The following is a 67,527-nucleotide window of genomic DNA, read 5'->3' as shown; positions in this document are numbered from 1 at the left end:
GCTCGCCTTTTAGCTCAACTAGAATGCCCCAAATGCTGTAACCTTTCTTCCTAGGTAAAGGTAAAGGGACCCCTGACCATTAGGTCCAGTCGTGACCGACTCTGGGGTTGCGGCGCTCATCTCACGTTATTGGTCGAGGGAGCCGGCGTACAGGTTCCAGGTCATGTGGCCAGCATGACCAAGCCGCTTCTGGCAAACCAGAGCAGCGCAAAGAAACACCATTTACCTTTCCGCTGTAAGGTAAAGGTAAAGGGACCCCTGACCATTAGGTCCAGTCGTGACCGACTCAGGGGTTGCGCGCTCATCTCGTATTATTGGCCGAGGGAGCCGGCGTATAGCTTCCAGGTCATGTGGCCAGCATGACAAAGCCGCTTCTGGCAAACCAGAGCAGCACATGGAAAGCCGTTTACCTTCCCGCTGTAGCAGTTCCTATTTATCTACTTGCATTTTGACATGCTTTCGAACTGCTAGGTTGGCAGGAGCTGGGACCAAGCAACGGGAGCTCACCCCGTCACAGGGATTCAAACCACCGACCTTCTGATTGGCAAGCCCTAGGCTCTGTGGTTTAACCCACAGTGCCACCCCACATCCCTTTCTTCCTAGGGGAGAGGCCTTTTTCTCAACCTTTGCCAGCTCTACAATATCCTTTTTGAGGTGCGTCTCAGAGAGAAAGTCGGACCTCTGTGTCTTCCCATCCTTGGACGATACTGGCAGAGGCCTATTCTCTTTAGACTTCTCAATGACTTCCCCAAGTGGTGGGGAGGCCTGCCCCCTTTAGTCCCCTTTGGGAAGCATCTCCAGCTTAGTAGTTTCCATGGCAACCAGCCAGCTGGTTAGTCATGCAATGAGATCCTTAACAGACTTGGCTAGAGCCATTAACTTTTAACAGAGAGGCTGGTTTGACCACTTTAGCTTCCTCTCCTTCTACGGAATCCACCGTGGAGGCTTGGAGGAGACCCAAAGGTGACATCCAGTCCCACCGATCTCCATCCCATAGTTGCAACAACACAAACCATAATTGTGCTCCTGTTTATGGTTTTGTGTGTCTGTCTTCATCTTCTGAATAACAAGGCACTGCAAATTGACGGTAACTAATGCAGTTTGAGGTCCCATCCATGCATGTTTTGATTACTTATGCAATCCTGAGGCACTCTGGAGCTTATGTTTTTGCAGAGGAGGGAAGGGAAGCAATATAGAAGGCAGTGAATGTGCCTCTTCACACTTGTGCCTGGTTGTGTTGCTCTGCAGTATCCCATAGCCTGCGCTTCTGGAAAAAAAACGTCTTGGAGGGCCAGGACAGAGAGACCTGGAGGGCCAGATTTAGAGTCTTGCCCAGCCCTACTTGGAAATGGCTGGGTTTGAGAGTTTTTGTGGTTCTTCCACAATCAAGCCATAAGGAAATTTTATGAATGAATGAATGAATCAAATCAGGCATGTCCAAAGTCCGTTTTGGGGGCCTAATCCAGCCCGCCGGTCAGTTTAATCTGGCCCCTGTGGCAGTTTATTTCCTGGGGTAAAATCCTTAAAAAAACCCTCAACAACTTCAATCCTAAAAGGTCAACAACTTTGGTTGGCCCCCACAGCCCTTCACTTCATCAAATCTGGCCCTCTTTGAAAAAAGTTTTGGAAACCACTGAAATAAATGAAATCTAGGATCCTCTGCATGCGATGCAGGTGCTGGTTCTTAGAACACATTTGGAAGGTTAGGAACAGGATTTTTTATCTCCATAGATGCACAAATGGAAAACCTCAAATCCACATCGCTCTCACTTACAGTTCTCCTGCATATTTTGGGTGAGGATTTAATCTAGGGCATTGCAGCCATTTTGCACCAGCATCACTTTTCCCTTCCGTTTTTGTTTGTTTGTTTGTTTTTAAGGATGTCCTGCATTTTAGTGCCGAAGTCAAAAGGGCGTATTTAGCTATAAGGATCAGAAGAAAGCGCACATATTTCTCCCCAGACAAAACTAATCCTTTTGTTTGTATTGGTGACACTGGGTGAAACTTCTCAGCGTTCGGCTGAATCGCGGGGGCTGCCAAACGGAAAGGCCAGAATGTCACTCTGACAAATTATGATAAGCGCCAGGTTTGTTAATGCCTATGGAAAATTACCAAGGGTGCAGCAAATTCTTGAGTTTGGATAACTTTCTGGTGGGGAGGGAGGCAAAGGAAGGGGAAGGGCGGTGGAAAACAGAGCAGTAAAATAATACTGATTGCACCGTGTACGGCTGCTGGCTCCGCATTTGGAAATGGACTTGGTTCCGGATTTACTCAGGACTGTTTTGTTTGCACTGCTTTTTCTGTGACATCCTCACTCCGGCGCTGAAACAGAAAACTGCTGTGTGGTGTAGCTGCATCTACACACACACACACACACACACACACACACACACACACACACACACAGTGGCTGAGTGCACACACACACTACACCAGGAATAGGCAGCCTTGGCTCTCCAGATGTTTTGGAACTACAACTCCCATGATCCCTAGCTAACAGGGCCAGTGGTCAGGGATCATGGGAGTTGTAGTTCCAAAACATCTGGAGAGCCAAGGTTGCCTATGCCTGCACTACACACTTAAATCATGTGACTTTCCACCCAAAGTATCCTGGGAACTGTAGTTTGTTAAGGGTCCTAGGCACTATAGCTCTGTGTTCCTAATACGTACAGTTTCCTTTGGAAATATCAGAAGAGTTAAAGTGCCTTTGCAATAACTTATATTTTACAAATATACAAGCAGAGCATAATGGAAGCAAGTAAACACCTTCCAGAAGCAGTTAAAACCACAGGTCCTGCGTCAGGATCCTGAAGAAAGCAACTGATTCAACCCCTACAACTCTTCAGGTTGCTGCCCGACTACCTAAGCTCACTCACAGCCCTCTAACAATTTAAACTATAATGTGAATACATTGCTTCTCATTTTCTCTCTGTCCCTTCCTCACCTCTGATGGATATTACATTCCAAAGGCGGAAGAGAGCCAACCACATGACAGTAAAGGCACACACGGAAATGACAGAGCCTGAATTTGACAGCATTTATTCATTTATACTGTATATCTTGCCCCTCCTCCCAAAGAAGCCCAGGGCAGCAACAGCAAGGGCTGAAACAACAACAAAACTATTTAAAACATCTTAAAACAATTGCAGTGCAGATGCAGATTGGGAAAGATCTCAACTTTTTTAAAAAAATTGTTGGGAAAGGAAGGTCTTCAGTAGGTGCCAAAAGGATAACAGAGACGGCGCCTGTTTAATATACAATTCTGCTTCTACTGATGAAGTGCCTCTTGTCTCCTTTGTTCCATCACTTATTGCCTGATGGCTGCCCAACTTCCTGTGATGCGTTGCTGTTTGTTACATTTCTTTCTACCTTTCGTCCAAGAAACTCAAGACAGTGCATATGGTTCTTACGCTTTTCAATTGATCCTCGCAACAGTCCTGCAAAGTAGACTTAGGTGGGAGACAGTTGCTGGCCTAAGGTTCACCCAGGGAACTTCGTGGATGAGTAGGGATATGAACCCTGGTCTCCCAGGTCCTAGTCTGCCCCTCCGGCCACCACACCACACTGGGTCCCTTTTCACTGGTGTAGAGAGCCTGAGATGGCAAGGAGTGTCAACCAGCTGACAGCTATATTCAAAGTCTTTAGCAAAGGTTGCTGGGAGTCTTTGCTGACAAACGGCTACCTCTCCAGGCCAAGAGCCATGATGAAAAAAGTGTGCTCTTTCCATGGTCTCAGACGTTGCTGTATCATCCTTGTTGAACTTGGAGCGGTGCCACGAAATGAGACAACTTTTCCAGTGGCTAATTGACTTCATGAGGACTCCTGGAATAACACGAACCGGCTGCAGTTGGCGAGAGTGACTTTACACTCACTCGGGTCGCATGTTTTCCTTATGAATACAGGCATTGTTTTTTTCTTCGGATTCCCCCCTGCCTCCTGCATATATGACAGCTAGCTCTGTAAAGGAGCTGCAGATTTGTGCCAGGCAAGGCATAGCATGGGCTTAATGCCTCTCTGTGCAATTTCTGATCATTTGATCTCAAAGAAATGGAGAATGAAAAGGAGGAAACCAGAACAGCTCCAGATGTGATGGCTTAGTTGGGCTGGGTTGTGACCCAATAACTGGCCATGTAAAATCCAGCCAAATTGAATCATATTCAAGCCTGCCTTGATTCAAGCCTGCATTTTTAACCCTCCCATTGGAACCAATAATACTTAAATGTACCTGCCTTTTGCTGGATTATGCCCACTGAACTACATATTGTATCAAGGATGGGGAACCTGTGGCTTTCCAGATATTAGACTCCAGCCTCCGTTACTCTTGACTGTTGATCGTCGTGACAGGGGGCAGTATTGTCGGTGTTGTGCCCAGACTGATGTCACACAAACGCCACCCTTTCTTGAAAACTGGATCTCTCCCCCCTTTGCCCAATTGGATGGGATGTAGTACAAAATGGGTTTGCGAAGAAAGGTCCCCTGCTCCCGTTGGGACTTTCTGTGTGAGTCCAATCCAAGCAAGATGGTTTCCTCCAGCTAGACAAGATGGCTTTCCCCAAGAAGCCTTCCTCCAAGCAATGGCGAGTTTCAGGCAGAAAGTACTACGTAGTTTCTTTGCGAAGGGAGCAAAGCACTTCCTCGTACACCTTTCAGGGACAGAGGAAAAAAGCCTGAGTTTGAGCCAGAAGGGGAGAGAGAAGCTGAGGGGAAATTCACATCAATAGGAAGACTGTTATTCACCAGCTAATAAAGTCCCAAACTGAGATCTTAAGTACATTGCAACTACAGCATCTCACCTCTGAGGTAGGGGAGGGGCTAATGATGCAGTGTGGTGCAGTGGTTAGACTGTTGAATGGTTTCTTTAAATATTAAGGTTCATTATTGTTTCACAAGATGTGTATCTCTTTAAAGGACAGAGTAAATATCATGACCTACTTTTACAGCTGTGAAGCAGTATAGCAGGTGCTATTAAGTTGTGTTAATTAAGCTGTGTCAGCATTTGAGTATAGTATATAAAGAGCAGCATATACCTCTCAGTGTACCCTGGTGAATGGGTCATACTTATAGATGTAATGTAATTGAATGTAAGAGGAGTTTTTGTTTTTGTAATTAAAGCCAAGCAAAAGATATTTCTGCATTTCTTCATTGTTTCCTGAACGTGTGGTCTCCCCAGCACGCTTTCTGCAGCGCAATTAGTCTGCTAAATACGCAACATAGACATGCAAGGCAGGGTTCAAATCTCCACTCAGCCATGAAGCTCACTGGGTGACCTTGGTCCAGTTAACCATCTCTCAGCCTAACCTATCTACTTGTGGAGGACGAAAACTAATTGAGCTCCTTGGAATAAAGGGGGGGGGGTGTCAATTAAAAGAGAACCAAGTTTACAAAAATAAAAATGCACATGCCAATTTATGCATAGATATAAATTTATAGAGAATCACTTTAATTTGAATATAAATATGACACATCTTGCTATGGGGTGAGGGGGAGAGTCTGTGACCCAGTGCTCTGTGCCTGCTTAGTCTGCTGTACGGTGCTCACCATTGATGGTCAACCTCAACTTCCTCCTCTGCTTTCTTGTGGCTCTCTGTCTTTAAACCAGACTGTCAACTTTCAGGGAACACTTCCCACATCAGCTTGGCTGTCAAGCAATCCTTTGCTGTTGCAGAGCATTCCAGGGCTTGTCCTAGACCAGGGATGACAAGCTTATGGCCTTACAAATGCTGTTGGGCTCCAACTCCCATCAGCCCCAACCAGCATAGACGGTAGTCAGGGATGCTGGACTTTGAAGAACAGGGTGTTAGGGAACCTGCGTCCCTTCAGATATTGATGAATATCTGAAGGGACACAGGTTCCCTACCCCTGTTCTGGGCCATACACTTAGTTTGTTCTGGCCCCCACTTGGCACCTGTGTGAATCCAACCTGTTATTGTTTAGTCAATTAGTCATGTCCGACTCTTCGTGACCCCATGGACCAGAGCACGCCAGGCACTCCTGGTCTTACACTACCTCCCGGGGTTTCGTCAAATTCATGGTTGGTCGCTTCTATAACACTGTTAAACCATCTCGTCCCCTGTCGTCCCCTTCTCTTTGTGCCCTCCATCTTATCCAACATCAGAGTTTTCCCCAGAGAATCTTCTCTTCTCATGAGGTGGGCAAAGTATTTGAGCCTCAGCTTCAGGATCTGTCCTCTCAGTGAGCACTCAGGGTTGATTTCCTTCAGAATGGATACCTTTGATTTTTTTTGCAGTCCACGGGAGATGGGTGGGGTATAAATAATATATTATTATTATTATTATTATTATTATTATTATTATTATTAAACTCTCCCCTGAACCCCTTTGTGCAGGGGAAAGTCAGTAGTGTGTGTCTGTGTATAAGCTACCTGTCTGTTGTTGTTGTTTTGAGCATCAACTGATGTTCTGTTCTGTACCAGACTGGAGTCCATGGGGGTTTACCAGCTAAGGGTGGCAGCTGTCTAGGATTGACTGGAGACATGGACAGATCACTATGACACCTGGTTTCAAGGTCAAGTTGAGGGGGAAGGCCAGACTTTTAAGTGGTGCTCCAGCAATAGTCTGGAGTCAGCCGTGAGCTTGTGTAGTACAGAGAAGCAAGTAACTTATCTCTTGCCTTCTCAAAGGGAAACCACCGGTGCTTAACTTTTCAGGAGCATGTTTCAGTGGAGTTGGAAAGCTTCCTGCTGCCTCTGGGCATGTTAGTTCAGGTGATAAGTCCTATGGGTCAGAGTAACAGGGAAGAGTTACTTCCTCAAGCAGAGTATGGAGGCAACACTGGCTGCAGGACATTCCCTTCTGTGAGAGACACTTGCCAGAGCATTTGCTTCAGGGATGGTCTCCAGGGATGGATCCTGAATGTAGCTTTCCTCATTCTCTGCATCATCAGACCCTCTCCTCTGAAAGCAGAGTGTCCTGGACCATGAGAGCTTACTGGGAGCCAGTGTGGTGTAGTGGTTAAGAGCGGTAGACTCGTAATCTAGTGAACCGGGTTCGCATCCCTGCTCCTCCACATGCAGCTGCTGGGTGACCTTGGGCTAGTCACACTTCTCTGAAGTCTCTCAGCCTCACTCACCTCACAGAGTGTTTGTTGTGGGGGAGGAAGGGAAAAGGAGATTGTTAACCACTTTGAGACTCCTTAGGGTAGTGATAAAGCAGGATATCAAATACAAACTACTACCGGTACTTCTTCTTCTTCTTCCTGGAGAACCCTTCAAGTGCATCTCAGAGTCTTTTGGAACAGTCAGAAAACTATAGCAAAAGAATGGAAAATTAAGAACCTTAGAATGTGTAGCAGTTGCCCACAGGAATATGACAAGAAATGCCCACAGAATGATCCCAAACAATGCTGGTTTCAAGGTTTTGACCTCCTTGACCAACATCACTTGTCCCTCTTAATCTGGATACAGTTGGGGGTGTGAACTGAAAGTTATCTCACATCACTTTGCTCAGTGTAAAGTGAGCTCCATTGATGGAATGGGTCCTTGGAGCCTGGGCAAATGCCCAAATTTACTTTCCTCTTGAGGTAGCTCTGATTCAAGCTAGACAGCAACATAAAACATACAGTTGTACCCTTACCCTTCAGGGCCTTCTCTGTGGTGGTACCCAGGTTATAGAATGTTCTCCTCTCTGTGGTTCATCTTGGACAATTATTGAAAAGCATATGATGATAGCGCAAGGCACACTATCTTTGGATGAGTGGCTGTTTTCCATCCTCCTGGCTCTGTGTTACTAGTCTGTAAGTTTTATTTTGGCTGGTTCTGCGGTTTTTAATTGTCTGATACTTTATCTTGCTTTTAATAGCGATGTTTTTCTAACCTGCCCTGGGACTATTCAGTGCATGCTACCCGTATAAATAAAGGAAAAATATCCACAAAACTTGTAAAAAGTGTTGGTCAGGGTGGTTTTCTTCGCATCCTTTGTTTGCACATCAGAGGCTTGAAATGCAGCCCGGATTTCTTGAGCTTGTAAACAGTGAGATTCTTAACAGGCAGAGCACCGTCCGAAGACAAGCCAACCTTTGCTCTTACGCCCACCAGTTCAGCACATCCTCATTCCGTTCGCCTTTCCCGTTTGCAAAAATTCTTAAAATGCATCTTCAAGCTCCATCTCTGTCTCCTTTTTACCGAGAACCACACTAGATATGGAAACAGCTCATCCACCTGCTCAGCTCTAAGCAGAGGTTGGATGGCCACCTGTTATGGATGCTTTAGCTGAGATTCCTGAATTGCAGGGGTTGGACAAGAGGACCCTTGGGATCCCTTCCAACTCTACAATTCTATGAGGCATGGAGGCCTGTCTTTTTCAGATCAGATGGAGTGCACAAGGGTGAGTGTGATAAAATGCTTCCCCTGCCTGTTGCTCACCTCCTTACAGGCCGTCTTTAGTGCCTTCCCCATATACTTTTCTCCTCTGCTAGACTCCACTGCCAGACGTTGACTCAACTGAGAGAAAAGCAGTTTGGGGAAGAGGCTACAGGACCCTTCCTCAACCTGGTGCCCTCAGAACAACTCCCATCAGCCCCAACTAGCATGGTCAATGGTCAGGGATGATGGGAGCATAGGGCAGGAATAACCATTAAGCAAAATAAGCACATGCTTAGGGCATACCCAGGTGGCGCTGTGGGTTAAACCACAGAGCCTAGGGCTTGCTGATCAGAAGGTCGGCGGTTCGAATCCCTGTGATGGGGTGAGCTCCCGTTGCTTGGTCCCAGCTCCTGCCAACCTAGCAGTTCGAAAGCACGTCAAAGTGCAAGTAGATAAATAGGAACCGCTACAGCGGGAAGGTAAATTTCCATGTGCTGCTCTGGTTTGCCAGAAGCGGCTTTGACATACTGGCCACATGACCTGGAAGCTGTACGCCGGCTCCCTCGGCCAATAATGCGAGATGAGCGCCGCAACCCCAGAGTCGGTCACGACTGGACCTAATGGTCAGGGGTCCCTTTACCTAGGGCATCAAGGCAAGGAAGGCACCACAGAAAATTTCCATTGCCAGATTTTTAACTCGGAAGCCAAATGTTTCAGTTTTCGAAGCCGAAACCCGGAAGTACCATATTTTACGCCCCATAGGACGCACCTGACCATAGGGCACACCTAGTTTTTAGAGTAGGAAAACAAGGGAAAAAATACTTTGCTTTCTTGAATTGTCCTAGGCATAGCAGCCAACTCCTAAAGGCCTAGGTGCCTTTGCCCCCCCCTTAAATATTTGACAAAGCTTCTTTTGCAAAGGGGGAAAGCTCCATTTTTTTGAGGATCAGCTCAAAGTTGTGCAGCTTTTTTTGAAAATGGGAAAATCCCCTTTTTGGGGCGGGTCAGCTCACAGTTGTGCATCTTTTTTGCAAAGGGGGAAAGCTCCATTTTTGAGGATCAGCTCAAAGTTGTTGAGCTTACCTTGCAAAGGGGAAAATCCTGTTTTTATGGGGTTCAACTCACAATTCTGCAGCTTCTCTAGGAAAGGAAAGGGACCCATTTCTAGTTTCCAGACAGATAATCTAATCAGCCAGGCACATGTTGCTGGGGAAACAAGCAGCCTCTCCCTGCAGACAACAATTGTGGCCTGGGAAAGGGGCCTGGGCAGGCCGGGAAGGGAGCTAGCTCCCTTATCTCCCTCCAGTCTCTTGCAATCAGCTGCTGAGCGGGTTCCTTTCAACACTCTCTTTCCCTCTTGTTAGCCTTTAGCTCTTTCTTAAAAAAAAAAAAAAAAGCACGATCTGCCTTTCACCCCTGAGCAATTCGGCTCCAGGGACCACACGTTCGCTCCATAAGATGCACAGACATTTCCTCTTACTTTTTAGGAGGAAAAAAATGTGTCTTATGGAGCGAGAAAGACAGTAATTGCTTTCGTTTTTGAACACTTTTCAGAAGTCAAATGACTTCCGCTGCAGGTTTTCCCCTCCATTTTCCCCCATTGACTTTGCTGACTACCCTTTGCTCCCCAGTTGTCGAAGCATTCGGAAGCTGAACGGTCTTCCAGAACAGACTATGTTTGACAACCGAGGTACCACAGTATTTTGAATTATAGTGGTACATTGGTTTACAACCATTTTGGATTACACCTGTTTTGGATTACAACCACGTCAAACCCTGAAGTGTGTGTCCTATTATTATTATTATTATTATTATTATTATTATTATTATTACAACCCTTTTTTATTATTACAACCATTTTTTTTTGAAGGCCCCATTGGCAAAAGCACACCTTGGGTTACAACCTTGTTTTTTGGTTTACAGCCAGACCTCTGGAACGGATTATGGTTGTAAACCAAGGTATCACTATATATATTCTAAAAATCTTAATCTGGCCCTGTGGGAGTAGCAATCCAAAATTTTGGGAGGGCACCCATTTGGAAATGCTGGGTTATGAGGAAGGGGCATATGGGGAGGTTGCAGCTGCCCTCACCTTTGTGCTTCTGGTCTTCTGCTCCAAAAATCATATTCATACATCTCTTCTTCTTACGTTCTTGGAGCATACCCAGTCTTAAACCAATGGGTTTGCTGTTGTCATGCCTAGTTTGGAAAAGAGCTTGAAACTTGGCTTACAGCCAACCACAGTCGGTTGATTGCCATCCTGGCCAGCATACAGCCCCGGTCTGCCTGCCCCATCTGCTTCTCATAAGCGTCGTGAATCCTCTTTGCAGCAAAGACAGCTCTGCACCTGAAGTTTTGGACAGACTTCAGTCGCATGGCTGCTCCAACCGTCCGGTATTTTATTAGCCTTATTAGAGCATGAATGCCAATTAGGTTTCTCTTTTCTTTTCTTTTCTTTTCACTTTCTCCCATCCATTGGGGAACTATCGCGAGAGAAGGAGAGGGATGAAGTAGTTGAAGGACTTCAAATACATGTGTCCTAGTTTCATAGCTGCCAAGTCTCCCATATTCCCTGGTAAACCCCCGTTTTTCCAGCTGTCCCCAGCCTGTTTTTCCCCGCTTTATTCTGGCGCGGCGGCCATTTTGGAACTGGGCGGAGCATGCTCAGAAGCGACTTTTGATGCTGCTTTGCCCATTTCCAAAATGGCTGCAGCGTGACTTCTGGTGCGGCGGCCATTTTGGAACAGGGCAGAGCAGCATCAAAAGTAGCTTTTAAGCATGCTCCGCCGAGTTCCAAAATGGCAGCAGTGCTACTTCTGGTCTGCTACTTCCGATCCAGTCCCTTATTTCTCAGGCCAGAACTTGGCAGCTATGCCTAGTTAAACAAGAGTTCCACTGTGATCTAATCAACTGCTCCAAAATGAAAATCATATTATTATTATTATTATTATTATTATTATTATTATTATTATTATTTCTAAAAGGCAAGTTGCTAAAAGCCACCTAAGTGTGGTGGCTAAGAAGAAAGGTAGCATTTTTTAAAAAAACAACAACAAACCACAGCAACAGAAAAACAAGTTCCATTTCTGACTTTGGCCAAGGCTTTTGAACTTTTAGAAGACGTTGAAAACAACAACACTGAAAAGCAGTCTGTCAGACAGAATGCTAGAAAACTGTAATTAAAGCCATGAATAAATATGAGCTTGTTTTCCCTTCTTCCCTGCAAGTTATTTCCAAGAATGTGAGCACAATTTGACTTAATAATTCAGAAGTACAATCTTCCCTGTGCCTAGAATGTGGCATGTATGTGACTGAAAGGTCACAACTTCTTAAATGAGATGGAAGTATAGTCTGAGCACATTCATTTTCTGCCCTGAACAAAACTCTTTGAAGTTTCGAACTCAGAACCACATCCACAACCCTGTAGAATGTCTGCCTGTCTTCTCCCATAAGCATGAGATATATATATATAAATAGGGACATATCCAATCAGAGGAAGGCTCACTCTTGTTGTAACTTATAGCTGCCGCCTCACCGGCCAGCATAAAAGCCTTACGCACCAACGATTGATAAATCCACAGGTGCAAACTTCTCTTGGGGTAAGCTGCAGAGATCACCCCAGCAAATACTTGGAAGGCATCAAGCCACTTCTCAAAGGACCTCTCCACTTTAAGGGAGCTAGCCTTGCCCTTGCCCGAAACAACCTGCTTATCCTTGTCTGGGCATTCATTAGGGGGAAGGAGTTTGAAAATATCCACGTAGCGACTGTTGAGTATCCTGTTTCGCATTCTGGAAGGCAGATCTGTTTGGACTGCGCCCCATTGGCCAGACTGAACCCAACATCGAGGGACCTACCAATCGGGTGTTGTGGCTGACCAATCTTAAAGGTAAAGGTAAAGGGACCCCTGACCATTAGGTCCAGTCGGGACCGACTCTGGGGTTGCGCGCTCATCTCGCATTATTGGCCGAGGGAGCCGGCGTATAGCTTCCCGGTCATGTGGCCAGCATGACAAAGCCGCTTCTGGCGAACCAGAGCAGCACACAGAAACGCCGTTTACCTTCCCGCTGTAGCAGTACCTATTTATCTACTTGCACTTTGACTTGCTTTCGAACTGCTAGGTTGGCAGGAGCTGGGATCGAGCAACGGGAGCTCACCCCGTCACAGGGATTTGAACCGCCGACCTGCTGATCAGCAAGCCCTAGGCTCAGTGGTTTAACCCACAGCGCCACCTGGGTCCCCCAATCTTACCCACCCACAACACAGGGTGTCGGTTTCCAGGTCTCACCGCAACGCGTGCCCTCTTTGAAGGAGGACCCAATTTATGACTGTGGACCAGGACTTGTCAGAGACAGAGTCTTCCAGCAACTGCAGCCTAAGAAAGAGATGGATCTGCTCCCCGGTCTGTCTCTTGTGGGTCTGCAGACCCCTGAGTCCCCCTTACTCCCTTGATCTCTGACTCATGGGAAGCTGCCTTACATCTGTTGAAGCTACATACCCATCTTCCCCAGTGTTGTCATCTCGGACTGGCAGTGGCTGTCCAGGGTCTCAGGCAGAATCTACTCCATCACTTGCTACCTGTTCCTTTAACAGAAGGTGCCTACATTGAGCACGGAATCTTTTGCATGGAAGGTATGTGCTCTGCCATTGAAATGTGGCAGCTCACTGTGGAAGGCCTTTACTCAAATGAAGCTCCCAGACTTAGTCCTTGCAGGTGACTTCTGTGAAACCACTCAAGTGGCTGAAAACTACATCATGAAAACTACATCTCGGCAGGGGGTTGGACTGGATGGCCCTTGTGGTCTCTTCCAACTCTACGATTCTATGATTGTATAAGATGTTGCACAATGGATGAACATGCTGCCAGCCCAGTCATTCTTCTAAATTATTATTATTATTATTTACTGCTTTATCTACTTAGGTAGATTTCTTTCCCCGGGGAATGAATCACATCCTATTTTGTTCCCGATTCAAGTAACTCACAGGGATGGGGGGTTGGGTTGTAAGATATCAGTGGTGTCCAGTTAAAAATGGGATATATGAACGGTTTCCCTCATTTTTTAAAAAGAAAGTTCATCTGTAGTTTCAAAGGCATATTCATCTTCTGTAACTAAGACTCAAGCTCCCATTGGAAGTGATGCAGTCCTAAAATAGACGTGGAGCAAAAGTTTTGCCATTTGAGATTTTTGCAAGGATAATATGCTTTCTGGAACATCTTCTGGCAGAAAGCCTCTCACAGCAAGGCCTTCACTAGCACAGGGGGGGGGGGGGGTTGAGGAGAAACATGTGCGCATTTCCTGAGGAGAAAATGTCATCTTTTCCCTGGAGGGACCGGTGCCATTTTTCATAGAGAAAAACAACTCTTGCCTTTTTTCATTTTGTAAAAAATGTTAAGTTTTAACTTGCAGGTGTCTGCAAAAATGGAGTCTTACATTTGTGTGTGTCAGGCAGGATGTGAAGGGCTCTGTGTTAGTGGAGAGTTTTTTAATTGATAGATGCAATCACAACCAGATTTTTTAAAAATTTTTTTGTAAACCTTGTTTGACAGAATGAAGAATGAGGACAGAGGATGGGGTGGCAGGAACTGGTTGCCGACACAGGTGTTGGTTTGGCTACGGGAACAACCTGAAGAGGTAGAAAATCGTGGCAGGTAGCCTGCTGTGAAAACGCACTCACTGTGGCCCCATCTGCACTAAACATTGAAAGCCGTATCACAGCACTTTAAACAGACATGGCTCGCCCCAAAGGAACATGGTAGCTATATTTTGTTAAGGGTGTTGAGAATTGTTTGGAGACACCCCTATTCCCTTCACACAGCTACACTTCTCGGTGGTTTAACAGACAATACCTATTTCCAGGGAACACTGAGAATTGTAGCTCTCTGAGCAGAATAGAAACCTCCTAACAACTCTCTGTTTACATCAAATTGTAGCAGCTGGAAGGGACCCCCGGGGTCATCTAGTCCAGCCCCCTGCAATGCAGGAATCACAGCTAAAGAATCCCTGACAGATGGCCATCCAACCTCTGCGTAGAAACCTCCAATGAAGGAGAGTCCCTCACTTCCCAAGGGAGTCTGTTCCATTATCAAACAGCTCTTACTGTCAGAAAGGTCGTACTGATGTTTAGTCAGAATCTCCTTTCTTGTGATTTAAATGGAGTGGTTAGGTCCTACCCTCTGGAGCAGCTATAAACAGCTTACTGCATCTTTCCTGTTGCAGCCCTTTAGATCTTTGAAGATGTCACCATATCTTCTCTCAGTCTTCTCCTTCCCAGATTAAACATACCCAGCTCCCTCAACCATTCCTCATAAGGCTTGGTTTCCAGACCCTTTACCATCTCCAGCTTATCAATGTCCTTCTTAAACTATGGCGCCCAGAAGTGGACACAGTAGTCCAGATGGGATCTGACCAAGGCAGAATAGAACAGTACTATTACTTTCCTTGAACTGGATACTTCACTTCTGTTGATGTAGCCTAGAATTGCATTACTTTCCTGCTCCCCCTGCTGCATCACACTGTTGACTCATGTCAAGATTGTGGTCTACTAAGACACCTAGATCATTTTCAGAGATAGGATGTTCCCCACCCTATATTTGTGCATCTCATTATTCCTACCCAAGTGCAGAAGCTTACATTTGTCCCAACTGAAATTCATTTTGTTAGTTTGGGCCCAGTTCTCCAATCTGCTGAGGTCATTTTGAATTCTGATTCTATCTTCTGCATTACTAGCTACCCCTTGCAATTTGGTGTCATCTGCAAATTTGATCATTTGCAAATTTCCTTCATCCAAGTCATTTATAAAGATGTTGAATAGCACCAGGCTCAGGACAGGAACCTGTGGCACCTCACTTGCCAGTTTTCCCCAGAGTGATGAGAAACCACTGGTGAGCACTCATTCAGTTTGGTCAGTTGACCAGTTTCAAATCCACTTAAGAATAACATTATTTAGCCTACAGTTTACCAGCTTCTCCACAAGAATATCATGGAGACTTTGCCAAAAGCCTTACTGAAATCAAGATCCACTGTGCCCACAGCACAGCATCCCCCTGATCCACCAAGCTTGTCACTATCCAAAAAAGAAATGAGGTTCGTCTGACATTCCCTGTTTTTGGGAAACCCATCCTGGGTATTCGTAATCTCAGCATCCTTTTCTAAGTGCTCACAGACTGACTGTTTCATTATCTGTTCTGGGACCTTTCCTGGTATCAGTGGCAAGCTGACTGGTCAGAAGGTAGAATAAAGCCAGCATTGAGAATAGAATATAGCCAGCTAGTAGTCATTGAGGTATAACTCCCCCTGCCCTGCACATTGTGTTAACTTTGCCAACATGGACATGTGAAGAAATTAATTCAGAGGCATTAGTGATTGCTGGGGAATGAGTTGTTGTTGTTGTTGTTGTTGTTGTTGTTGTTGTTGTTGTTGTTGTTGTTGTTGTTGTTGTTCCACTTATATCCCGCCTTCCCCCTACCCAGGAGCTCATTGTGGTGTGCCTGGTTCTGTTCCTCCCCATTTTATCCTCACAACAGCCCTGTGAAGTAGACTGAGAGACAATGGCCGACTCTGGGTCACCCAGTGGGCTTCATGGCTGAGTTCACATTTGAACCCAAGTCGCACAGATTTGAGTCAAGCACTCTAAACACTGTACCACACTGGCTCTCCATATCCTCACAAGCACTACCTGGCAAAACTTCTAGAAAATTATTGAGGCACCATGAGAGGCTCCACCAGAGACGGCTTTTATTTTCTCAGAAGATCTGATTGTTGTTTAAAAGCCCGTTTGTTTCCTGCCCATGGCAATGTTGCAAGAAGGCAAGAATCCCCCAGAGTCTTGTGGGGAACCAAGAGTGAAAAGAGGACAAATGGATCTGGGTGTGTGTTCAATTAAACCAAGGGTGGGGAACGTTTTTTTAAGCCAGAGAGTCACATTTCCTTCTGGGCAAGCTTCCGACAACCACATGCAATTGGTGGGCGGGGCCAGAGGCAAAGTGGGTGGAGCAACAAATGCACATTTGCACTTTGTACAGTAGGCTGGTTTCTATGCACGAACCCTTCTATATTCTCCATTGTCAGAGTATGGGGAGATGTTCCAGCCAGGCAGAAACACTTGAGGTGTGAATCTGGGTCAGTGAGGCATGTGGCCTTGGGAGAGTTTAAAGCACATTTAAAGCAACAGCCATGGCTTCCCCCAAGGAATTATGGCAGCGGTAGTTTGTGAAGAGTGCTGAGCATTGTTAGGAAACCCCTATTCTCCTCCCAGAGACAATCCCTAGAGGCCCTTGTATACCTGAAGGAGCGTCTCCACCCCCATTGTTCAGCATGGACAGTGAGGTCCAGCTCCGAGGGCCTTCTGGCAGTTTCCTCCCTGGTGAGGTTATAGGGAACCAGGCAGAGGGCCTTCTCGGTAGTGGCACCCGCCCTGTGGAACACCCTCCCGTCAGATGTCAAGGAAATAATCAACTTTCTGATTTTCAGAAGACATTTGAAGGCAGCCTTGTATAGTGAAGTTTTAAATGTGTGATGCTTTACTGCATTTGATGTTTCAGTTTGTCGGAAGCCCCCCAGAGTGGTTGGGGCAACCCAGTCAGATGGGCGGCATATTATTATTATTATTATTATTAGCCCACCACTCTGAGAATTGTAGCACTGTAAGGGGCATGGGGCCTCCTATCAACTCTCTGCACCTTTATCAAACTACATTCCCCAGAATTCTTTGGGGGAAGCGATGACTGTTCAGAGTGCTATCATAGTCCTTTAAATGTAGAGTGTGAATGGAGCCATGGAGCTTCTGAGGTGCCCCATCCTTAAATTGAACGAAGCACTCGCAGTCAAGCTAAGCAAGACAAGAAAAGTGGATTCAACCATAGACTCTCAGACGAGTCCCTCGCTGTGTCTGCTCTTAAGACATTTAAAGCGAGCGAATGTAAAATATAGCACGGCTTTTCTGCCTGGCTGGATCTCTTGTCTTAATCAGCAGTGTCACCGCTGCCATCTGTGGGGAATGTGCAGAAAGAAATCCATTCTGTCTTGATCACAGTCATTTGGGCCCAATAACTTTACTTACATTTTAAAAAATGCCCATAACGATGGCTAACTTTACTCAATTTCACATTCCACTGGGGTGCAATGGCAAGTGTGAGAGAGATGACACTGTCTCTCTCTGGAGGTGCAGAACCAGCAGGAAAGCCTATCTCTATCTTGCTTCTCCTGAAGCTTGCTTGCACGGGATTCGAAACATTACAGAGGGGATCAGGGACACTGCCTACTAAAGGGTAGGAAAAACCTGCCACCCTTCCAAAATGATGAAACTGACTTCCAGTTAGGTCAGGTGGCGGTCACTTATGCATTGCCCCCAAAGAGGAAACACATCACCAAAAAGGAGAGGAGACTGATTCTCATACAATGTATGTGCTGTAATTGACAGAATCAATGGTAACTCTCTTGCGACTTGTTTGCAAAGCGTTTTGAGGATAACATTGCTTGCATCTGCCAGACTCCTTGCAAATAAAGGGCGCTTTCTAATAGAGGACAGTCCTCTGTAAAACGGCTAACCTCCTTCCCATGTCACCTTTGGCAAATTAAATCTCTCTCTTCCTCACGTCTAGCACCCTAATAATTCCTTTGAGGCAAAGGCACCAGATTTGGACAAAAAAGAAAACCCCACTTTCTCTTTTACCCGAGCTCTTTTACTGACCAAAATGATCAAGAGGCTGGAGCAGGCATCCCCAAACTTCGGCCCTCCAGATGTTTTGGACTACAATTCCCATCTTCCCCGACCACTGGTCCTGTTAGCTAGGGATCATGGGAGATGTAGGCCAAAACATCTGGAGGGCCGCAGTTTGGGGATGCCTGGGCTGGAGCAACTCTAGCTATGAGGAAACGTGACAGCATTTGAGATATTTTAGTTGTGGGGGTGGGGCAGTGGAGATAAGTAAGGTGTATAAAATTGTGACTGAGGTGTATAATTTTACGCATGATGTTTAGAAAGTGATCAGAGAGGCATTTTTCTCCCTCTCTCGTAATACTACAGCCTGGGGTCATCCAATGAAGTTGGCAGATTCAGGGGAGATGAAAGGAAGCGTGTTTCCTTAAGTGCTACAAACAATTTGAGTTAGCAAAGCAAACATACTTGGTACACTTAGACCTAAGAAACCTCGCTGATGAAGAATCATCGAAACAGGGCCTTGTCCTGATGTTGATATTTACTGGAAGTTATCCTGAATAAAACTTTGTGAATATTTTTTGAAATTATCCTTTCTGGCCCGAGTTCTTGCATTTTTCGTTTACTTCTGGACTTTACCAAGAACTCCAATTTCTACTGTGTTTCTCTCCACACAGCACAGTTGCACTCTGGAAGAAGCGGCAGAGCCCACCAACTTGGACAGCACTAAATTCGAGCTCTGTGAGGGAATCAACCAACAACTCTCAGCACACTTAACAAACTACAGTTCTCAGGGTTCTTTGAGAAGCCAGTGTGTAGCATGGGTTGCCAGCTTCCAGGGGCCACACGGAGGAGGGTGGGAGAGAGGAGAACGGACAGAGGACATATGTGCATTCAACTGCCTAATGGCGCCCATGTCACCCAGGAAATCACAGCCACAGAGATAAGAAAAGAAGAGTCATTCTGGAGTGTCTGAAGAAGAGGTCACTTCCTGGTTCGCATGGAGAAGGCATTTTTAACAGAGCTCAGCAACGGAAGTGTGAAGCTGTATTGAGGCAGCACCGGGTGCTGACATTTTGTGCCCCCTAACTAATTTGTGCCCAGGGCAACCACCCCTGTGGACCCCCCCCCCAACACTACGCCACTGGGGGAAAGCTATGATGACAATTAAAAGCAGTGTGAAGAGCACTTCAAGTGTACAGTGTGGCAGATGTGGCCCAATGTGGCACAGCCCACTCATATCCACCCTCCCATCTGCACAGCAGCTGTAGAGAATCCTGGGCTGCATATGGGAACGGCAGTCAACACATGTGGCACTGCACTGTAAGAATGAGCAATCCCCGCCTCCCGCGGGATTGCATCTTGACTCCCTTTCCGCAGCCGGGGCCTCCTACGCTGCCAGTTATGTGTATGAATGAGGCCACAGGAATCTTCTTCTGTTCGTGCACCCTTGGAGCTTGCCCTGCTACTATTCATAGCAACTTTCTTGGAAAACTCTCTGGTTAAGGTTAAGGCTACCAACAAAGCAAAACACGCAAGCGTTCATTTAGCAGCTGCATTATCTGAGGCCAGCAGACACCGGCAGCCGGTTCAAGGAGTTACTCCAAACTCATCAGGCTCATCAGCAACCTTAGCATGAGGACTGTTTGTCCCGCGGAGAGCAACATGAAAACCAAACTCATGCATGTCTAAGAACATAAACAGATGTAGATGATTTTGACGCACGAAGTGCGGCTTTTATTCCTGCAATGTCTTTAATTACGAATCTGCGAGAGACCTGCCCACGTGTCCCGTTGAGGCAGATGAAGAGCTACATTCCTTGGCAAATGCACCCAATTAAGAAGAGGGAGATGAGTCACTGTCAAGTTTGACTCCCAAATGAGGACACAATGGTTGTATTGTTCACTGGCCGGAGGCACGCTAATTGCTACAAGAAAGAAGCCCCGCAAACTTTTATTCACTCTATGGAGTCAGAGGACCACTCTGAATTACATAGGATAGGAAAGGAGGAATGAGCACGGACTCCTTCTGTAAACTGTATTAGGTTATGAACCATCACCACCACCAATCTGGGGAACCTGAGGGCCTGAGAGAAACCCTGAGATCAACCATCTCACCAACCACTGCCCCAATAGGTTATGTACTTTTAAGTAAGGTCACTTCCAGATGACCTGTTTATAAAGTATTCATCCTGATTAGTTTGCACAATTTTTGCAGGGAGGTTAGACAGCACCAGTCAGGGATTGGGGTAGCGTGCAACATTTATGATCATTATTATTACTGAGGAACAAAACAAATAATTACACATGCTTGAGTTGAATCGCAACTTGCAAACAGTTTTTGGAGATTGCAACCAAGCACAGATTTGGCCGGTTAAGATATTTTTTTATTTATCTGATTTCAAAGCATCTTACAAAAGACATAAGGCACGTTCGAGACATACTCAAAACACAACGGCACCAAATTAAAACCACAATTAAACAAAAAAAAATCAATGCACCACTTTAAAAATAAAACAACAGCTGGGGTTACAAGAAGCCACATCTTTTCCATGACTGGGAATAGGTTCAACACATACAAAGCAGGAAAATGAGATTTATGCTTTCACGAAACCGATCCTTCGTTTCGGCAGGCAAATGCAGAAGGTGGGGAGGGAATCAGCATTCCCCTGCCAACATTCATCCATACCCAACTTTCTAGGATCTAGCTATATAAAATTAAGATTCCTCTAATTAATCATAACAGCTGGAACACGCCAACAGGCATCCAAAGTCCATTTATTTTGCATCAATCTCAGAGGAAGCAGCCAGTACCCTAAGATGTTTCCAAGGCCCTGCCTACCACCTAGGGTTTCATAGGCCCTATTGGTTCCCCTGGCAATGTATCACTGGTCTTTGCCTAAGAAAGAAATGGAATAGGCCAGACTAGGTTAGTCATGTATCTTACTTTACAGTCCTGTTTGAAGGGTTGCCAGTTCTCCATTTGAAGGACTGGTGGGTCCAAGCCCTGTTTAAAGATGAAGAATAGTGCAAAGGGAGTGCAGAGGCCTTTACGCTGCACATCAACCATTACCACAACTGGACACCAGCTGAGCAGCCACACAGCTCACCAGGTAACAGCTTCCCCCATTCTAACGGCATGTAATATTACAATACAAGTTTGCATGTGGACATATAACTCAGCATACGCAACTGTTATGCAGCCGATGTCCCCTTGTCTTTTTTTGCGGTGATGCATTCCCACTTTAATGACAATTAGCTGGCCTGGCCACACGTTGCTGTGGCTCATCCCTGTGACTGCCCCCACCCTGTCCCAACCCATGACCTATCCCGGCCCCTCGGCCCAGTCTGCAAAGCCGAGCCGAGAAACTGTGGAGAGGGAAGGTTTCTTAGCTGCAGTACCAGTGTAGTCGTCGCTAGAGGGAGCTGTTTTGCAACCTCTCCTGTGCTCCCGGCATCCCCGGCTGTCTGAGTTTTGTGTTTGGGAGCAGTGGGTTTCACCTGCTTTACCTGCCATAGGCTTTTGATGCTTTTGAATTATGGTGCTGGAGGAGACTCTTGAGAGTCCCATGGACTGCAAGAAGATCAAACCTATCCATTCTGAAAGAAATCAGCCCTGAGTGCTCACTGGAAGGACAGATTGTGAAGCTGAGGCTCCAATACTTTGGCCACCTCATGAGAAGAGAAGACTCCCTGGAAAAGACCCTGATGTTGGGAAAGATAGAGGGCACTAGGAGAAGGGGACAACAGAGGACGAGATGGTTGGACAGTGTTCTCGAAGCTACGAACATGAGTTTGACCAAACTGTGGGAGGCAGTGGAAGACAGGAGTGCCTGGCGCGCTCTGGTCCATGGGATCACGAAGAGTCGGACACGACTAAACAACTAAACAACAACAACCTGCCATAGGTGTGTCATCTGCCTACGCAAAGTGCATACAAACACTTGCATACTGGCATGTGATGTTGTGTCCAATTTTGAATGCAAGCGATCAAGCAGTTTCGGAGAAAAGTGGAGACTAACCCACATGCCCAGTTTACATTTATATATATGTGTGTGTGTGTCAGTGGTCTTAGACCATACTTGTCCAGATGGTCTTCCCTTTGCCCAGCTCAAACTCTTACAAGAATAGATATACATAGTTGTGTGGGATCTTGAGGTCATTAGAGTCATAGGGTTGCCACCCGTCCCTAGAAAAACGGGATCACCCCGTTTTGAGACAAAAGTGTTCCCGGTCCTGTTTAGACTTCAAACCGGACGCCTTTCTTCCCATATTCAAGCTCAGCCAGCCCAAAATGGTCGTTGTAATAATAATAATAATAATAATAATAATAATAATAATAATAATATATTTATTTATACCCCGCCCATCTGGCTGGGTTTCCCCAGTCACTCTGGGCGGCTCCCAATAGAATATTGAAAACAAGATAAAATACATCAAACATTAAAAACTTCCCTAAACAGGGCTGCCTTCAGATGTTTTCTAAAAGTCAGGTGGTTGTTTATTTCCTTGTCATCTGATGGGAGGGCTTTCCACAGGGTGGGTCACGGTGCCACTACTGAGAAGGCCCTCTGCCTGGTTGCGTTGCTGTTGGTGCGGCTGATGAGGAGCCTGGAGCAGTGTGAGCGACAATAGAAACCTCCTCTCCCTCTTTCCTTCCCTCTCACGGGTGCTCCTCCGCAGCTGCTACCTGCCAGGCTAGCATGGTGCAAGCCCAGCGCCACTTTGCCCTTTCCACTGCCCCGACCTGACCTCCCCTCCTCCCTCTTTTTTGCCCATGCTCAAGTCTCTTCCATCGCCAGCATGGGCAAGGGGCCGGAGCTGCAGCTCAAGTCACCCATGAGAGCTGGCCGTCTACCCCTGGCCCCTGCCCATCTATGTGAGTCGAGGGGGAAAGCGGGGCTGGGGTGGTGAGAGGCTGAATGTCGGGAACCCCCTTACCATGGTGTCATGGGAGTGTGTGTGTCCCCCAATCCCCACCCCACCAACCTGTCTTTTATTTTGCCTGACCAAAGGTGGCAGCCCTATCTAGTCACAAACCCCACCCCAACTCACAACAAGAATGTGAAAAAAGAACTGCGATGATTTCACAAGGTCACTTGACATTGCAGGCCACAAACCCGAGAAAAATAAGCCACACTTAAGTTCCAGAGGGCCAGTTGGTTGTAACCAATTTTGGAGTGACCTTAGTACAGGCATCCCCAAACTCGGCCCTCCAGATGTTTTGGGACTACAATTCCCATCATCCCTGACCACTGGGTCCTGTTAGCTAGGGATGATGGGAGTTATAGTCCCAAAACAGCTGGAGGGCTGAGTTTGGGGGGTGACTGCTTTAGCATAACTAACTTTCTTTCGACTTTGGGCCATAAATTTCAAGCAGTGTTGCATCTAGGCTGGGATATCGGAGAGGTAGGTCATATATTTAGCAGGACACAAGTTAAATCAGGGGTTGGGGACTTGTGATCTACAATCCCCATCACCTCCCCCCAACATTGCCAATGGTCAGGGGTGGTGGGAGTTATAACCCAAGCGTGTCTAGATGTCTTCATAGGGCAGCCGGGTACCATCTCAGTGACCTACCAGAACCTGGTGAAACAAATATAGTTTCACCTTATTCCTATTACCGTTTGGGATACAAGCTAAGACACGTACAGAGCACACTTGTCTGGAAAGCTCAAAGGGCTTTTGGAGTGGAGGTGGAAAATTCTGAGTGTGGAATCATCCAGTGCTTTCAGTGATGAAACAAAATACCGCGCCACCAGTGATTGGAAAGGAAATGACTCTTCCTCTTTGTTGAGTCTGCCAGTCAAGTAGAGAGGAAATTAGGTCAGACCAAGAAGGAAAAGAGGCAAGTATTTGGAGATCTCTTGACCTTTAAAGAAACACACCAGCGGCATGAAAAGCTCGCTCTGTTGCAGGAACAAGAGTTAGTTTAACTTCTAGCGCAAAAGGGACATTCATAATTGCTGCTTGGATTGAAGTAGCCTTCCTGGTGGCTGTTTAGAAGAGGCGTTCACTGTGTCCTTTTTAGATTTATTTTCTGGGTTTCAGGGTGCTGTATGGAAGGAGCAGACCCACTTATTGTCTGAACCAAAGTTTGGTTACAGGAAGATGTCCCTATAAGATCAACACAAGCTTCCTATAGGGTTCATATGTTCTTATAGGGACATCCAGGGTGCTTCCAGACAACCTGTTTCTTGATCCGTTTGCAGGGAGATTAGACGGCTGTTGGCTATTTAATTGTAATTTATTCTGATTTGCTTGTGGGGAGGTTAGATGACACTGTGTCAACCCCCAAGTGTTACCCCACGGTTTCCGCTGCATATTCCTGTCACTTTCCAGGTCACAGAATGTCTGATATTTTGGGGAAACAGGAGTAGCACAAGACCTCCCAACTGACTATACAGTAACTGCACAACCTGAATTTTCAGGTATGTGAGTAAATCCCACCTGAAAATAACTTAATTATTGAGCCTTTAGGATAAGCTTGATCATCAGATGCTAGCAAGTCATAACACTTATCTCTGCAGCTTGGAGAGCTGCATGAGCTGGATTCAGGACACCAGGTTGCTATAAAGTAAATAGGATTGGGACAAGTTTTACATTTAGGTTTCATAGCCATAGGAGTACAGTATAACCATTGCACTTCTCTTGCAGAGCAAAAGGCTCAGAACTGCTATCGAAACTATTTCCAGCAGCATCAATCTGCAGATGTAGCCCAACATGTCTTCTTAAATGCATCATGATTCATTCACTTTGGCGCAGGCGGACAGGTGTGTCGTAGAGCAGGTGGGGTTTTGGCAATTAAAGAGACAGGAGCCCTGTTAAAATTATTCACATCATCCTGGAGATATACTTAAAGCAGACTAGTGATTGAATAGGGAACCAGGTGGCACTGTGGTTAAACCACTGAGCCTAGGGCTTGCTGATCAGAAGGTCGGCGGTTCGAATCCCTGTGACGGGGTGAGCTCCCATTGCTTGGTCCCAGCTCCTGCCAACCTAGCAGTTTGAAAGCACGTCAAAATGCAAGTAGATAAATAGGAACCGCTACAGCGGGAAGGTAAACGGTGTTTCCATGTGCTGCTCTGGTTTGCCAGAAGCGGCTTTGTCATGCTGGCCACATGACCTGGAAGCTATACGCCGGCTCCCTCGGCCAATAATGCGAGATGAGCGCGCAACCCCAGAGTCGGTCACGACTGGACCTAATGGTCAGGGGTCCCTTTACCTTTACCTTTACCTAGTGATTGAAATAGGGTTGCCAGACTCAATAGTGGACAGGATTTTCTGTGCCTTTAATTGCCCTGCTCTCTTTTGAGTCTGGAAACCTTAGAGAGAAACCAGCAGACCCTTTGCTTGGAAATTAAACAAAGGGTCTGCTGGTTTCTCTTTAAGGTTTCCAGACTCAAAAGAGAGCAGGGCAATTAAAGGCACAGAAGTCCCGTCCACTATTGAGTCTGGCAACCCTAGATTGAAACCATGATTCCATTTGTCTAAAAACATAAAATACACACACATGCCTATTAAATGTAAATTAACTTTGTTGCAAGGCTACGGCATATAATCGTTAAAAGTTATACTAGTCAATATACTGTACGATCCTATGCATATTTACTCAGAAGCAAGTGTCGTGGAATTCAGTGGGTCTTTCTTAGTGGGAATAAGTGTGCAATCTTAAAGAAGTTTTAACTGATTAAAATGGTGCACCAATTTAATTAATGCAGCAGGTTTCACTTTTTAAAAATTGTTTTTAATGTGGCTACTTACAAAAACCCCAAAAAAACTACAGATGGCAATGACCATATTAAAAAGGAATTACCTCTTCTCTCATATAGCAGAAAATGCCTCTTCTAAGTTGGCTGTTATAACACATACATGTATTATATATATATATTAAAAATTATGTTTCATGCTTTGCTCATTTAATTTAAATTTAAAATTTAAAATAGATTAATCAACGAAAAACTTGTGCAATTAATCAACTCCAATTTCTTTAATTGGTGTGGATAATGACATTATATAGTTTAGTCACTAGGTGGCACTGGACTTAGCTGCATTGGGTGGAGTCAGGAATTTCCTGTTGCTGCTTTCTTGCAGCTGGGGCAGATGAAGGCGTCTGGTTGTGCTGCTGCAGATGCACCTTGATGTTTTATCTCTCTGCGCTCCTCGCAGCCATCATTCCTCCTCTGGTCACTGCTGTGGATATATGACTTGACTCCCTGTCTCCAGGCACTGCGGTCGTCTGCAAGGAATTCCCACATGGCGGGGTTGATGTTGCCAGCCTTCATGTCACGCCTGCAGACATCTTTGTCATGCAGAGTTGGTCTGCCAAAAGGCCTGGTGCCTGAAGCCAGCTGCCTGTAAAGCACATTCTTGGGGATGCTGCCATCTTCCATTCTGTGGAAACGACCAAGCTAGCGTAGATGTCGCTGAGACAGGAGTGCGAACACATGGGGAATGAGGGCTTGGGAAAGCACATCTTTGCTTGAGACTCTACCTTGCCATGTGATGCCCAAAACAATACATCTCTCCTTATTGGGGAAGACTGTGAGCTGCCACTGACATGCCCACCTGCTCAATCTGCTCCCTAGGTGCTACGTGCTGATGGGCAATTTTTAAGCCCTTCTTGCTCTCCTTTCTTAGAGTCCTTTATCTATGGAGAGTTCTTCAAACAATAGCACACCCTCAAAGTGAAGGCAGTCCTCTGACAGCCCTTCAAAGTAGAGGATGGTAAAGGTAAAGGTAAAGGACCCCTGGACAGTTAAGTCCAGTCAAAGGCGACTATGGGGTTGTGGCGCTCGCTTTCAGGCTGAGCGAGCCGGCATTTGTCTACAGACAGCTTTCCGGGTCATGTGGCCAGCAGGACTAAACCACTTCTGGTGCTACGGGACACCGTGACAGAAACCAGAGGGCACAGAAATGCTGTTTACCTTCCCACAGCAGCAGTACCTATTTATCTACTTGCACTCGTGTACTTTCAAACTGCTAGGTTGGCAGGAACTGGGACGGAGCAACGGGAGCTCACTCCGTCCTGGGGATTTGAACCACCGACCTTCTGATCGGCAAGCCCAAGTGGCTCAGTGGTTTAGACCACAGCGTCACCCTACTGCATCTTCCACTTGTTTTACTCAGCTCATTTCTTCACCGACAGCAGGGAATGTCGGCTTCCAAGTGCCTGTATTTTGCACAGCAACAAGGACAATGATCTTCTAGCCATCAATCCTTCATGGGAAAAAAAAAGAACAAGCCAGCCATGTGTGTAGTCCATTAAAGCAATCCCACTTTGCGGGTTTAATTCCAAGAAAATTTGGGCTTCAGGAAGACAACTCACTGTTTTCTCATAAATAAGCCACATCACTTTTGTGCCAAGGCCTTCGGCCATCCCACTCCCTCCAATCTGTGTCCATTTTTTCACTCCTCTGGGGCACATTGAAATGAAAAGAAGGGGGGAAAGAGGCTTAAATTTAGATTCAGGCTTCTGCTGCCTATTACCCCAAAGGAGGCCTTGTACAGAGACAGTTGTGATGGTGTGCATTCTTATCAGATGACAATCCCTCTCTTGTCTTTCTGTTCAGAAAATAGAAGGCATCTCTTTCCCAAGTTTATCTGAAGGGGAGCCAGATGAGTCTTTTAGTCTCAGGGTCATGGGTTTGAGCCCCATGTTGGGCCAAAGATTCCAGCATTGTGGTGTATGTGTGTGTGTATTACATGACCTTTGGGGTCCCTTCCAACTTTAGAATTACTGTGTATGATTCTCGGCCAAATTCAGCCATGAAGTATACTGAGTGACCTCCGGCTGTCTCTCAGCCCAACCTACCTTACAGGGCTGTTGTGAGGATAAAAAGGAGAACAGGGAGAATCATGGATGCCACTTTGAGCAACTTGGGAGGAAAATGTAATAAATAAATGGATAATTTTAAGTGGGGGGGGGAGAACTTCAAGGAGAAGACCTGATAAGAGGTTTATAAAATGATTCACGGTGTGGAAGACACATTTTGCTTAGGGTATTAAAAAGCCTTTCGATATCTGAAAATGTTTAAATGTGTGGCATGACTTTATTACTTGCATCAATAAAAGAAAAAGGAAATAATAGAAATCCCCTTCCATCAAATTAAGCAAGGATTTGAAATGAATAATAATTCCAGTGATTCTGATTACATATGGTTTAATAGTGACTTTCCTTTTAGGAGGCTACTGGATTTATGTATCACTACTAACACCACTACTGCTTGTCTATCTGCTGTATGGGATGTGGTTTCCATTTTTTATATCACAGAGCTTTACTTTTTTCATAGGGAGTTGTTTCTTTTCTCTGTTTTTTAATATGTCTCTCCTTGGATATACAAAGCAAAGTGCAAACCAATAAAGATTTTTTTAAAAGTCTATAAGGACTGTCTGCTTCTTGGGAGGAAAGCAATGACAAACCTAGACAGCATCTTAAAAAGCAGAGACATCACCTTGCCTACAAAGGTCAGTATAGTTAAAGCTATGGTTTTCCCAGTAGTGAGAGCTGGACTATAAAGAAGGCTGATCGCCGAATAATTGATGCTTTTGAATTATGGTGCTGGAGGAGACTCTTGAGAGTCCCATGGACTGCAAGAAGATCAAACCTATCCATTCTGAAGGAAATCAGCCCTGAGTGCTCACTGGAAGGACAGATCGTGAAGCTGAGGCTCCAATACTTTGGCCACCTCATGAGAAGAGAAGACTCCCTGGAAAAGACCCTGATGTTGGGAAAGATGGAGGGCACTGGGAGAAGGGGACGACAGAGGACGAGATGATTGGACAGTGTTCTCGAAGCTACGAACATGAGTTTGACCAAACTGTGGGAGGCAGTGGAAGACAGGAGAGCCTGGCGTGCTCTGGTCCATGGGGTCACGAAGAGTCGGACACGACTAAATGACTAAACAACAACAACAAGGACTGTCTTTTTCAAAGATTGTTATTTCCTATTCTTAAAAAAAAACACGGAAATAAACATCAGATCTACTGCAACAGAGCCACTGCAAGTCAAGTGTAGACAATTCTTGGAGGGCCAATTGAATATATATAAGGGTCTGGTTATCTGAAGAAGTGTGCATGCACACGAAAGCTCATACCAAAATAAAAACTTAGTTGGTCTTTAAGGTGCTACTGAAGGAATTTTTTTATTTTGTCTGACTCAATGTAAGGCTGTTTCCTGTGCTTTTCTTCTTATACATGATGAAGTGGATTTACGGAGGGAACCTGAAAAGTGAGCATAAAACCAAGATGGCGGGTGGGTAGCTGTGTTCCGAACTTTCCTGGTCTTGCTGGGAACAAAGTGCACCAGGGTCACATGTTGTTTGTTGGCTTGTTATGTAGCCTGCTCTCCACACTGCAGCGGCAGAGAAGACATTATAGAAGACCTCTCCACACTGCAGCGGCAGAGAAGACATTATAGAAGACCCACCCAATATGTAAGAAGAGGAAACAGGCACTTAACAGGAGGAGGGATGAGACTTGCTCATTGGGTAGAAACAAGCTGGCTCTCCAAGACTTGCTTGTTCAAACAGTAAAGAGTATGTTTAGTGAAGTGTGTCTGCAAAATATTTATACCAAAATAGGAAAAGTGAGTTTGCAAAATAAATAGGAAAGCCAAGTCACCTGTCGTTGAAAGCCCATCCTGCAGTTTATCAGAGGATGCAGCCACACTACCAAAAGTCTTTTGCAGGGAGATCTGATGTTCCAATGGAGCAGGTTGCCGGGGGTGGGGGAAGGAAGGGGGCACTTTGGCCCTCCCCTTGTTGCTGAACTACAACTCCCATCAGCCCTAGCAAGCACCTCGTCATAGCTGCCAAGTTTTCCCTTTTCTCGCGAGGAAGCCTATTCAGCATAAGGGAAAATCCCTTTAAAAAAGGGATAACTTGGCAGCTATGCACCTCGTTCCCTCCCTTAGTTCTTTGTGGGCAATCAGTTTGAAACACAGACATAAGGGGAGGTGGACCCTGGATGAGAAACCTGCCAAACTTCGGACAAATAGGCCAGCAGCTATTGTGCCAGGTGATTTTAACCATGGTTAGTACAAAACTGACGAAGTCACATGTGAACCCATGGGAAGAACAACTCGGGTTGGTTCATTTCAACATCCCTGCCCCTAATCACAGCAATTGGAGTGGTATCGGAAAGTAATTTGCAGCGATTAAGAACGTCAGACCTTTCTCTAACTATGCAAGATCCCTCCTGCTCTCTGAGCTCTAAGCCAGGCATGGCCAAACTTGGCCCTCCAGATGTTTTGGGACTACAACTCCCACCATCCCTAGCTAACAGGACCAGTGGTCAGGGATGATGGGAATTGTAGTCCCAAAACATCTGGAGGGCCGAGTTCGGCCATGCCTGCTCTAAGCACTTCCTTGGCCAGCTGTGGTTTTGCTTCTTAAAGGGTCAAGGACAGCCATGCCTTTTTTAGTAAATTTAAAACCGTAGACCCACTCCAAAGTGCAGAAGTCCCTGATCTGCCTTGAGATGCCTTGCTAATGGCAAGGTCTGGCTTAGAAAAGCAAGAACCTTCTCTGAATCACCCCAATTCGCCTTTGTAATTTGGGGGGCGCACAGAGCTGATGGCACAGCCTCAGCTAATCCCAGATGCTCTGAGCTGCCTGTTACCTTTTGCAGCAAAGACATCACCTCACCCTCCTCCCTACCGCAGAAGGTTGGATGGCTAGATGACTCTTGGCGACCCTTCCATCTCTACGATTCTATGAATTAAGATATTTAGTGCTTTGGTTACAGCAGTTCGCTCAGGTGTTCCAAAAGGAGCAATCGCAATTCAAGAGTACACCTCGTCAGTGCCGTTGATTTGAATGCTACCAAGAAATCAAGAGACACATGCTGGACAAAGAAAGCAACGGCTGTCTCCAGCAAACAGCAAGATAAGATTTAAACCACACAAAAATCTAGGGGAAATCATCCAAAAAATAAAATTTAAAATACACGAGGCAATCATGTACTCCATTTTTATTCCCCCCGAGTACTTCATAATCTTGTTTTTATAGCTTTGTCAAACAACCAAGTTTCCAATGGATTTTTACCACCTCCAAAGCACTGTGGTGGCTCCAAATTGAATTCTTCTTGGAAACCCAGAGATTAAGATGAATCCAAAATACATCCACAGACTAATTTATGGTGGAACTGAACTGTTTTATTTCACATTTGAACAAGGCGAACCACAGGTGGGTTCTTACAGCATATAAAATCTTTTGGCTGCTTTGATTTCTGACATTGTGTTGTTATTTTTCTTTTCTTGTGTTGGATTATCTGGATTCTCCCTTTTCTCTGATGTGCTATATAATGGCTGCATGCCGTGGTGCGTCAGTTAAGAAGAGGGAGTGTTTCTTTTGTTTTATATTAGTCGTTCAACTTTTAAGAAGAAAAGCCATAAAAACAGTGCTTTTTTTCTGGGGGGGGCGCACCCCCCCCGAAACATTTTGTGAATCTTTGTACTTCTGTCCATTTACTGTATTTATTTTCCCCGATTTGAACTATAAAATGGTGATTTTCTTGAGGCAAAAGGAGAGTCTCCCCCTCAACATTTTTTAAGGAAAAAAAGCACGGCGTAAAAATATATTTAGTTTTGAATAAAACAAAGTAATGTGCTATGGTAAAAGGTTGATTTTTTTCCATGTTCACTTCTACACTTGATGGAAATGTGGACTTCCGTGGTGTTATGTCACTCTGACCATGGAGCCATTATGGCTTGTAGCTGCTGAAAGCCTTATCCCCCAGCAGACCTACTGGTTTGACCAGTTTCATAAATCCCACCATTGCAATCACAGAATCAGATGGTTTGTAGGGGCTCTGAAAGCTCATCCAACCCAATCTCTTCTGCCCACCACAGCTGAATTCACAAAAAGACATCAGTTCGCCCCTTTGTTTCTTCTACTGCAACAGACCGACATGCCTATCCTTCTTGAAATTCGTCCAAAGCAAAAACAGGAGAACTGTCGGGTGTGGAAGAACAGCTCGACCCATTCCTCTGCCTTTCCCAGCTCGCCCAGAGGTCTGTAAAACCAGCACAGGAAGTTACCCAACAGCGCAGAGATAAGCTGTAACTTTTGCAAACAACTGCAAATCCCAGCACTGCTAAAGGCAAATGGAGAAAGGGTAGGGTGGGGGGGGGCAGAGATTGGCAACACACTGCCTGCCCAGCTTGCTTTCTTGGCCCAATATTCTACAGAAGGTCTGATGCTGCATTTCCCACCAGTTGCCACTTCTGAATGGTTTTCCAAAGCAGCTCCATATAACCCAATTAAAAGTAGCCGGAGCCTTATTTTAAAATGTAAATAGTCTCCAAGAAATGCCTGCCCCTCCCTCGTGATCTTACCCTTTCCCAAGCCCCTTGAAGCTAATGCAATCTGACCTGCTCTTTCGGACCCTCGAGACTTCAATGTGGGCCTTTGATCATTCTTGCAAAAGAACCGGTTCTCCATCCCATGGGCTTACTTGCTTCATCACTGCTGCCTGGACACAGTGACCTGGCAGAGACTTTTATAACCTGCACCCCAGGGTTCCTGAGCAACTCTTTGCTAAATGAGAGTGCAGGAGCCTTGCATTTAAGCAAGGTGGGGAGTCTCAGCCATCTAGGGGGAAGCTTGCCAAGTTCCTTGGAGAATGGTGTCAAGTGGGAGGAGAGGCTGAAAGCTGACAACCAGCACATTGTCCACTCGCTTACGGGACGTGTCACGATTTGAACTCGGGTCATTCAGCTGCAAGCCTGCTGGGGTGAAACTTGTCTCTTATAACCAGCACCCAATTTGGTTCAACTCAAATGCCTGTTTCTGGACTGTGCTACAGCAAATGTTATGCTGTGTCAGTGAGCAGAAACTGACCACTAGGGCACAAAAAGATGATAGACATATCTCTCAGGCTGGTTTAAAACAGCACATTATTTGCTTTCTATAGGAGGAGAATAGTTATTGCCAGACATTCAGTTTTAATCAACAGCAGGTTATTAGTCTCCCGAGGAAGTAGCTTGGAGTGGTTTGGCTTTCAAGGCAGACTTTGTACCCACCTCCCTAGAAAGCTCCTGGCTTGCAGCTCCGCTCAAGGAGGCTAACTGGAAATCTCAGTTTATTAGTTTGCATTTTAAGCACCAAGCACATTTTCAATGTTGACTCTCTGGAATAAGGCTTTTTTAAAAAAAAAAAAAAAACCCTGCAGTTAAGTGTTTCCAGATGTAGATTCATGTTCAGACTTTGAAGGAACACTGCAATCTTTGTCTAAGGCTGGGATGGAGTGCGGGGGAGAGACCAAAGATGAAAGCTTCTTCTTTTTTGAAATGAAGCATACTGAAAAATCAAACTACGCAGAGGCTACAAAAGCATGTGTAACTTCAGCAGAGGATCTCGTATGAAATATGTAGATATTCTGGACTTCAGGGCATGGGGAACCCCAGGCCTGCAGATTTCTCTGTCTGGCCCTCAGAATTATCTCCAGGAAACATCTCCTTCCCAAGGCCACAACGTCACTGGCGCCTGCTTCAACCCCCATGTTTTTGCCTTGCTGGAATGTGCTCTTTGTAGGAATGGATTTAGGCACTAGGAGAGGTTATATTGTTGTTATTTATCTCTCCTTGCTCACGTGAGATCGGCAGAATACCATACTTTTCAGCTTTAAACTTGGAAGCTAAGACAAGGTTGGGTTCACCTTCTAGAAACAATAAACCAGGATGCTTTAAGGCAGACTGGATTTTCCCTGGCATTACCCCCCCACCCCTTAAAAACAACAATCACAAACACATTGTTTTGTGAAGAAGTAAAAGTAAGGCTTACTTACATGATCTAGGACTTGAAGCAGCCATTAGCAAGATGAGTTTATAACTACTATCTAAATTACAAAAGTACAAAATCTAAGTTCAAATGGTTTTGCACGAGAAAGCTAAAAAGATCCAAGCCCGCGTTTCCTTGCAAAGTGCATAATTCATACCTCTCCCCAAATCGAGTCGACACTTCAGGCCACAGAAAGCAGAAGCGACAGATTTGTGCCAAAGTGCATGTGCTGCAAAACACATTACTCAGGAATATGTTCCATAATTAAGGCCAACCCACCCACTGATTGCTAGCTAATCTTGACCCTGGGGTAAAAAATATATTCCTTTCCCAAATATAGATATTTTTTTTAAAAAAAGCAGCAGCTCCAGGGGGATAAAAAATGAAGGTGGAATACACACCATTGCCAAAGAGACAGGATGTATGTTGCACACTATGATAGAGGGGTGTGTGTGTGTGTGTGTGTGATATCAAACTGAAGCACTTGCAGATAAACCAATCAGGAAGTGCACCAGAGAAGCTGATTGGCCACTGTTATTGATGGTGGCATAGACTTTTTGCTGCCCTTGCCTCCAACAAATAGAAAACCAGCCAATAATCTGGGAAACACCACAGTTCCTACTATCTTGCATACCTGGCTGCAGCTTGAATGCCCACTTCCACTTGCAAGTGCATTTATGCAAAGGTTGAAGCATGGCATAGAATAGAATCATAGAGTCGGAAGAGACCACAAGGGCCATCCAGTCCAACCCCCCTGCCGAGCAGGAAACACCATCAAAGCATTCTTGACACATGCCTGTCAAGCCTCTGCTTAAAGACCTCCAAAGAAGGAGACTCCACCACACTCCTTGGTAGCAAATTCCACTGCCGAACAGCTCTTACTGTCAGGAAGTTCTTCCTAATGTTTAGGTGGAATCTTCTTTCTTGTAGTTTGAATCCATTGCTCCGTGTCCGCTTCTCTGGAGCAGCAGAAAACAACCTTTCTCCCTCCTCTATATGACATCCTTTTATATATTTGAACATGGCTATCATATCACCCCTTAACCTTCTCTTCTCCAGGCTAAACATACCCAGCTCCCTAAGCTGTTCCTCATAAGGCATTGTTTCCAGGCCTTTGACCATTTTGGCTGCCCTCTTCTGGACACGTTCCAGCTTGTCAGTATCCTTCTTGAGAAAACCAGCCAATAATCTGGGAAACACCACAGTGGTCTTAAATTCCCACTATCTTGCATACCTGGCTGCAGCCTGAATGCCCACCTTCACTTGCAAGTGCATTTATGCAAAGGTTGAAGCATGGCATGGGGAAGAGTATGTTAGTTAGAAAGTTTTTCTACCTCCCTCATTAATATGAGAATTCAGGGCCATGCAGCGAAGCCAACTGTTGGGAGATTCGGGAGAAGTATTTTTTTTTTTTTACACAGCTCAAGGAATTGGCTTCCACAAGATGTAATGGTTGCTCCCAACTTGAGAATTAAGAGAAATTAATGGCTACTCGCCACAGTGCTTTGTTGTTCTGTCTCAAGGGTCAGAGGCCATTTGCCCTATGAGTACCAACTGGCAGCCGCCGCTGCCATGAACACAACAGCACTCCCCCAGAAACTGGCATTCATGGCTAGCCAAGATTGATAGCCATATTTTCCTCCATGAATTTTCCTCCCTTTTAAAGCCGCCCCAGTCGGCTTGTGGCAAAGTTCAGTTGGCCTTGAAGCAGGGATTAGAGGAATTCATGGAAGAGGAATGATGGGAGACATTGTTGTTGTTTTGTTATTGTTAATGCATTTTGTTGGGTGTTTTTTTTTAACTGTTAAACTCCCTGTGATCTTGAAATGTAAATTTAATAAATAATACTGGTTGCTGGAAACTGGAGGGAGAGGACTGTTGTCCTTAGGCCCTGCTTGTGGGCTTTCTACAGGGATCTATGGTTGGCCCCTGTGAGAACAGACAGGCCTTTGGCCTGATCTTGCAGCGCTATTCTTATGTTCATTTTCCAGCATCTTTTAAATTGGCTCTACCAACTTGGCAGCCATGTACACCAGTCACCAGCTCCGCTCTACTCCTTAACAAGCTCTTCGGGCACCTCGTACTGAGCAAAGCAGTTAATGCATCTGCTGCCCCATAATTTATTTTTATGAGTAGGGCTCATAATCGGTTGTTAACGATAAAGCCGGATATGATTTTTTTTCCTAGATCACTTTGGCAATCGAAGTAGGCCAGCTACTAAAGTTAATTCTTCCAAACAGAAATAGCAGGCTCAATCAGTACATCACCTCACACTTATTCTGCAATGAAATCCTTTTTATGTTCGCTGCAAAATAGTTTTATTGGGTTCAGTGGGGCTTTTTCATGATGAGGATTGCAGGCTCAGCTTAACTTAAGAGGGACAGCTGCTGCTGCTGCTCTACCATTCAAAAAACCTGTTAGTAATAACTTGATTAATTATCAGGAAATACGGCGTTTTACGATCAGATCCCAAATTTTTAAGGGCTAGAGATCACTTTGTTTTAAAACTTGTTATGCACCTTAATACATCGAGGCAACAAAAGTTGATTAAACAAACTTGTTAAAAACGACATGAAATAAACAGAAAGATGCTGAACGAAGGACCAGTTGCTTATTGCCAAGAAGTTCCTGCGCTCAGATGGAATCCCTAAGTATCATCTACCAATTGTAAAGTTCAGCTGCTGCCGATGGTAGCGCTAGCAGAGCAAAATGCACTCTCTACCCACAACCATGTGGTTATCCAACTTTTAATTGCGCTATTAAGTAATACCGTGAACTCTCAAGCCACTTTGCTACTGTGCTAAGGTCTTCACACCAATGTAATCTTGGACAATTACTACAATGCGGTAAGAATTTTCTTCCCAAAGTTGTGCTTTGATTATTATTTTTTGTTTATACCGTATATAATAAACTGGCTCTCTCTCTACCAATGACATTTTGGCATAAAACATTGCAGAAAGGAGCAACTGAGAATGCGAGCCAAAAAGGCCTTAGCTTGAAGCTCACCTCAGTCACCAAATCATTAGGTGGCCTTGCCCACAATTCTACTGTTCATAGAATGGAAATCTCCTCCCACAAAATACTTCCCCATCCTAGAGCCTAGTTTCCATACTGTGCTAGTACAGAGTACTGTCTCGGAGAGTGGTGAACTAGGAATTCAGTTTGGAATCCATCTAACATGATGAACTTGGTAGTCTTTGGAAATCCCTCCATGCCATCCTTTCCCAAATCTGCACTATGGAAATAACACAATGTATGTGTGGTTTGAATAGACTTTTTAAAATGTGCTAGATGGAACTAGCACAACTAGGCCATCCATGATATTGTTTGGAGGCCAATGCTCTGTCTAGCAAAAGTTGATATTTAATACAAGCTGTAGCTATTAAATGGAGAAAGAGAAAAATGTCACCATTCAAAATTTACCTTTGACCAAAGGAAAAATAAATAAATACAGGATCAATAAAAAAACCCACAATTACTGCATCTACCTGCACACTCGAATAAACCATACCGATAGGAAAAATTGTTGTTGTGATAGAGGTTCAAACAACTTTGTTTTCATTTATTTGTTTATTAGGAAATGAGTTTCAATGCATAAGTAGCTTATCAGAGCTGATGATGATTTCATAACGACGTTATTGCCAGAACTTCACAATAGAACTGCATAGTCTGGGTGGGTGGGTGAGTGTATGTTCTTAAGTTTTACTTTTATAGATAGAAAAAAAAATATGCATTGTCTTTTAGCAATTATGCTTTCATAAGGCTAGCATTCCAATGCAACAGTGTAAAATCTCATTTTCTGACATGTACAATAAAGATCACAGTTCTTCCAGAATAATGCACATCTTACACACCTCTAAACCAGCCTGAGATTGCAATTCCCACGTGGTAAAACTGTACCAATCTAGTTCAAACATCAGACACGATGCTGTTAAAAACCCATCATGTTATAAACGGAGTTAAACTTGTATAAGCAGACTGGCAGAACTTCCTCCCTCCGATGGCAGTATCCCCCCCCCCAGCTCCCCATAATTATTGATGGGGGGGAGGGGGAGGAAGACTACCAACAGGAAGAAGCGGGAAAGGGAAGTCAGCTTTTGCTAGCCCTATTATGCATGCTTAACTTATTTGAAGGAATAATGATTCCACACTACTAGAGCAACAAAACCTTATAGGGGAAGGAATCAGATCTCTGCAGAAATGAAGGAGTTTCTATTAACCTGAGCCCAAATTCTTACCTGCAGCAAGAAGTCAAAGTAGGTCTGCATTTTAAAAAAAAAACCCACCATTGTGCATATTGTACATATTTATCAAAAAGAATCAACAGAATGAGACATTAGCCTCACATTGTGTTTTGTTTTTTAAATACAATATCTGCAGTTCAGTGAGACATCCTGCTTTATGGTACAGTGGTACCTCTACTTACGAATTTAATGCGTTCCGAACGCACATTTGTAAGTCGAAAAAATTTGTAAGTCGAATCCCATAGGAATGCATTGGGAGAAAAAATTCGTAAGTCGAAGCAACCCTATCTAAAAATTCGTAAGTAGAAAAAATCCTATCTAAACCGCATCCAAGATGGCGGACGGAGCTCCATTCGTAAGTAGAAACATTCATAAGTAGAGTTATTCGTAAGTAGAGGTACCACTGTATTCTTTAAAGCCTTCTCAGGAGTTAGGTGACACTTGTTTCTACCTCTTTCTGACATGGCACAGAGAGGGAGCAGCAAACCTCCTTCCAAAAATCTGAGGAAAAGTTTTGCTAATGGTTTATTGTTCCAGAAGGAACACATTCATCCTGGCCCCTAAGTTACTGGAGACTAAATAGTAATGCCCAATTTGCCCTGATTAACAAGGTGAGGTGTGATCTGCTTCAAGACCACAGAAGAAAACATTAACTACTTGTAGAAAAAAAGTGTACATAGCAGACCAAAACCAGCTTTGAAGCTTTGCATGTACAGAAGAGGCCTCAACTTTAGATTCCTCCTCACAAGATGGACAGCCTTCAGAGCACTTCCTTAATCATTTTCTTGTTATTCAAAATTTACAGTGTTGCACCAGAAATAAAGTCAATCAAAATGCAACTGGGCTTGTATATAGCTAAGCCAGTGTTTCTCAAACTTTCTGGACAACCCCCCCCCCTTCTAAATCCCGACCTTTGAGTGCATACACACACCCCACAGCTAAGCAAATGCTATCTTTGCATACAGCTGCAACTGCTAAGCTCTCCTCCTTCCCCCTACTGTTGTCTGATTTCATGCCTCAGTCAGGTTTCTCTCTCCAGAAAAATCTGTCAGGTACCCACACAATTGATGTTCGGGTGCTTGTTAAAACTCTTTGGATTCACCAGGGCTTTTGGCACCATTTGAGATGTTTGGTGACATTGTTTATTAATTTTATTGGCTGTTTGGACTTTTTAGCTTAATATTCACAGTTTTGTTTATTAAAGCTAAAGGGACCCCTGACCGTTAAGTCCAGTCAAAGGTGACTCTGGGGTTGTGGCGCTCATCTCGCTTTACTGGCCGAGGGAGCCAGCGTTTGTCCGCAGACAGCTTCCGGGTCATGTGGCCAGCATGACTAAGCTGCTTCTGGCAAACCAGAGCAGCGCACAGAAACGCCGTTTACCTTCCTGCCTGAGCAGTACTTATTTATCTACTTGCACTGGCGTGCTTTTGAACTGCTAGGTTGGCAGGAGCAGGGACCGGGCAATGAGAGCTCACCCTGTCGTGGGGATTCGAACTACCAACCTTCTGATTGGCAAGCCCTAGACTCTGTGGTTTAGACCACAGCGCCACCCGCGTCCCTTTTATGTTTATTACGGCAGCTGTTTTTAAGTGTGACTGAAAGCTATTGGGGGGGGGGGAGAGAGTTGGAGATACAGTGGTACCTCTGTTTATGAACACAATTGGTTCCCGAAGTCTGTTCATAAACTGAAGCGAACTTTCCCATTGAAAGTAATGGTAAGTGGATTAATCCGTTCCAGATGGGTCCGCGGAGTACTCAACCTGAAGAGTACTTAACCCGAAGCATGGGTGTAATTGGTTCCGGAAGTCTGTTCATAAACTGAAGCGTTCATAAACTGAAGCGAATTTCCCCATTGAAAGTAATGGAAAGTGAATTAATCCGTTCCAGATGGGTCCACGGCGTTCGTAAACCGAAAATTCGTAAACAGAGGTGTTCATAAACCGAGGTTCCACTGTAACAGAGAAGTGGTGTGTGGGTATTTTCAATAAAATAAAATAGAAAAGGATTTTTGGTCGGGGCACTGGTCCATTTTTCGAGAACTAAACAAGGCAGTTCAAGATTCACACATGAAAGTTAGCCAGCCAGGAAAGGAGGCAGAGCAGTTGCTATGGTCAGAAGCATCCCTATGTTTCCAATCTCTCTGTAGCTTCCAGAGTTTGCATGACAGTTTTGGCAGCAGCTGAGATGCTAAAACCTGTTGCCTGGAAGAAGGTGTCTGTCTGTCACTCTGCATTCTGCAAGATCCTCCCCCCTCCATGAACTCTGCCCTCCCACCACCAGGGGGCCCTCTCCCCACAGTTTGTGAGCCACTGGGCTAAGCACAAGGAGGGTACTGCAGCACGTAAAATAGCAACAAATTCCTACACAAATTAAGTGCAATTATTTCCACTGAATGTGAATGACACTTTTAACATGTTTCTTGTAGTACAAAAAAACAAGTCCGTGATTTGAATTGTTTTGAAGGAATTCATACTAAACACACATTCACCAACAGAAAAAAAAAATCCAACAATTGTAGAATTTAACATAAATTGACAGAGCGTGAAAAAGCAGGAAAAGTACACTTGGGCACAATTTCATGCTGGTTACTTTTTTCCATTTTAATGTAAGCAGCTAGTTTTAGAGCAGTTCATAAATCAAAAGTTTGCATATTCAGTAATACAGACCCACACACAAACCCAACAGTTATAACATGCTTACATATAACATTAGTGAAAAGTACTTACATGTTCAGAGCAAAAAGAAATTCCACATTGGAAATCTGGCATTTGAAAGCACATTTGATACAATTAATGCAAAGTTGGATAATCCTAAATGGCTGGAAACCTCAAATTTGATGCTGGCTCCTATACATTTATGTGTTCTCCTCAGCCCTAGCCTAATGAGAGTTTTCCAAACTAACCCTTTTAAAGTGCTCTCTGGGAGTCTAAATAAACTCCTTTCAATAGCTTTCCGGTGTATATCGATCATCTGGTGTTGAAGTAGACAGACTTTGGACAATTCTGTATATTGAGACTACACTGCATTAAAAAAAGTATGAGTAACTGCTGCTGAATTATATACAATTGCATGATCTCTGGAATTGCATATTATACCCAAATAGCTTACGCTGAAGATACTTTGGTTCAATTGTTTTAGTTTGGATTATAAGCAGCAACATGTTCCTTCAACCTCTTTGGTAAAAAAAAAAAATCTGGCCAGGTTCAGACACTTACAAGCAGCAATCCTTGTGAGCGACACAAGTTTTGCCATCCCAATATCTAAAATACAGTGGGCACTCGACATGTGAATCTTATCTATGCAGTGGCCTGATGCACGCTTTCTTTCCTCTCTGTTCTTCTCTGAAAGAAAAATTACACAAAATAGGATACCAGGCAAATAAGTTCCTATATGGATTACTTGTCTCACAGGTTACATTAAGGACATGGAAAGAAGATGGGTACATGGCCTTTCTATCACCATGCGAGGAAGGTTATAAGCGTCTGAACAAAAGCACACATTTAGGTGCATATAATACATTAGGAGTTGGTTAAAATGTGAACGGAAAATAAATTATGTCTTGTCAATATGTAGTATTTTAACAAGTGGATACTGAAATGTTAACTTAATGTACAGTGCAATCCTATATATGATCTCTCAAAAGTAAAACTCACCAAGTTCTGTTGGACTCCCAGGAAGGACAGTAGAGGATTGAAGCCTAGCCATCTACCATAAAAGATGTCTGGCACAGTATTTCAAAACCGTTTTTCAACCACTGATTCTGTAGCATCTATTCAATCCATTCCTTGCAAACTCATTAGTGCAAAAATAAAAATGCAATTGTTTTGCCAGGCGCTGAGGAAGGGTATAAATAATGCCCTTTACCACTGCCACACGTGGCCAATAGCGAACCAATTATATCCAGAAACATCACCTGATCTTAGGTCCACTTCAAAAATGACAAGCTATTATGTCAAACTTCAAATATAATGCACAATAACTTATGACTCTTTTATATAATAAAAGAAAGCAAAAAATAAAATTAAAATGAATTGCATTTCATTCCAAGATGCCCAAAAGCCTTTGAATGAATGCATCTTGTGAAGAATATATATTTAGCTTAAGAAATGTATGGACAAACACAAGTGTAACCTGTGTTTGTGTACATGAGATGATGTACACATTGTGTTTATACTATACTAGAAGGGTTTTCCATATATAATTGCCTTTTTGAAGTGGCCAGATACTGCAGACCCACTATTAGAAAGCTATAGGTATTCTATGGTTTTGCAATGAATACCAAAGGCCACTTCAAGCATTACATTGTTGTTTTTAAGATACCGTACACACCCTCAATAGAAGCACACATCAAAAAATGCAATGTGTGGGTGTAAAAAGCACACTCCATTCAGATCCACATTAGAGAGCTGGGATTTGCACCAGTTGTCAAGCATATCCCATGGAAAACCCACAATTGCCTCCATGCAACGTGTGAAATGGCCCCAAATGCTTGGAAACATCTGTATTTGGGTGTTCTAGAGAGAATTTAATTTATGCTTAAATTTGGTGACATGTCAAGTAATCATTCAATTGCACATTTGTGCAAGCTAAACTAAATGTAAGATAAAGCTTTTTTTAAAAAAAAATGGTTAGCTGCTACAAGAGAAGCTCTGCAAATATAAAAGAGCAAATATACAAGTATAACACTGAAAATACTGTACTTTATTAGCACAAAAAAGCTGTAACAAGGCACAGCAAGCGGAGGAAAAACACACATTGATAAATTGGTTAGTGTTGGCATACAAGTATAACTTTCTTGTATACGCAGCTTTGAAGTTTTCCTACCTCACAGTCACTGTCAACTGGTTAAGAACCTAGGGAGCACTAGTCATTGGTACAAGATACACAAGCAAAAAACAAGGGACTCTGTACTCCAACACAAATTTTAGTGCAAACACAACTAGGACAAAACAGGTTATGTTCTGTCCACAAAGGGGGGGGGGGAGAGACCAGAAGCAAAAGAGCAAGTTTCAAAAGTTTTTTGCTCAAGGAGAACACAATCTACAGCTTACCAAAAGAAGGTGCTACACCATTTACAAATACAACAGTACCTATATGAAGCCTGAAACTTTACGTATGATGCGTTGAGTAGGGTGGAGGGAAAGCAGCAGAACAGAACATTATCTTTTCCTGGATCAGCTTTAAGTTATAACTAAGCTAGATGGCCATTAGTTTTTAGCAGACAGTTAAAAATACTGTTTTGAACCATTCAAAAAATCAGTTAATGCAAAGCTCCAATTACTACTGTCAGGTTTCTTGTAGTTGAGTCAAGTTCATCATCATGACTTACCAGCAGCAGTTGACTTAAACTGCAATCCTACACATGCTTATCTAGGAGTTTAGTCCCACTGAATTTAATGAATCTTGCTTCTGTGAAGGCTTGCAGTGTTAGGCAGAAGTTACTGAAACGCTGTGTTTACTAAACTTTACTTTAAAAGTTGATTTTAAACTAGGGCTGCAATGCTTAAGACAATCCATCTGATTAAGGTGACTCCGATTTACTGTATCACAGATTTTTAGAAAATGTGCAAGTTTTAAGTGCTTCTACAAACTGTGCAACATCTCAGAAGAGAAACTCATCCTTCTGAGTCATGTTGTAGGATTTATTTATTTATTTATTTGGGGGGGGGGTTGCCAACCGGGTGCCTGAGAAGGCCTTCACTGGTGCCTCCAGGCTGCCCCTACCCACAACTCTTTCTTTCTTTCACAGGACTCTAGCCATTCTAGAAAGGAAGTTATGAAGCAGAAGGTGCAGGTGCTCTGAGCAACCGACGTGAAATGAACCAGCCCGGCTGCTCCCACCTGCCAGTGTTTTTAGTCAGTGAGTGTCAGAGCTGTGCCTGATAAATGAGTTGTTTGGACAGCAGGAAAAGGGTCCCAAAGAGGTGCAGTTTCCAGCTTCCCTTTAGCGCACTTTTCCTATTACTGTCCTGTTTCCTAGTCCTTGGTAAGTCTGCAGCTGCATATGCTTTGCTGCCTGCCAGCCATGTGGAGCAGCTGACAGGCTGCTACTTCAGAAGCTTTAAAAAATATGTTTGGAGTAGGGGAAGCAGCCCAGGAATTAATAGTTTTGCTGCCTGCTGGCCACGTGAAACAGTCTGCAGATAGTTACTTAATAAGCCTTCTGAAAATGTGGGGTGGGGGGAGGCAAGATGGCAAGCCTCCTATTGTTGCCATACTTGTTTGCTGCCTGCCAGCACGTGGACCAACCAGCTGCTTGAGAGAGGCCTCTGTTAAACTCAGAGGGTAAGGATATGGCAATCCTTTTTCTCTCTCCTACATGTCCTACAGCAAGGATTGTCCCAAAGTTTTTTGAAAGGGGGAGCCCAGTACAGAGACATCACAATGGTGGTGATGATAATAATAATAATAATAATAATAATAATAATAATAATAATAATAATTCTAAGAATTTTCCTGGTTGTTTCCAAGTTGTTACATTCTTGAGGGGTGGGGTAATGCAGAGGCATCATTATTATCAACATCACCATCCTCACCACAGTATTCCTGATTGTTTCCAAGTTGTTTTTTGGGGAGGGAATCATTTCAGAGGCATCAATGTTATTATCACTTTTCCCTCCTGCCTGGCCCACATGGATTGCTCCCAGGTTGACTGGAGAGAGGCTGGCTTAGTGCAAAGGCAGAAAAATCATTATCATCATGTCCTCATACACCCCTAGTTTTGAGATGCTTGTAGATGAGTCAGCCTTAAAATAACATTACTCTGCAACAGTATTGTTCAACTACTACTCTGGTGAGTCCTTTCTGTATTTTTCTATTACATATTTTCTTCTCCAACAAGATAGGGAAAAAATACTTGTGAGTCCACATTATGTCTTTTTATCTCTGATTATGTGTGTGTGTGTATGTGTACATATATATGTATATATATGTGTACACACACACACACACACACACACACACACACACCTGAACCGATTTCCCCATATTTGAACTATTTTATGTTCCCGTTTCTTTTCTTTTCCTTCGCTTTTGAAGGTGGCAGCCGTGGTACCCTTGGCATCTTCTCAAAATTCAGAATGTGCCCCCAGATCCAAAAAAATTGGTGACCACTGCTATAAGAGATGCCTCTTTCAAGGTACCACAGTAGGCACATGTAGGCATCATTATAAAATAAATAAAGTATGTGTTTACTTTTTCTTGCATATGATTACTATTTTAGTGATATGTAAATTTATGCAAACTTAGTTGGCTGATTAATCTATTTGCACTCAAACAATCATACACTAAAGTATACTTAATTGAGATACAGCCCTTTTAAAAACCAAAGTTTGGTGCCTGGTAGAGGCATATAAGTGCTCACTAATGTACGTGATCAATTCTTAGAAGTGCTAGGTGACAGCAGTTTCCCTTGTCGCTCATGATTTTTCACTTTAGAATACAGTAGCTTTAATGTGAAAATTGTCATGGGAAAAAACTGAACTTTAAAATGTATTAAGAAAGCAACTACACAGGAACACAACTGCTGGTGTTCAAATGTTCAAAAATGAAAAAAGTCAGCAACTCAACTTTGTTGAAATTGAATGGAACTTAGAAAATACTCAATGGCTGCTTTACATAATAACTATAGGAATTGCGGGAGAAAATAGTGTATTTCAGAACTGAACAATTATAATCTGCAAGCCCGTGTTAAAAAATGTGTGAATTTGTGTTCAGCATATTGTTTCAAGAGATATTCACAACTAAGCTTGATTAATAGCAGGCAGCATCTGAACACACTCAAAAACACATTAAGCTTAAAGTACCATATTGCAAAAGAAGATGAAGAGGAAGCTGAACACTGATGTGCTAACCACAGGTATACTGTATTTGCACAAAAAAAAAACCTATTTCTAGTGAGCTTACTGGGGACTCTGAACTCTGTTCACTTTGCCTTTATTGGTTCCCGCTCCAACCATCGCACTCGGACCTTTTGCTTATAGTGATATTCCTTTAGAAAGTCCTGCAACATTGATGGCAAAGGGAGACAATCAATCCCATCATACGAAGTGTACCTACAGATTACTGCCCGGCAGATATATTGCAAGCTGAAAGGGAAAGTTCTGTTTAGGGAGACTGTAAGCAAAGGTTCAAAAAACATGCAAGAACTAGGATCTTTGTAGTGTTCTAGAAGCCCTGTAACAGTGGACGAGTGAAACACGCAGGGGTCATGAGCATCAAAACTAAAGTTGTGGTTCCATTGTTCAATGCGTGCATGCAGAGACCGGTTGTAACGGCGGAAGCTCACAGAGAAGAGGTAGTCTTCTTGAGCAGAATCCCTGAGCAAAAAAGTGCCTTCGGGTTTTCCTTCCAGAAGTGCTTCTGCTTCGTAGCGGTCCATCACTCCCCAGTAACAAGGATTGCCAGTAATTTGCAGTAGGTCTGGGACAAGGCAGTGTATATAATCAATCTGAGTATGTACTTTCCAAGCTCCTTGTCTGCTGGTGTGGCTATGGCTCTCTCCAGATATCTGGCGCTGCTTTTGCCTACGCGACTGCAAGCAGAGAGTAGTCGTGTCTTCCTCCGGGTCGCAACTTCCCTGTGGCGTTGAACTACAGTCTCCAGTCAGCTCAGACATGCCAGGGGCCAACTTTGGTCCCAGTTTATATAGCGGGTTAACTTGCGCAGTAGCTTCAAAAGTATGTATCTGAGCATTGGGAGGAGGATCAACCCCTTCTTCAATACTGAGCCTTCGTCTTTCTCTGAGCCTGTCCTCTTCATCTTCTGTAGAAGCCACAGAAGGATCAAATGCATCAAAGAGAGTCGAGTGCGGGCTCACTGGGGCTGTGTGCTGCTTAATTAGATGCCATTTTTGAGCCAGATCTGACCCAGGAGGGAAAGGACATTTCTCTAGCATTAGTTCAGAGAGATGGATCTTTCTTTTGTTAGAAAAGAGAGGTTTGGATGGTTTGCAGTACGTTCTCATAGGAAAACACAAGCCAACAGTATCCTGAAGTCTTTGTCGCAGAGAGCGACTCCCAATGGTCCTGCTTGAGACACTGTCCGTGTCATGAACAGAGCTCACGCCATATCTTCTCTCTCTCCTTTGCAAGCGAGAACGGCCAAATCTTTTATCACTATCCAAAGAGCTCTGGGTTTTTGTAGAGCAGGAATGTTTCTTTTTCCCACCCCATGGTGCATGCCTTGAGTAGGAATCTCTTCGTGCAAGTCTAGCTCCTGTGGCAACACCCAAGTCACTCTCTCTCTCAATGCTTATTTCCACTATTTGTGGGATTTCTGCAGCACAGTTTTGATTTTTCCTTGCAGAGCTTTTCGAAGGGTTTAGACTCAGTTGTAAAGAAACATCTCTTAAAGGGCTGCTGGGTCGTTGCACAGCTGGATCAGGAGCAAACACACTTTTATCTCTAACAGAAGAACAATTAGAGTTTACATCTACATTTTCACTTCTGTTTCCACCTTCAGAGTTGAAGAGATTCTGGCATCTGTACTTGAAGCTGTTCCACATCTTCCCAACTTTACCCATGGATTAGGTTATCTAAATTTCAAACACAGGAAGACAATATTTTAGTCAAGTCACCTGCTGAATAAAGAAACTCAAAATGAGTTTCTGAACACTTATTAAGACAACTCATTAACAAAATGAGAAGCTAAGGGGGAAAGTTTTTATTTTTATCACTCCCCTTTATATACCCCAATGGAGCCCTCATGGTAGCTTACAATAAAACAAATTGTTTAAATACTCTACACCCAAAATATTTAGGATTTTCTATTTATAATGAACACTTCAGTTTTATGATATTCTATGTAATGGAGTGCAGAGGTTTCAGTTATAATTTTAGAAATAAGATAGGCTTTGGACAGGTGTATGTATAAGGTTGAAGCTGAGGAAGAAACATAAGTGTCACCCTTTCCTTATTAAAATATTCATTTCATAGGCCTTTTCTGCAAATAGAAATACTACAAAATGTAGCATAACATGCATGCTCATATAACCTCCATGGTGATACTATTCAGCTACTGTTCCCAATTAAACTGGGAATTCATATTCATTTAGATTTCCCATATTTAGAAGTTACAAAACAGGAGGAAGATTTTGGATCACCTGTGACTAGTACTTTTTAAAATTCAGCTTACTAGCTTTTTAGGTGTTCACTAACAGATAGTTTCATACTAATTACCACAAAAATTATGTTTTAAAAAATGAGAGTCTTTCTGCAACACTGGACTTTTGAGTAGAAAATATCAAAGCTAGGAGAATGCAATGGCAGAGCTAAAAACAACAGGATCCATAATATTCTTGAAAGTATTAGCAAACTCTGTGAAAAGATTCCTGTCAACCTGCAAGTACATTGAAGCAACAATTCTGAACGATGACCCACAAAGCAGTTGGTGAACTGAGGAGTTGGCTGATCATTTGAGCTGGCTGCTTGCTTCTCCCCCAGCTGCTGCTCAACATCAAAATACTACTAAATATACATCCCTTTTCTAAGATTAGTTTTCCAGGTAAGCAATTTTTGTAGTTGCCATTAAAATGATATAACATTGTAATACAGCAGATTTTGTTCTCGACCCAATACACCATCAGGTTGTCCCATGCTTAACACTGTTATTTGACAGATGCTCATCTAGTATCTGTTTATAGTCGCTTTATGCATTAGAGCAGTAGCGGGGAGCCTTCAGCCTAATTAGGCCCCAGCAGGCATCCTAATTTGGGACACAATCCTATTTTCCCCAAGTCACATCCATCAACCCCACATGACATCATATATGTAAAGATAAAGACACGGGTGGTGCAAAGGAACCACGGGGAACCTGAAAATGTGCCCCCAATTGCTCCTTGGCAAGCAAGGCTTGTATTTGGTACTTTTTAGATCTGGCATCAAATGCAAACCCCTTTTGGGTGGCATTGGTTCCACTCGGAAGCCCCCAATTAGAGCCATGTTGAAACGGGGACTTGAAATCAGTACTAATCGCAGGCTGATCACCAGTGACTTCATGTCCCACTGGGATTGGCTACACTCCGGGGTTCCCAATCAGAAACTCTTGAGTGCAGCCAAGCCTTGCCAAAAATGGAGCTTGAAGGACAGTGCTGATCAGCTGTAACTTCCAGGCACCGTTTCTATTGGCTGGGACATTCCTTTGCAAAGCTGCTTGAATGCAAGCTGCACTGCAAAGGTAAAATTGATCAGCTGATGCCTTGCCAGTCCTGGGATTCCTGCTCCCTGCCTTGCTGGACTTCTCCCACCCAGCCTGAGAGGGCGGGGCCCTGACTGACTCCAGTCACAAAAGCTGAGGCTGCTGAACAGACTCTTGGTTTGGGGTATTGCTTGGGGGCTTGTGTTACTGTTATGGGTATTTGATGTGTTTTATTTATGAATGACTTTTGTTGCGTTTGTGATTATGTAAATCTTTGCATGTTGTAAGCAGCCTTGAGCATCATTTTAACTATGGAAAGGCAGCATACAAAAAAAATGATGATGGCGGTGGAGGTGATGTCAGGGGATTCACAGGTGGGCAGCCCTGCCAACATGTCAAAGTGGTTTACAGAAGGTGGGGGGGCACAGGTTGGGACCCACGGAGAACAAATTAACTGGGGAGCCACATTGGATGGGCAAATGGCACAAACTTGCTGCTGCTTGACAGGGTTTTCGATCTACCACCATACTTGCTCTTAAAATGAAAACTAGAGCTGAGTGTTTCTAGTTTCTGCAACTGTAAATTGTGATCAACCTTCCATTAAGGTATTGGCTGAGCAGGCAGCTTCCCCCTAGCAACAGGGCCAATTTAAATAACAAAATTGTATACTTCAAAAATTGAATTAATAAACCACTCTCCCATGTTAAGTCTATGTATCAGTGCTTTTAAAAATGTCCAACTCTGCCTTTCAAAGGCCTTGTAAACAGCCAATGAGGCTACTCCAAGCGTGTTACCTTTCTTTTTACTATAATGAATGATATTCAATAGGCGTCATATTGGAACCGCTATCTGCCAGCAAGGCATAAAGCCCGTCTGGTCTGGGGAGATATAACCTGTAATGAACATATTTAACCAGTTTATTAAAATGTCTGTATACAGCTTAGCATCCTGGTTTAACAGGCTAATTGGACAATATATTTCCACTAGGTCAAGGTTTTAACTCAACTTTCAGTAGTACTGTTATTTTAGATTGATGCCTGGAATGCAGTGGAAGATCCCCTGAAAAAACTTCATTCAACAACTGGCTAGATGGGGATATAATTCATTGTAAAAATGTTTAAAGAATGCTCCTGTAATACCATCACCACCCAGTACTTTGTATCCTTTTAGTTTTTTTAAATAGTCATTTGCGCTTCCTCCAATTCAATAGATTTATTCAAAGACTGCATTTCTAACTGTAGCAAACGAAGTTTATTTTAATATTCATTGACAGCAAACAAAGACATTGACAGTGAACTGTATAAGTCCAAATAAGATGTCTTAAATAATTCACATTTGTCTTTTTCTTTGTATTGAAAAATGCCAAAATATTTGTGGAGCACTCTTCTATGGGCAACCTTTTTAAAAAATCTGATCGGCTTGCATTTTAAGAGTTTTTGTTTCCAAAGTCACAGTATTTTTGGTTTAGATATAGAATGTTAACCTCTACCCTAAAGGACTCTAGAGCTTTCACCTTTTCTCCACTTAGCTCCCAAAATTGGGAGCTTTACAAAAATTCTGTGAGGTAAGTCAATATTGTGAAACGCCCCTGCTCCCACTGTTTATGGGGAAAATAAGGCTGAGAACGTGCCTATGGCCACCTAGTAAGTTCATAGCAGAAGCAAAATTCAAGTATGAGTCTTGATTCAAGCTCAGTTTCTTTGCCACTACACTGGTAGTTCAGTAGTAGACCAATTCATTCATTATTCATTCATAATTTCAATTACTATTACAAACTCAGATATATAAGCAAATCGCTAAATGGCACCTTAAACACATATTATGTTTGCCACAATGGTATGTCTAGGCACCCTTTTTGCAGTGGCATTTTTAATTATTATTATTATTATTTTCTGTACTGCTTTCTATTTTAAAGAAAAAAATTCAAAGTGGTTTACAAATCATTAAACCATCAAATAAAACAATCCAGAATAAAACAAATGCAAACTGCAAGGAAAATATTTCAGATCCTTCTCTAAGTGGCATTTTGCTTTCCTCATATTTACCTACTTACGGTAATTTATACAGCTGCCCCATAGCAGAAGAACCCTAGAAACCAGTGTGATTTAGTGGTTAAAATAATAACATTTAATATAACCAAAATAAAAGTAACATAATGTCTAGTATCACTTATGTGAATGTAGTCAATAAATATCTGAACTGTGAAAATAAAGCACAACTTTCATTCGTCTCACTAAAGCACTTGCCCTGACCTCACAGCTGTGACTTTCACTAACATAACTGTGCATGTGGGACCTGCAATTAATGTTGCAGTGTGAAAGGTACCTTTGCAGGATTTTAATCAGTCATGTCATTTTCCAGAATCCTCCATTCAATCCCCACCCACACTGATTTTCCATTTTCCCTTCCTCCCCAGACACTCAGTATTGTGTTGCAAATGAACATACTCAGTCTTCACTGGATTTTCCTCCATGTCTTTCTCCCCCTATAGTTTTTTTTACTTCTGAAAAAACAAGATATGCTGATACCTTCCTTGTATGTGGATGCTGCTACACAAGGATTTACACTCAAAGAATAAATTCACTATTATATATCTTCTTCTTTGGCTCGTAGTCGAGTAAGATTGTCTTCCATGAACACGGTCTTAACAGTAAGTGACTGTGGAGGCCGATTCTGGATCCACACATCCTTCCACAGTGAGGACATTGGTTTCCGGGCAGGAGTTGATCATGGTGAGAGTTTGCCAAATGTGCCTTCTCTTAGCACATTTCGTCCTGAGTTCGAGCGTCTTCAAAATCCATGTCACCTTTGGTAAAGGCTGTTCTCCAACTGGAGCACTCGCAGACCAGTGTTTCCCAATTGTCTGTGTTTAGATTACACACACACACACACACACACACACACACACATACACATATGGCCCCACATTTATTTATAAAAAAATTATATACCATTGTATCATAATAATATATCACAGTGGTTTGGAACAATATAAAAACACAAAGCCAAATAATAAAATCATTTTTAAAAAACAAAAAGAAATTGAAAACAAACATAAATGAACCATGGGGGGGGGAGGTGTGTTCTTAATTGCCTGCACAGGCATAGCAGAATATAAAAGTTTTCAGCAGGCTTTTAAAAGTTGGCACAGAATGTGCTTGCTGAATTTGCAGGAGGCACAGGGGCAGAGAGTGGGAAAAAGTTGTTTTCTTTAGCCACTCTCTTCAAGTACACCCTCTTATGCACACATTTATATAAGCGCGAACTCACACCCACACAAGGTAAGGGAAGAACTGCTCGCCACCTCCCTCCAATAAATCCCCTACATGGAGACAGGGATAATGGCCAGCACATATAAACCCTACAACATGCTATCCTTACCTGATAAAATTGGCCATGGCAGTACAGTGGTACCTCTACTTACGAATAACTCTACTTACGAATGTTTCTATTTATGAATAGAGCTCCGTCCGCCATCTTGGATGCGGTTTAGATAGGATTTTTTCTACTTACGAATTTTTAGATAGGGTTGCTTCGACTTACGAATTTTTTCTCCCAATGCATTCCTATGGGATTCGACTTACAATTTTTTTCTACTTACAAATGTGCATTCGGAATGCATTAAATTCGTAAGTAGAGGTAAAGGTAAAGGTAAAGGGACCCCTGACCATTAGGTCCAGTCGTGACCGACTCTGGGGTTGCACGCTCATCTCGCATTATTGGCCGAGGGAGCCAGCGTATAGCTTCCAGGTCATGTGGCCAGCATGACAAAGCCGCCTCTGGTAAACCAGAGCAGCACATGGAAACGCCGTTTACCTTCCCGCTGTAGCGGTTCCTATTTATCTACTTGCATTTTGACGTGCTTTCGAACTGCTAGGTTGGCAGGAGCTGGGACCAAGCAACAGGAGCTCACCCCGTCACAGGGATTCGAACCGCCGACCTTCTGATCAGCAAGCCCTAGGTCGTAAGTAGAGGTACCACTGTATAAATAAGGATATGTATCTTATCAGCCTGAATTGCATGGTGTCCCCAGCAATGACAGTTCTGATAACAGATGCAACCTGACTTCTGCTGTCCCACAAAGCATTGATGCTGCATGTTTATCAGAAAAGAAATTTAGACCAAATATTGGGAACTGCTGGCTTTAAAAAAAAAAAGAGGCAAGATTTTGGCCACTGAAAGTTTACAACTTTGTTTACTGTCAGTCAACAGGTGGCCATTTTTCTAAAATGATCAATGTTCTAGATGTGTGATCACCGAAATTACACCATTGCAGAGACTTAACAACAATTATATGAAGAATTAACAGGGAAAGAAAGGGCAACCAGCACAGGGTGAGGGGTGGAACTCTCTCAGTCAAGAATATTCTTACTTCAATAATTTAGCATAATTTTTTTTTAAGGAAAACAGTATTTTCCACACAGTCTACTGTGATCAGAGCTGTAAGCACCAATATGACAATGTTTTAATTCTTTGTCAGATACCATCTTTCAACAAAGTTCTTCACCTGTGGTGTAATTTCAGAAAATAATAAAACAATTATTTCTAGGACCTTTCCCAAAAAGCGATGTTTTTATTTCTATAAGGAAAGTTTTCCTTGAATTCCACTACTAAATAAAAACTGATTATCAGCCTGTATCTATTGGATGAGCTGCAATGATGCCACAGAAGCAAGAAATAGCTACAGCTCTTGTTTTGATCTATATAAGAATGAGAACTCAATAAATGCTATATGCACTCAAAGCAATGTTTCAGAATTCTATGCTTGGGGTTGAATTCTACCAACCAAGATAGAAACCTGACAACTGTGAATAGCCTTTTAGTGCCTATGTGACCTCTTCCCAAAAGCTATCAGGACAAATGTTGATAACAGAACTAGCAGAAACTATTTATTTATTTATCTAAAAGATTTAAAGCCAGACTCTTAACCCAAGACTTTTAATTCAGAAGATAGCTGACAAAATCACACTATCTTCAGTCTGCCCCCTCCCCCATGTGAAGGTTTTCTGCTTCCATGGAAGTGCATACACCTCAAGTTATATTCTGCTCTGGACAAGAAAGCTGTGCATGAGTCACTGAAATAATGTTTTTTGTACTGCTATATTTAAGTTTCCTAGCTTGTAATCTACTATGGTTAAAATAAAAAACAGGTGGGCAGTCAAGAGGGTCATTGAGCTTGCAAGCAAAGCATAGCAGAACTCTTGATGACCTCTTTATTGAGAGCAATAATTTGAGAGCAAATATGTTCTAGTTCACTCATCTACTACTTGACAATAAAGTGCAATCAGGCTGCAATCCTATGCATGCTTAACTGGGAGCAAGCCCCACTGAGAATAGTTGAACTGCTGAGAAACAAGAATAGGATTGCACTGCAAGAATGTTCATTTGAGTACTTTGTTAAAAAAAAAAGCCCCCCAAATACCTATAGTGCATCCGCTAGCTTCATAACATACAATACACCAACTAGTTTAAAAACAAACAAAATGGTCACATCCACATCAGTAGAAAATGGAAACGCTTATAATCAAGGCAAAACAACAACATGAAATTTGCTCCAATTGCCTTAGGCAGCAGACTCACATTGTCTCCTAGTGCTGGGCAGGGGAGAAATCAAGGAGCTATCAATTAGCTACTGAAAAGGTCAACTACTTAAAACACACTGGCTTCATGACAGAGTATAGCTGGAAAGATACCATCTAAGATAACTTTCAAACCAATCTGAAAAATGGCAATGAGACTACAAAGTGATGAGCAGCCCCAAATTCATCTTAATGACTTATTTATTTTATAAGCAAAAAAGCAGCAAGAGGAGGTTGGAATCAGGAGCAGAGTATAGATGGGGAGGAGCTGTGAAGTTCTTTTTTACTTTTTACCCTTCTGGCTTCTGCCTCACTTTCAAGGAGGGAGAGGAAGGAATACAGACACCCCTAATATTTTTGCTCACAAGGAGAACAGGGGCTATTGGAGCTAATTCTGAGAAGAAAAGCACTTGCAATAGAAAGTATTAAACAGTCTTATCACCCTCAACTTTCAACATTCTGCATCTGCTTCTCCTCTCTCCCTCTCCCTCCCTCTCTCTCTCTAAAAGGGTTCCTTCACCCAATAGGTAAAGGACCCCTGGATGGTTAAGTCTAGTCATAGGCTCCCTTTGCAGGCTGAGGGAGCCAGCGTTCGTCCACAGACAGCTCTCCGGATTGATGACGAGTACCAGAGAGCACAGAAACGCTGTTTACCTTCCCACTGCAACGGTACCTATTTATCTACTTTAGGGTTGCCAGGCGTCCCCGATTCCCAGGGACAGTCCCCTGATTCACCAATCTATCCCCGGACAAAATCTGTCCCCATAATGTCCCCAGATTCTAATGAATGTCCCCTGGTCTATGCCCAGAGAGTGGCGGCGGTTACAGCGTTGGCAGCTTTGATAATGTTTGTATGTGCAAGGCAAACCCTAGGGAGCGAGCAGCACATGCCCAAACTCTGCTCGCTCCCCACCCCCTCGGCACTCTCAGCCTCCTGGAGCAGTTGATAGGCACTTGGACTGAACCTCGGCACGCCCAGCCAGCCTCCCCGCTCCTCCGACCTCGTGGTGGGCTGCGGGGCCTGTCAATCATGTCCCGAGCTCCCTTCTCCCCGGACTCCAACGGTGGCCCCCGAACATGTGCAGAGCCGCCTACGGCGCAGCCAAGCGCAGCAGAACTTGTTGGAGTGCCCCACCCCACCCTCTCAGGTAGCCTGGAAGATGGCAGGGTGAGAGGCACTGTCGCCGGTGCAGACGGCTGGGCTGCATTAGGCGAGCGGGAACATTTTCCCCCTCTCCTACCCTCCTGCTGCTGCTGCTGCTTCCACTTCTTTATTGCTGTTTCGGCGGGAACTAATGCCGGTGATGGCCTTGCCGTGAGGGCTGAGGGGAGATGTGGAGGGTGCCGGCAAACGGTTTATGACGCTCCTTCTCAAACGTTCGAATTTGAGAGGGGTGCGGATGCAAGGTAAGGATCGCTGATGGCGGTCATAAAGGCTGGATGCATTTATTGCCCGACCAAAGGAGACACCCTCCTCCTGCCTCCTCGCTTGTAAAAATAAATAAAAATACTCCGCCACATGTCTCTACCCCTCCCCGCACGTTCTCCATATTACATTTTTTTCTGCCTGAAGAGTCGGACAGAAAATAGGGGAGGTTCGTATTAAAATAGCTTTAGTTATCTATCCATTTGTATTCCTCATGTACCTTTTTCTGGGACGACCTGACTCTCTGTCCTCTCTCTACCCCCTCCCCCTTTTTGTTCTTTTGTTCCTTCCTTATTTCTTTCCTTCCTCCCTTCCTTTTCGGTGACGCTTTCAGGAATCCCAGAAAAGGGGGGGGGGCAAAAACACACACATGCTCACAGATACACACACACTCTTCCCTCTGTTCCATCCATCCCCTCCTATTCTTGCTTTCCCTTCCCTCTCTCCCCCTCCCCACCGATAACCAAGGAACGTGGCTCTGGTTGCCATGGAAACTACATATGTTTACAAAATGCTGCTCCCTACTAATAATCTGGGTGCTACTGTCTTTTAACCCCTTGGCTGCTGCAAAAAAGTGTCCCCGGATTCATTGGAAAAAAATATGGTAACCATAATCTATTTGCACTGGTGTGCTTTCAAATTGCTAGGTTGGCAAAAGCTGGGACAGAGCAACAGGAGCTCACCACTGTCGCACAAATTCGAATGGCAGACCTTCTGATTGGCAAGCCCAAGCGGCTCAGTGGTTTAAGTGCCACCCGCATCCCTCCCAACAGAAATGCTCATCACATATAGCTTGCCTTAAGCTACTCATTTTATACTGTAATCCTATACCTAATTAATAGGGAGTAAGCCACAATTGGTTTACCTCCAAGTAGACACTCCTAAGATGGCTGGGTGGTCTTTTGGGAGGAGGGGTAAGAAAATTTTGAAGACTGAATGCCATTCAGTGCAGGTGTCAGTACCATTAAATTCAATGGGATTTAGTCTCAGGTAAGAGCATACCAACTGCAACTAGAGAGTACTTACTTAATGAGACGTGGGTAGCGCTGTGGGTTAAACCACAGGGCCTAGGACTTGCCGATCAGAAGGTCGGCGGTTCGAATCCCCATGATCCCTAGCTAACAGGACCAGTGGTCAGGGAAGATGGGAATTGTAGTCCAAAACATCTAGAGGGCCAAAGTTTGGGAATGCCTGATCTAATCCAACACAAAAATATGATAATAAAACATAACTTTAAAATAAGCAAATTATATCAAATAAAGTAATATTCAACAATCCATTAGAATAGTATAGAATATTAAATTTCAGCATATAAAAATTAAACAGAAATCCACTCTTAACAATTACAATAAATAATTTCTAAACTATAATTGAGCAAGGCAGGTGGAAAAGGCCTTGCCTGATGAATGGCTGGAAGTCCCTCCCCTTATGGTACTGTACTGGTTTATTGTACGTAAGAGCTTATCAAGTGGTATCTTGAATCATATTTTCTGCACTGCTACCCATCTTTGAGCAAAAAGAAATATGACATGAACATGATCCTGAATCTTCAAGCTCCAAGTAGTATAGGTGCCATGCCTTGAAAGGTTCTTGGAATCGTGCCACTAATTACAGCAAACAAGAAGCTCATTCTATCATACTTAGTGTATAGTGCAAACAAGAAGCTGATTCTATCATACTTAGTGTATAGAAAGAGATGCTGCACTTCTTAATATAATCGAACTAGAGCTATTTACCTTTTTTAAAGTTTCTTTTTAAACTATCAGACAAACATATATTTATTACTGATTTATTATTGTTTATATGGCTCCCTATAACAAAACTTTCTGGGCAGCTTGCAACAAAAATAATCACATGAAAATAAAAATCAATGCCCAGAATGCAGATAAGAAAGCTTTGCTAAGGAGCATTATGGAAATTTAAAACCAAGGGCGTCTATGCCCTTTCTCTGGAGGTTTCTAAGAGCAGACTGGGTTTAATCTGTTAAAGTATGGCTTAAACCTCCATTCTTGATGAACAGATGACTTAGAAAGATGGAGTTTTATATGGTTTCATTCAAATACTGAAGCTGCTGTTCCATTAAGTAGAGTAGTTTTCTTACCGTATGTAGCTAGAAATGGTTTAGTTTACTTGAACACTGGGACCAGTAACAGTACGCACTATTGTTAGTTAATTTCAATATATTTGAAAGTGCTGAGCAACTAAAATGAAAACCTTATATTAAAGCTGGATGTTTAAGTTTCATTTTTCCATTCCCTCAGTTTCCCTTCTATGATCTCATCCCCTCAGTCCCTTTACTTCTTTCCCCCCACCCTTTTTATTTCTTTTCAGCTTTTCACATTTGCTGCTTGAGCAGCTTTCTCGGTCATGCCAGAGCCAAAAATTTCTAAATTGCCCAAAGGTTATAGAGTGGTACAGCCTCTTTTGGGCATCGGCACATAAGATATATACGGTATTAAAAACTGCAGTGGACTTTGCACACCAGAATTCCAGGTTGACCCAAAATACAGCATTTGTCACTCTGAGTTTTAATCAAGGTAAACCTAATGGACCTAACTTAGTAATGTTCATTAATTTCAATGGTCTATTCTGAGCAAAACTTAAGTTGAATACTATCCTCCAGACTACTGCTGCAGTCACTAATTACTAAAATTAAAATGTATTCAATTCAAAATAAATCACTTTTTAAAGAACATACATTTTCTATTGTTGTTGTTTAGTCGTTTAGTCATGTCCGACTCTTCGTGACCCCATGGACCAGAGCACGCCAGGCACTCCTGTCTTCCACTGCCTCCCGCAGTTTGGTCAAACTCATGTTCGTAGCTTAGAGAACACTGTGCAACCATCTCGTCCTCTGTCGTCCCCTTCTCCTTGTGCCCTCAATCTTTCCCAACATCAGGGTCTTTTCCTGGGAGCCTTCTCTTCTCATGAGGTGAAGTATTGGAGCTTCAGCTTCAGGATCTGTCCTTCCAGTGAGCACTCAGGGCTGATTTCCTTAAGAATGGATAGGTTTGATCTTCTTGCAGTCCATGGGACTCTCAAGAGACTCCTCCAGCACCATAATTCAAAAGCATCAATCCTTCGGCGATCAGCCTTCTTTATGGTCCAGCTCTCACTTCCATACATCACTACAGGGAAAACTATAGCTTTAACTATACGGACCTTTGCTGGCAAAGTGATGTCTCTGCTTTTTAAGATGCTGTCTAGGTTTGTCATTGCTTTTCTCCCAAGAAGCAGGCGTCTTTTAATTTTGTGACTGCTGTCACCATCTGCAATGATCATGGAACCTAAGAAAGTAAAATCTCTCACTGCCTCCATTTCTTCCCCTTCTATTTGCCAGAATGTGATGGGACCAGTGGCCATGATGATCTTACTTTTTTTGATGTTGAGCTTCAGACCATATTTTGCGCTCTCCTCTTTCACCCTCATTAAAAGGTTCTTTAATTCCTCCTCACTTTCTGCCATTAAGGTTGTGTCATCAGCATATCTGAGGTTGGTGATATCAACATTTTTTTATAAGTGGCATTAGGCCTAGATTTAGGCTAATGTAATTTCTGCGTCACTGTAAAAAAAACCCTCCTGTTTTGCTTATTTTTCAACCGATTGGGCTTATTTTGGTATCAATATTTCAAAATAAGGTATAAAATGGTCTTCAAGTGCCACAGAAAAGGGTTACCAACCATTCAAAGTGAATTTTTGTCATTATATTCCAGGTAGGTTCGATAAGCCATAGCACACAAACTGCAACTAACACGTTTCATACTTTTGTTGTAGAATGGGCTAACCATGTACTTGTTATGTTTTAAAAATAAGGAGGTGGTTTTTGTGGTTATAAAATAAATTCATTTTGAAGTAATTTTCTTACAATTTTTATTTATTTATTTTTGTACAGGTTTAAGGTCTCTTTGAGCCTGAAATAACTCACACATTCATGAGAATCGTTAAAATTGTACCCTCTTATGTTACAATGTCATCTGATATATTTTAAAAATTAAGTTTTATTATTTAATAAAAACAAAATAAGTCTCAGAACCCTTGCTCATTTTATTGTATAAAACACTCCTGCAATGATATGGTCAAAGCTACACACACACACACACACACACACTGGTACCTCTGGTTAAGAACTTAATTCGTCCCGAAGGTCTGTTATTAACCTGAAACTGTTCTTAACCTGAGGTACCACTTTAGCTAATGGGGCCTCCTGCTGCCGCCGCCATGCAATTTCTGTTCTCATCCTGAAGCAAAGTTCTTAACCAGAGGTATTATTTCTGGGTTAGCGGAGTCGGTAACATGAAGCGTCTGTAACCTGAAGTTTTTGTAACCTGAAATACCACTGTATATATATAAAAATTGGATTTACAATTTAATATTCAACCAAATAACACAATGTAACAGTTGTCATATAAACAAAAAAGAAGGGGAAAAAACCTCCCTCAACTTCCCCTTCTGGTTCTTTAAATATTTATTATTTCTGCTTAATTTATGTCTTATTTTTATGATCTTATACCTCAATATAATCACTGAATTACATTCCATATTATTATTTCTTGACTTTTAAACTTATTTTCTTACTTGTGTTTAATCAAACCCTGCTAGTGAGTCAATTTCTTTACAATATTTCTGTAGATACATCATAAACGGTTCCCAGTCTTTTTCTAAAGTCTTCATTATCATTCTATCTGAGTCTTCCCGTGAGTTTTGCCATTTCTGCATATTCTCTATATAAATCTTTATTGCGGTTCAAAGACCCATTGAACAATTTCAGAACAAAATACAATTGAGACAGCCAACCACACAAGAGAGAGAAACCGAGACGGTCATTTTGTTTTGCCTCAAACATGATGATATTTGATTCTTATAACTTCCGAAAGAAACTTTGCCACGGCCTGTGCAATATCATTAGACCTATCATCCAAAAGATATTCAATATGGACCAAAAAATATTAAAATATTATTTTGAGCTTATCTCATAGGTATCTACATATAAAAATTTTTTGAATAAAATCTGAGTTGTGAGAGCATATGGCACCAGGTGATTTCGCGTGGAATGACCCGGAAGAAAGAAATGTAACAACCAGCCCTAATGAATCCAGCTACTTGGGTTGTCCAACAGTCATTGGAAAACCAATGTCCCCACTGTGGAAGGACGTGTGGATCCAGAATTGGCCTCCACAGTCACTTACGGACCCATTGTTAAAACCGTGTTTATGGAAGACAATCTTACTCGGCTACGAGTGATCACCAAAGAAGGATAAGCTGCCTGCTTCGTATAGTTAAATGTATTACCAAGGCAGTCTAAATGTTTATTAGTTTTAAGCATCTTTTTAAAGGAAAAATAAGGAAAATACAATTTAAAGATGCAGGTTTGCCACGATGCACCTATTTAGGCATAACAATTTCAATGGCACTAACCACTAACCAAGCATGACTGGATGCCCCTCCCTTTATCCGGAATTTCGAGAATCCAAACTTCTGGTTATACAGTAGCGTAAGTCAAACCAAAAAGTATAAAACACTGTTTAAAATGCCAACAGAGGTCAACTAAACAAGCAGGACAAGTAATAGTGAAAGCTCGTTTTAAAAAGGTAGGAAAAGAGAAAGTTGCAAGGCCATTTCCAAAGCCAAAAAAGGGCATGGAGGAAAGAATCCAGAATAGGAATGAAAAAAGACAACACAGAGTGGTTTGAGGCTTTGCTTCATGGCAAGTGATAAAAATATGAGCATATATGGTGCCATGTTATCTGGCCCTGTAAAATAGGCATTTTGGTAAATTAACACAAAATCCTCATACCTGTTTTAGAGGAAAATGCTTTACTCAATGGAATTTGCTTCAAAGTGTGCACTGGTTTTGTGGCTTTAAACTATCAGCAGTTTACTTTTTAGAAGGCCTTACAGCTTGATCCAAGTGCAAAGTCAGAATGAGCATGAACAAAAATACTGGCCTTAGGACTTCAAAATTAACATTATGGTTTGGAAATTTATGCTGCGGCTCAAGAGGATAATGTGTGGTATATGTCCCTGCTCAATGAGTACAAATGTTTTAGAACCTAATATGAAATTGTTTTCTAAGCATCTGTCTTTAATAGGACTTTAACAGAATAGTCCTAGTCATATCTACTCAGAAGTAAGTCCTACTGAAATCCATGGGACTAACTCCCAGATAAATGGGGTTAGCACGTGCAGCCTAACTTTCTAGGAAGAAGCATGGTTAGGAGCCACAAAGTCGCACAGAATTTAAAGTAAAATGCAGAATAAATAGTTTAAGAGAAGCCTTCCTCAACACAGTGCCATTCAGATATTCTGAACTACAGTTTCCATCATCCCTGGCCATTGGCCACCCTGGCTGGAATTGAGCCTGGAACATTTGGAAGACACCACATTGGAGAAGGGTGATTTAGAGAACCAGCATTGATTCTGCTTCTTTTAAAATACACAGTCAACTTCTGACAAACTGAGGATCATGAAATATGACAATTCAGCAGTGAAGGACTTAGGAACGAGCAAAGTAGAAATGTAGCAAGTGCACCCAAGTCAGCTGTCGGTGCAACTTTTGCAACCCAAACGTCTGCCAATAACAAACTGCTGACCAAGATTACCAGGTAAATGTAAATCCCACACTGGCTTTAAGCACTATTATCAAAGTCTGTAACTACTCTCAGGATCACATTTTGTGTCCAATCAGTGGCTAGTGTGTTGGCTGTGGGTTCAAATCCCTTCTCAGCCATAAAGAGACATGAACTTAGCTTGCCACATACTGACAAAAGACATCAACATATCTAACCCAAAATGTTGTTACAAGGCTTAAAATATTAGGTAGGCTATAGAAACGATTTCCTGTAATAGCAAAGTTTCAATGTTACAGCTGAACTAAGCCTGAAACTTTCAGTCTGAATGTTTTGATGAGAACAGCCAAACACTAACAACCCATGTCCTTTAAGTTTCTATCCAGCTAGCAGAGTTAGGGTCTCTACCAAAAACTATTAACACAATAGTTTCAGTATTTGGAGTGAAAATCTGTTACATGACCATAAAAGGACAGCAGTGTAGACTTACTTGCCTGACCTCAATAAATTTAAATATAGTATATCAAGTGCCAAGCCACATCTCTTCCTCAGAATTACCTGGCCTTCTAGGAAATACTGTTTTTAATTCTGAAAGGAAAATAATCTGAAACACTTTGCATACAACTTGTCCAATGTTATATAAAACAAGTCAGTAATCTTAGCTCATGGCTGCAATGAATTCTCTACAATGTTTCTAGGACTAATTCAGTACTAGTCTCCAGCTAGATACATGCGGTAAACAGAGAGAACAAAGGGAAACAATGCGATTTCTACTGTGTTAAGTATTCATAAGGCTCCCAGCAACCTAGTTAATTTAGAGAATGCCCTGCTCTGTTCCCCTTTGGCAGCTTTAATGAAAAACCATGTCAATACTAAACTCTCACAAATTGAAAGATATTCACAGGAAGGTGATCTACAACAAATTTCACTATGACAGATCATTCCTCCTCTTCTTCAGGGGGTCTTCATTCAAGAATATGTAATGTCCTAAATTTATTGTGACACACTTGTGTATATAAAAAATTAAGGATATTAGAAGCGTTCCTCAAATCTACAGATTTGTCTGTAGAATCTACAGACAGTATTACTGTCTATGAACAACTTTCGTTTGCAATTTATGAAATTTTGTAAAACATTCCAGCACTCACATGAAGAATTTCTTGGCTGAAATCTTAGTGACTAAAAAGCTGGATGTGTTTTTGCACAAATAGGTATTTCCTCCAGGCACTTCCACATTGCTCTATTTCACTGCCCTACAGGTGACCCAGAATGAACAATTTATTTTGCATGGTAATCTGCAAGAAAAGCAATCATCATGCTCCTCATTAAGAGTTCAGGTTGTCTTGAGGTTAAAGCATTTCCTGGATATTTATATCCTAGAAATATCATGCATCATGTTCCCTCCTGATTATGCCTGTGAAGCCATCTTGTGTGAAAGAGACCTAAAACCAAAGTCAGTATTGTATGCATATACACTACAAAGATAAAATTGAACTAAGAAAGCAATTTTGCTTGACTAAGCACTGTGTCTTAAGGCAAAGGAACATATTTCCTGACAACATTTTTGCTTATTTCTTTCGAAGGCCAATGTACACTTAAATCCTAGAAAGTCACTGCTAAGTCAGCAGCAGACAATAGTCAGTGAGATGGACCAATGCTCTGATAGGCAGGTTCATGCATCCATATGCAAGTGTGTCACAATAAAATCAATGAACCTCCTTCCGAGTAAATATATTGGCTTATAAGGCTCTCAGCAATTGGGTCTAGATATCAGGCATAATTATATACTTAACTGGTTTCCAAACCCAAGGCTGCAATTCTATTTTTAGTTGTGTTGTGTTTTACATAATTATTTTATGTTTGCAATATTTTGTCATTTTAATGCATTCTGAAATACCTTGGAAGAAGGTCTATAAATAACAAAATTAACTGATTGATTAAATGGGGGGGGGGGCGCGGCGGAGAGAACACACCTACTTTACAAGGTTTGTTTTTACTAAAAAAATAAGACTGATCCAATACACACACCTGGCAACATGACCAAAAGAATATAGCAGTACTTCAGACTGAACATTTATTTATGCTGCAAGTGCCATGGCATTTAGAAGTCATAATCAAACAGAAGAATTAGATTCTCCTATCACATAGTTAGTAAACTGGTTATAAATTTGTATTTCATCACACTTTAAGGCTCATGTTAAAGTAAGATTACATGCTAACTCACTTTAAAAGTAGTTCACATAATACTGGGTAGGGTTATTTATTTATTTCTGTTTTAATTTATATACCACCCTATACATGAAGGTCTCAGGGCAGTTTATAGAATAAAATCAAAATATAAAACCACAAAATATATAATCAAAATAAAAACAGCAACAACCCAGTAACTCCCCTACAAAAAACCACATTTTAAAAGGGCATAGTACAAAAAAAATGTATTAAGCATTAATATCGCAGTCTTTAATACAGCACCATGTACAGAGAACTTGAACAAAACAACTGTCATTCTCACGATACTACCCTACTCTGAGGTATGGTGTGCTATCAATCTTACAGATAATGGGACAGACTGAACAAAGTGACTTATCTAAGACTGCTTCTAGCAGGACAAATTTTGTACAGGCAGTACTATAATACAAACTGCATGTACTGGTGTGCAACAATCACAGACCCAAGCCATTGAAAATGGCTGCAGCCTCCCCATTCAAGTTCATACACATCCAGTTTGTTATATCTAATCACTGTGTACAAAAATATGCCTGCTATATGCACATCTCTCCCTACACCGAAGGGCTTAGGGGCACAAAATCCATCACATTTGAAGTCACCTTCAGTTTATCCATGGCTGAGAAGAATACAATAGAAGACCAACCCTGTCATGCACAAAACCACAATAGGGAGCAACTAGTAGATCTCAGTGTCAAAGCCCATGCTTTGTGTGTACAGTACTAAAGTGCTGGCTAAATAATCTCAGCAAACCTGGGAAAGGGACAAATTCTCCAAGCTGCTGCTAGACTGAATAAGAAATCGGGGCTTGACAGGGTAATAGTTTTAACCAGTATAAAGCAGCTTCTTACATTTGGATGGATTTTTCATTCCTTTGTACTATCTACTCATTACAACCATTTCTTACATACCCTACTTGATAACAAGATTCCATACTGAGTTATCAGTTGCAGTGATTTGTTAACTCATCTAATGCAGTATCTGAACAAGTCAATAAGGCTTGGGGTGATTTTCAGGAAAGAGTAGGCTACTATTAACGATGAAATGGGCACCTATCTACTGCAGGACCCACCCCTGGAAATAACCACAACCACCTCTGGGGAAAGCGTGCTTCCAGCTCTGAAGAAACTGGCTGGAGTACACTTGCCAATACAGTATTGAATTTCAAAGCAAGGAAAACCTGGACATTGATAGGAGAGCTCTAAGAAAATCCGACTAACGAGTCCTGCTTAAATCTTGACATGCATCTGACTGCAACTCACTCCCACACCCGACCGCGCAGATCAAGGCTTCAGAGGCCACAAAAATAACGGCCACCCCCACCTACCACCAATAAATATAATACAAAAACGGACTCGCCAGTCAGCAAAACGGAGGAAAGGATATTTGTGCAGTTCCGCCCACCCCACTGACATTATTTCAGCTTACGTCTTCCTCCAGCCCCTTCGAGGTCAAGACCAGAGGCAACCAGGCGGCAATTTCACTTTAAGCCCCCTCCTCACCTTTCAAACTTGCAAAATGAATGAATGAAAGGCGGCGTTCTACAGTACAGTGTAAAGTTTATCTTTCATGGCCACGGTACAGTCAGGAGCATTATGCCCCTTAAGCTGCAAAGCCTTTGCATTTTTTAATTTTGGGGGGTGGGGTGGCGGGGGGTGCTTTGCCCGCCTCCCTCCCTCCCGTCCCGTTAACATTTCCCTGCGGGGGCGGGAAGTGGCAGACCTGGCATGTCGCCCTCCTCCTAACGACGGGGCCTTCCTGAGGGGAACGGTGGGTTGTCGGGCCGGCCGGTCAGGCCTCCCCGCTCCCTCTTTTCCTCTCTCGGCGACCCCCCTACCTTCGCCCTCGGTCTAGTCCGCCCAGCCGGGCTCACCTACTAAGCGGCGGCTCAGGGCCGTTGGAGGCGGCCGCGGAGGCTGGCGGTGCTGGAAGGCCGGCGCATCTCTCTGCCTTCTCCTCAGCGCCGGGCTGGCTCTCTCCTGGGTCCCAGCATCACCCCGGAGCGCGCTCGGCCTGTCGCAGAGGCGGCGGCGGCAGCAGCGCGAAGCCCCCTCCCCTCCTGCGGCCTGCGAAACGGCTCTTGCCTCAGGCCCAGGCAGCCAGCGAGCGAACGAGCGACCCGAGAGACACGGTAGAGGAGGAGGATGGGGCGGGGGAGACGGGCGAAAGGGTGGAGTGACGGCGTCGAAGCCAATCGCAACGAAGGGGCAGCCTCGCGTCCTCCGGCCAACCGTTAAGCTCGGCTGAGGCGGGGAGCAGGCCTGGAGAGAAACGTAGCAACGCGGCCTTCTCGACATCCCCCCTGATTAGAAGCGAAGCAGCCAATCCCCGATCGTGGGAATAAGTAATATGCAAACCACGCCCACTCCTCCCTCCCTCCCTCCCCTTCTCTCTCTCTTAACCGCGCTCTTACCTCCCCCCAAGCAACAATATTGGCTGAGGGCAGATTGTCCGCGCAGCAGGACGGGTGTCGCTTCAGCGCCCATTTTGGAATGGGGCACGGCTGACAGGAAAGACCGTAGACGGCGATTTTATTTTATTTTTTAGGAAAAACTTCATGCACGGATCCCTATCCATGGTTATGAAGGAGTAAG

General features: G+C 43.3%; 1 protein-coding gene and 1 long non-coding RNA gene across 4 annotated transcripts; both read right to left on the bottom strand.

The window, feature by feature from the left end:
- Positions 1 to 31,108: 31,108 nt before the first annotated feature.
- On the bottom strand, positions 31,109 to 33,868 carry LOC148686381 (uncharacterized). 2 transcript variants are annotated; one of them, XR_015949160.1, is made up of 2 exons: positions 33,764 to 33,868; positions 31,109 to 31,990 (listed from the first exon to the last, which is right to left on the bottom strand). It is a non-coding gene; the product is annotated as an uncharacterized LOC148686381 (long non-coding RNA). The 2 variants fall into 2 exon arrangements; XR_015949159.1 differs by lacking the exon at positions 33,764 to 33,868 and adding an exon at positions 32,349 to 32,558.
- An 11,973-nt stretch (positions 33,869 to 45,841) lies between these two features.
- SOCS5 (suppressor of cytokine signaling 5) lies at positions 45,842 to 67,256 on the bottom strand. 2 transcript variants are annotated; one of them, XM_035111172.3, is made up of 2 exons: positions 66,807 to 67,256; positions 45,842 to 47,535 (listed from the first exon to the last, which is right to left on the bottom strand). In XM_035111172.3, exon 2 carries the CDS (start codon positions 47,521 to 47,523, stop codon positions 45,925 to 45,927), a length of 1,599 nt encoding a protein of 532 aa, XP_034967063.1. In that variant the 5' UTR covers positions 47,524 to 47,535; positions 66,807 to 67,256; the 3' UTR covers positions 45,842 to 45,924. The 2 variants fall into 2 exon arrangements, with proteins under 2 accessions (XP_034967063.1, XP_034967064.1); XM_035111173.3 differs by having other exon boundaries at positions 66,771 to 66,906.
- Between the last annotated feature and the right edge of the window lie 271 nt (positions 67,257 to 67,527).

This window comes from Zootoca vivipara, chromosome 3 (assembly GCF_965207765.1).
Source record: "Zootoca vivipara chromosome 3, rZooViv2.hap1.1, whole genome shotgun sequence".
In the NCBI taxonomy this organism is placed as follows: domain Eukaryota; kingdom Metazoa; phylum Chordata; class Lepidosauria; order Squamata; family Lacertidae; genus Zootoca; species Zootoca vivipara.
Note: the sequence above shows the minus strand (reverse complement) of the source record. Positions and strands in the feature narration are given on the sequence as shown.

Excerpts from the sequence above, each read along its gene's own strand:
- SOCS5 (XM_035111172.3), bottom strand. The coding sequence starts at position 47,523 with ATGGGTAAAGTTGGGAAGATGTGGAACAGCTTCAAGTACAGATGCCAG.